Source organism: Hippoglossus hippoglossus, chromosome 2 (genome assembly GCF_009819705.1).
Source record: "Hippoglossus hippoglossus isolate fHipHip1 chromosome 2, fHipHip1.pri, whole genome shotgun sequence".
In the NCBI taxonomy this organism is placed as follows: Eukaryota; Metazoa; Chordata; class Actinopteri; order Pleuronectiformes; family Pleuronectidae; genus Hippoglossus; species Hippoglossus hippoglossus.
Window position 1 is genome coordinate 13191 of NC_047152.1, and position 72089 is coordinate 85279.

Below are 72089 nucleotides of genomic sequence, written 5' to 3' on the forward strand. Positions count from 1 at the left end.
GTCTTCATTCTTCCAAGGGAACCGCACTGCTGTTTCATCATACACATCATGTCCACCGCACGCAAAGAACTCGTATGGAACATCAAAAAGAACTTGTTCAAACTCTCGGGCAGCGACGCATACCAGCTGGCACGGGACATCGCAACTGACAATCAAAGTACACCGGATCTGAAGTCCACAGATGAAGAAGGTTGTGTTGATTATATCCTTGACTATATGAACTCTGATACTTTACTCAGTTGTGAGGATGGGGGAATGAGTCAGTTGTTAATGTTGAACGATTTGGTACGCAAGATAATTAATGATCGTAATACAGTTGTCATTGCAAATGGGGTAACTCAGGAACATGAGACACTCACAACTACATCAGATAACATCGTAGATCAAACTCCATGGTCACATTACGCTACCAGTGATATGTCAAACACCAGACACGATACTGCTACTCCAGCAGCCACAGTCCAGAACATACAGGACACTAACCGTAGCACAGACACCACCAGTCAAAGTGTGGACCAGCTCCAAGTAATGCACGAAGAGCTAGGCAAGAGGCTACAACACTACAAAGATATAGCAAATGCAGCACATCACAGTCTAGGTGAGCCCATGCCACACCAACTGCCACGTCATATCCCAGCTACGTTCGAGACTGAGAAGATGGTTTCTTTAAAGGACCTGTCCCATCTTCAGCGTAGGGAGTTTAAGATACATGGGGGCAGATTGGGGACCAAAGCTCTGACATCACATATAGCAGTATCTGTAAGCAGATAGACAAGGGAGTCAGGGAGGGTTTCACAGGGACAGAAGTGATCCGAGCTGTGCTGAGGATAGTTAAACCAGGTGCCTTCAAAGATACGCTCATCCATAAAGATGACATCACAATCGGTGAACTCAAGGGCTTCCTCAGGCCTCATCTTGGTGAGAAGGCCAGTACGGAACTGTTCCAGGAACTAATGTGTGCAAAACAAAGTGAACAATAACCGCCTCAACAGTTTCTGTATCGCATGATTGGACTCAAATCCTCTTTCAGTCAAAGCAGGCCAACACAGACATTCACTATGACCCGAAAACCATCCAGGAAGTTTTCCTCCACACCATTTACCAGGGCCTAGGGTCTAAACACACGGATATCAGACAACAGTTGAGACCACTCCTCTCAAACAATCAAGTGACGAAGTGATGAAGACATTGTCAGTCAAGTTATGAAGATTCTCAGCGACGAAAATGAGCACCAGCGCAGGCTAGGTTATGGTCTCCGACAGAAAGCAACACATTCACACAGTGTGCGAGTGGATGATATAGAGCAAACTGCGCACAAGAAAGAACACCAGACAATACAACAGCTCAGTGCTCAGGTTGAGTCTCTGACCAACATGGTTGCAGCTTTAATGGACCAGCAAACGACAGCTATGCACATAACCCACCCAATGTCTGTACCTGTCCAAATGCTTGGTCAATCGCAAGCACACAGCCCTCTTACATCCATTCCCAGACAAATTCCTCCCTCCACACCAGGCCTACCCTCTCTCACAAGGAAGGGTAAAATACCCATCTGTACCAACTGTCTACACCAGGGCTTAGAGAACTGTTTTGTATGTGGGGACCCAGGACATCGGGCTGATGGCTGCTTAAAAAGAGCCAGGCAGCAGGGAAACGGGAACCGACCTCTATTGAGGGACAACCAGAGGCCGTTCTAGAATTCCAGTCCCACCCAATAACCCCCACGCGTAAGCAGCGTTACTCAAAGTGCCAAAGATGTGACAAAAGAGCTGGTGACAATTTCCCCCAAGAAACACCAGAAACCCCTGACATGACCATACGCACAGCACCACTGATAGGCAGAAAAAGTTTGCTCAAATGTTTTATCAGTGGCTATGCAGCTACAGTGTTGTTTGATTCTGGCTCACAAGTAAGCATCATTGACAGGTCGTGGAGACAGACATTTATCCCCAACTACCCAGCACGACCACTAGAAGAGCTCCTTGACCAAGGGGAAAGCCTTAATGTATATGCTGCCAATGGACAGTCAATTCCATATGATGGATGGGTGGAGCTTACAGTCAACCTCACTGGAAACGACAATCCAAACCTTGCAATTCAGGTCCCCTTCCTGGTCAGCCAGCTCATTCTCCCCCAGCCTGTATTAGGAGCTAATGTTCTCCAGGAAATAATAAATGTACAAGAGTCTTCGACTGATGCACACGCCACTATTATAGGTCTCCTTCGAAGAGCCCTTGGAGTGGAAGAAGAACAAGCCGAAGCAATGGTTAATTTCATTCAGGCCCAAAAGACACCAGAACACAGTTTGGCAACAATCAGAGTAGGCAGGGAAGATGTGACTATCCCAGCTGGAAAAACATTACGTGTACGGTGCAGAGTACCACCTAGCTTCGACGCCTCTGACTCTGTTGTCCTATATGAATCCCCAGAAGAAAGTACTAGCTTAGAACAGCTGAGTGTGGGGGAAGGCCTCTTAGAGATCAGTAAGAACAGGTGGCCTCTTGTTCATGTGCCCATCTCCAATCACAGATGGAGATGGGCACATGAACAAGAGGCCACCTGTTCTTACAGAGCCCTCTGTTGGGCTCCATCGAACATGTAGCGAAAGTCATAGAGATGGGTGAGACAATGACACCACAAGTAGAGACACCACAGGTTACAACAGTAAGGGCTGATGTCCATAAAGTCACCGCATACGTACAAGACTTCTCACGTATAGCAAGACCACTATATGAGCTGCTCCAGGTAAAGCCCAATTCGCCACAACCCAAGCCTGTCAGGGGGAAAACAAAGGGCCCTCAACTGCTTTCACGTACCCCAGTGGAATGGAATAATCAACACCAGCAGATTCTTGAGCGCCTCATAAACATTCTAACAAACCCACCAGTGCTAGGGTACCCAGAATTCAACCAACCCTTTATACTTCACACCGATGCCTCTCAACAAGGCCTGGGAGCAATCCTCTACCAGAACCAGGACGGGAAGATGAGGGTGATTGGTTATGGGTCTTGCACGTTGACACCAGCAGAGCAGAGTTACCATCTCCAAGCCTGTCAGGGGGAGGCAAGGATCGACATCGCGTTACGGATGCAGGAAGTGAAGCGTTTATCCTTGCCGCAGTGCGCAAAACGCATGCAACGTGGAGACGTGCACTTGGTCATTGATCGCTCTCTCCACCGACCGCAACAGGCTTCGAAATGCGTGTGCTCCGTCAGTGCTACAACGTAGCCCTAGTTAGGGCCCGAGCACCTCAGGTGTGAGGCCCTATTGTATTTCGAAGGATTTGTATTTCCCTTTTGGGTCGTTTTCAGGGCCTAGACATGTATTGGCCATTTTCCACATTTTTACTTTGATCTACTTGTCCCAGGGCTTTCATCAGACCAACTTCATATGGAGATGTGTGTCATCACAACAAGATGGAGATGAAAACTACCTCAAAGATCGATTTTTCGTCACACGGTGTGACTGTGGCATGGCGTTAAAGTTTGTGCTTTAATTAGGGCCCGAGCACCTCCGGTGGGAGGCCCTATTGCATTTTGAAGGATTTGTATTTCCCTTTTGGGGCTTTTTCAGGGCCTAGACATGCTCAAATTGTTACCAAAGTTTGCAGGGAATTCAAAACCCCAAAAAGTTATTGTATTCTGTAGTAATTTGAAATGGGCGTGGAAAAATGGCTCAACAGCGCCATCTAAGGAAAAGCCCCTCAGTTAGCTTTCACCGATCTTCACAAAGATCGTAGCCCAGGTGTATCATGACCAGGCAAACAAAAAAGGTCAGAGGTGCATTTGGAAAAAAGCAACAGGAAGCCCGCCATTTTGACTTTAGTGGCCATATTGGCCATTTTCCACATTTTTACTTTGATGTACTTGTCCCAGGGCTTTCATCAGATCAACTTCATATGGAGAGGCATGTCATCACAACAAGTTGGAGATGAAAACTACCTCAAAGATCGATTTTTCGTCACACGGTGTGACCGTGGCGTGGCCTCAAAGTTTGATTACACGCCATCAAAACACGAGGTTCTGTATCTCGGACATACATGGTCCAATCGAGTCCAAGCTAGACATGTAAGACAAGAGTCCCGGCCTGATGACATCTACACAGAAATTATGACTTCAAATCACAGCACCCCCTGGTGGAAACAGGAAATGTCTTGGTTTTGCATGTCCTACACTTGGATGTATTCCTCCTGATCCACTGCCCGCAGCCATGTCAAACTGTATCAAATGGGTCTCAAGACATTGATAATGTAGGCATAAGATTACTGGGACTTTTCGTCAAACGCCATAATAGTGGCGTGGCATTAAAGTTCATCGACTCGCTGTGACACACGAAATTGCTATAACTTCTGTGTTCATGGGTCTATCTCCCTCAAACTACATTTGTGTAACAACAGCCCCCCCCCACCCCCCCCCCCCCCCCCCCCCCCCCCTGCAGACATTCAGATGGTTTTAAGGAATGGGCGTGGCAAAATAACTGACTAGCGCCCCCTAAAGGGCAGCCCCGGCACCACGATTGGCCGACATGTACAAAAATCTATAGGGACATGTGTCTCTTGGATAGATATGCTAGACCAAACAGGAAGCCCGCCATTTTGACTTTAGTGGCCATCTTCCACATTTTCCACATTTTTACTTTGACGAACTTGTCGTAGGGCTTTCATCAGATCAACTTCAACTTCTAGGAATGTCATCTCAACAAGATGGAGATATAATCTGCCTCGGTATATTTGATTTCATCACACAGTGTGACCGTAGCGTGGCATCAAAGTTTGATTACACGCCATCAAAACATGAGGTTCTGTATCTCTGACATATTTGTTCCAATCGAGTCCAAACTACACATGTAAGACAAAAGTCCCGGCCTGATGACATCTACACAGAAATCATGACTTAAAATCACAGCGCCACCTGCTGGCTACAGGAAGTGACATGTTTTATACTTTGATGAACTACTCCTGGCTGCTTTACAATAAACAGCTCAAAAGAGCTCAGTCAAGTCATTGGACCATGGTCAGAATTGTGACATTTCCTCAAACCGTGTAAACATTGAGGTGCGGCGAAGGATCATCCTTCGCCAAAGGAGACGATGTTGTCATAACTCCAGTGTGCATTGTCCTATCACCGCCAAACTGCTGTCTCATGATCAGAGACCAAGCCTGAACAGCTCTGTGTCAATATTTCCTCAGTGTCATAGCGCCACCTACTGATTCGCCATGAAACAGGAAGTACTTTGTAAATCCACTCTGCATTATCCAACCGGCTCCGAACTACTGACCTATGATCACAATCCTGACCTGAACAGCTCCATATATTACTATTAGTTCAGGGTCATAGCGCCACCTACTGATCAGTGTGAAATTAAGTTGTTGTAACATTGTCCAATTGACACAAAATTGCTCACGCTACATCAGAGCCCCTACTTGAACAGATATATTAGTCTGTACGTAATAATAGTGATTGTGCCACCTACTGGCAACAGGAAGTAAGATTTGTTTTACAAATATCATTCGATTTACATGAAATGTTCACAGTGTGATGTGCTATTTGATAGCGTGGACCGTAATGAGCAATTAGCAGGCAAGGATCGACATCGCGTGACAGACACAGGAAGTGAAGCGTTTATCCTTGCCGCAGTGCGCAAAACGCATGCAACGTGGAGACGTGCGCTTGTTCAATGATCGCTCTCTCCACTAACCGCAACATGTTTCAAAATGCCTGTGCTCGGGCCCGTTAGTGCTACAACGTAGCCCTAGTTAGGGCCCGAGCACCTCCGGTGGGAGGCCCTGTTGAAATTGAAAGGATTATTATTATTATTATTATTTCCCTTTGGGGGGCTTTTTCAGGGTCTAGACATGCTAAAAAATTCATGAAACTTTGCAGGAAATTCAAGGCCTACGGATATTTTACTATTCTGGAGTAATTTGAAATGGGCGTGGCAAAATGGCTCAACTGCGCCCCCTGGAACGCAGCCCCTAGGTTTCCCTTTGACCGATCTTCACAAAAATCGTAGCCCAGGTGTATCGTGACCAGACAAACAAAGCTTCTATGAATGATGAAACTGTTTGTTTAGTGGTGGATGTTCACTCTGTGGAATCTGGATTCCTTTACCTATTTTATTTATAACTCAAATTACACAACTCCGCTAAAAAAAATGTATTGACTGTTCTTTTTGTAAACCCAATATATCTATATCTAATTTCTTGCATATAGAATTCCTCCCTATTGACACACTGACACTAGTCATGTGTCAATTCAACCCAATGAGGAAACATACATAGGTTAAACAAAATCTTCCATGTCAGCCACCAAACAAACTGTTGTCCGTTAATCAGCCTACTTCTTAATCTTATTTAATATCATTTCAATTTTTAATTTAATTTAATATTTAAAAAATCCCTTTTTTTTTATCTGACTGTCCCTTGTTTATAGTTCCTATAAATCTACATTAAGTGTTAACAGTCAAAATCTGTAATACGTGCTCCACATTTGCAGACAGCATTCAGTTTGCGTAACAACACAGCATCCAGCAGAGCAAAGACAAAAGTGTGAAGTGAAATGGGTTCAACAATCTCCTATTTAGCTCAAATCTGCCAAAATCACACAAAGTCATAAACCCACTTGGTTACCACCGAGCTGTCAGCAAACTGCTACACAATCATGTGGCTCTCCCTATTATATCGGAGCCACCTGGCTTTTGAAAGGTGGGAGGTTTATTTTTGCTCAAGCAAAATCATTGCAACAGCATCACATATCACAGCCTTCTTAGCAGCTGCCACAGCTCTGAGACAGGTTTAAAATCCTGCCTCCTTTGTTTTCCTTACAGGAAAAATGAGTGTCTGAACAGGAGATTTTTACATGGTCCACAAGAAAATTTAGATATTCTTTTCTATTGGGTCTGCTCCTTTGATCTCACCCACACATCATATTTGTGGCCGGTCCACAAACATGACGGCACCTGTTTCAACTCAGGACTATCATTGACGCTTGTTTCAAGTATGGCGAAATTGGGCATTGGGCAAGAGAATGCCCTGGAAATCAGCGCACACAGTGCGATTGATTAGCGGTGAGCTGGGGACAGTGAAGGAATTCATCTGGTGAGGACACTGAGATGGAGGGAGAGAGTTTTCAACCAGTATGTCACTATAGTAAGAACACGGTTACACACACAGCATGTGAATTAATGTTAGACATAGAACAGATGATTAAGATTGCTATTGACCATTGTGAGCTTAATCAGAAGATCAGTAGAGAGAGGCCTATTGTATCTTATGCTAAATATTTTCACATAATGTATATAAACTAATGCCCGAACACACAAATCACAGTGAGTGGCAGAAACATCACATATATTTGTAGATTCAGGAACCGGAATCAGTTAATAAATATGAAGAGTGTGATATTACTCCTAAAATGAATGTTGGATATCTCATAATGATTGGAGCAACAGGTACAACAGTGATAGAGAGATGCACTGTACAATTGCTATTTTTCATGTGGTTGAAGGGGATTTTTAAGATTAATTTTTGTTGTCACCACACTGCCTGATAAATCTTATGGGTAAATATTTGATGTGTTCATTGAGTGGTATGTTAAATTTTAAACACCGCAGGGCATTAGAGGTAACTGGAGTCTAAATAACATCTGCATTTGTTAGATAGAGAAAGGGCAATTTGACACTAGCATATCAATGGGAGGTCCAGACTCTTTTCTACTCTCTGGAAGTAACACCCTCTTGCGAAAGGCAGAGACAGAGAGATTTACGACAAATGTGAACATAGATTTACTCAGAGAAGCGAACTATTAAGTAAGAGCAAACTGAGTTTAAGAAGGTTATAGAGGATGTTAATTAAAGAAAGGATAAAGTAAGTTGGTTGTATTGAGATAGTAAACAGTCTTAGTAGTTTTGATAGACTCATTGGCTAAAGAATTGTTAAAATATCAACTTTTGATTCTTATGTAACACTGATAAAACCAAAAACAAATTGAGTGGGAAGTTTTTGGAACTTTGGATTAAAAGGTGTAATACTACTGGAATAGAAAAGACATTTAATACTAATAAAATATTTTAAAAGAGGGTTAAAGGTTAATCGCAAACGATTTTCCATAGTGATAAATGACATTAGGAGTGTTGAACTCATTTCTGAATGTTGTAAATCTTTTGATAAAATTTATTAATATTTTTAGTTTTGTTGTAAACATTAATGATATTCCTGAGTTGAAACAGGTACCGACATGTTTGTGGACTGGGCACAAATATGTTTTGGGTCTGATCAAGGGAGCAGACCCAATAGAAAGAAATATCTGAATCCTCGTGTGGAATATGTAAAAATCGCCTGTTAACGCACTACTTTTTTCCTGTAAGGAAAAACAAAGGAAGCAGAGCTTCAAACAATGTTTTAGAGCTGCGACAACTGCTGAGAGAGCTGTGATATTTGATGTGTGATATGTGACGCTGTGATATATGACTTTACTGGTACCATATGCTGTTAACCACCCACCTTTTAACAACCAGGTGGCTCAGATGTGGGACAGTATTGCCTTAGATGATAGACATCACTATTTAGAGATGCAATGTTTTTTTAACTATGCGACTCTCTTCCCTACATCAGTAGGGATAGCCACATGATTGCGTAGCAGTTTTCTTAACTAAAAAAAAAAGTTTTTTCTGCTAGATTTAGATTAGATTTAAAAGATAAACAGCTGATTATGCAGAAGTGGAGTTGTTTGGTGATAAGTTTCAGCATCAAAGGATGCAGCAACTGAGATAACCACGACTTTGTGTGATACAATGGAGGCTAAACCACTCCCATCACATTATTATGCATTGACTAAAGAATGCAAATATGCTAGTGACAAGAGTGTCAAGATCAACACTAATAGCAGGTTTGCATGGGGGTGGCATGTGATTTTGGCAGAGTTGACTGAATAGGAGATTCATGAACCTATTTCACTTCACACTTTCATCTTTGTTCTGATAGATGCTGTGTTATCATGCAAACTGTATGCAGTCTGCAAATATGGAGTGCATATTAAAGATTTTTAATTATTAACACTTAATGTAGATTATAGGAGCTGTAGGCAAGGGTCAATCGCAATTAAATACATTTTACAGATTTTAAGAATACAGATTTAATTTAATAAGTTTAAGGAGTAAGCTGTTTGGTGGATAACAGTTTGTTTGGTGGCTGACTTTTGGTGTGGGTCACATGGATGATATTGTTTAACCTACGTATGTTTCTTCATTAGGTAGAATTGACACATGACTGGTGTCAATGTGTCAAAAGGGAGGCATTCCCTATGTAAGAAATTAGATATAGATATATTGGGTGTACAAAAAGAACACTCTAAACAATACTCAATACAACTTTTTTTTATCAGAGTCGCATCCAGATTCCACATATGACAATCCACCACCAAACAAACAGTTTGATCATTTATAGAGGGATTTGATATAGATTAAATTGAATTAAGTAAGTTAGTGTTGTGTTCTTTTATCCCGAGGTATGAGAAGAGTCGGTCTCTGTTTGGTTAAAAAAGTATTTATTCAGAAGCAATGAAAAGGTACAGCATAGCTATGTGCACATAGCTATGGGCACTCAATACACAGCCTCAGCTAAGTCAGTAGCACGGGGTAGTCAAGAGTCGCCCCGAACGGACGACAGGTGCAATATTTATAATAGTAGGTAGAACTTCATTGGTCAATAACGAGGGGGAGTCACCGGGGTTCAGCTCTGGCTCTCCCTTGCTGGTGCACAGGCGTGGTCCCAGCATCTTGGAACTGGAATCCACCAATGATGAGCCGCTCCCAGGTTCGTCCCTCCTTTGATAGTAGCTGGGCAAATCTTCACATTCTGACAGTGTTAAGTTTTGTGTATTAAAAACAAGCCTTTATCCGGCTGAAGCTTTGTGAGTCTTCAGTAGTTTTGCAGATACAGTGTTGTTCATTGGAGTGAGAAACATTGGGTTTCTGCTTTATTGGCTGTATGTTCTGTGTGTGTAAGCATGCGTATTTATCAGACAAGACAACACCTTTCCTATCTGGCCTTCAGAAGCTGGGGCAGCTGCTTGATTTCTTTCTAAGGCATAGGTCACAGTGTCTTAATGAGCACAGTGCATTCATGTATGTGTGATGTTGAATAAAGCTAAAGGAATACTAAAAAAGGTGCCAGTCGGTAACATTGATGCTTCTAGAACACCAGGAGGACGGCATTGAACCCACCTCTCTGTGAGATGAGTTACCTTTTTTAGTCAGACACTTTACTGGAGTAAATATAGGGGGCAGCGTGTTGTTTGGCGCCGGGGGAAAGAGATGACTGAGAGTAGAACATTTGGCGGGACTGGCTTCCATGTGTAAGCCATACATGCAATCAAAACCGGGTCGATCCGAGTCTATCAGTAGGGGGGCCGGGGTGGTGGTTAAGGAGGGCTGGGGCTGACTGCAGACTATAAAATTAGTGAGGTTTTGGGAACGGGCAGTAAAGTGGACCCATTTTAGCCATATGTTTTCATCAGTGTATCCAGTCTCTATTTCTACCACATCTTCAACGGTACTGGCGTCGTAATATTGTACCGCAGGGGAGCTGGGTGGGGATGGTAGTGGTGAGGTGGATTCAGGGGGAGAGTTTGTGGAGCTAGTAGTAGAGTTATCAGACGGGGAAGGGGAAGGCTGAGTTCTAGGAGAGGAGGAACGGACGTCTACCCTAACGATGCCCATGGGGTCAGCTCCTGTCATGTCCACTCCTAAAACAAAATAATAAGGACTTGTCAGTGCGGCCCTTTTAGTCAATTTGTTATAGTGGAGATGTTTAAGAGTCATTAAGAGACTATTGTCGGGGGAGCAGGCAGACGTGATCCTCCGGGTGAGGGTGATGTTTCTTTGGAGCTGTCCTAAGGGGGTTTGTGCATTGTATCTGTGGGTGTAACCTCTGGGGCCTGTGTTCCACAAAACGTGTTATCAAAGGTTTATCATTTTGCATTCATCTCTAAACCATTGTTGTTTTTTATATGTGATATCAGGAACCATATTAACATGTGATGTACAATGCAGAAAAGTATTTTTTCATTTCTAAGCATGTGATTGCTTCTAATATCAATGTGTGTGTGTGTCAGTGACATTTGGTGTGTCACTTTCATGTATGTGTGGTGTGGGTGCGATACCATGTATCTCAGGTGTCGAATGAATCAGTTTCTACCGCTCTCTCCTGGCCCCCCCCCCCCCTCAAATCTGCCTGAGCAGCTGCACCTCGTTCCTCTGGACACTCCCTCGCCCAATGTCCCCTCTTTCCACACCTGTAGCAGGTGTCTGCTGTTCTGTTCGTGGAGGAATACAGGGCGGAGGTGAACGGCTGGGGCTGAAGCCACTTCAGGTCTCTGAAGAGGGGCACAGTCGAGATCGTGGTCCACTCTGACACACTGAGGCACTGTAGGATACAAAGAAAACTTTTTCTGTGCAGATTTATCTGTTCGTTCACATTCATTGGCCATTTTATCACATTCATTCCCTTGGGTAGCACACTGCATTTGTAATGACAAAGAAACAGTTGCAGGCGTATGCTTTTTATGTAGATGCCATGAAGAGATGTGTGTGTGTGTGAAGAGTTGAACTGTGTGTGTGTGTGTGTGTGTGTGTGTGTGTGTGTGTGTGTGAACTATGTGTTGTGAGAACTACGTGTGTGGACTGAGTGAATATTAAAATCCCAGGAGATAAGACACAGACACATGCTGAAGGCCTGCTCAAGGTCTTGTTGGGGGAGACGAGCACAGTCTCAGATTTGTGGCTCTGATGTCATTTTGGCAGTTTACACAAGCAGAAATAGTATGCATAAGCAGAGATAATATTTATTGTGGTATAATGGTAAAATGTTTCCATTACATTCCTCCCTTTTGATCATAAAATGATCACAACATCAGATACAGAATTTACTTGCAAAATGTCAGCACATATTATATCTAAGGGTGAAAATCTCAAGTAAAATTCTTAAGTAGTCTTTATCTTCCAATTCTAAAAATAAAGAAAATTAAATAAATAAAGAATTTCTGTGTGGAAATTGCTTCTTCACTCCAAATTCGATCTCTATTCAGTTAAGGATATATAATTTCACAATACCAATTTTGCTTGGATCTGTGTAACAGTGCAAGGAACCCTCTAATTTTGTGCACTATAAAAAATATTATGGTTGGCGGTTTCGATAGCAAATTTTGTTGGATTATATATTGTCATAACTCTAAAAACATTTTAGGAAAAATTATCTGCGTGTTTCTCTTTGCTCATATGGAACTCAGAGGTGCTAGGTCTTAGTCAAGTCTTTGTTCTTCTGCGTCTATCAAGTCTTTGTTCTTTGTCAGTCTTTTTTATCTCTGTCAGTCTTATTCGTAACATGTTATGGCCTCGGCGTCTTTTAATTTGTGCCCGATTCAAGCAACGGTGTGTCTGGCTAGTTAAGCTCCTCACTCGTCAGTGCAGGCAGCCCCTTCCTCCAGGTTCACAACCTAATCCCAGATTAGGTTGCACGGATGCAATCTATTGCATGAATCGTCTGTCTTTTCTATTTTCGTGTTCATTTTTCCCAATTCTGCTACTATTAGAGACAGCAGGTCTTTTTTATCATGGTCAGATCTTAATTTCTCTAGTCTCTTTTTTATTTTTTTTCGTTGTTTTTCCGCTGTTTGGTTGACTATGGCAGTCACCACTGCGGTCCATTTTGCATCAAAAGTAGCCATTTTAACAGTTCTTACGCTATGACACGTGAATATCTTCCAGACAAGGGGTCGCAATGCCCGTCTGAGGGAACCAGTTTTGGAAGCTTCTACAGGAAATCCTGCGCCAAAACTGTCGGGGTTTCCCCGGTTCTTACTCAAACTTCTCCTTGTTCTGGATAAAAATATTCACCATACTATACCACCCTCATTTTCCCACACAACTGTGACTGCGACACTCTGTGCGTCTGCAAATGGTTGCTTAGTCCACAGGAAACCACCCCACACTGTTCAACATTTACCACAATTTTTCAGGACTTTAACCTCTTATTTTGGCAGGACTTTAACCTGTTTATCATTCACTCAGAGGACTTTAACCTCTTTTGGCAGGACTTTAACCTGTTTATCATTCACTCAGAGGACTTTAACCTCTTTTGGCAGGACTTTAACCTGTTTATCATTCACTCAGAGGACTTTAACCTCTTTATCATTCACTCAGAGGACTTTAACCTCTTTTGGCAGGACTTTAACCTGTTTATCATTCACTCAGAGGACTTTAACCTCTTTAGGACTTTAACCTGTTTATCATTCACTCAGAGGACTTTAACCTGTTTATCATTCACTCACAGGACTTTAACCTCTTTTGGCAGGACTTTAACCTGTTTATCATTCACTCAGAGGACTTTAACCTGTTTATCATTCACTCAGAGGACTTTAACCTGTTTATCATTCACTCAGAGGACTTTAACCTGTTTATCATTCACTCAGAGGACTTTAACCTGTTTATCATTCACTCAGAGGACTTTAACCTCTTTCTTTTTTTTTTTGTCTGATATTACACTTTTAGAATTAAATTTGTTTTATGAGATCAATGCCGGAGTCGGATCTTCAATTAATTGTTCTTATCCAATATGCAGTTGTTTTATTATAAAAGGTCGCTGCTTAGCTTTTAGTTGACCGCCGTCTGCATTGGAGAAACCACTCCTTTGTCGATCTCTTTTTCCTTCCCCTCTCTCGGGTTTTATCAATTGACTTCCTCTATCACGTCGGAGTCACCAAATTGTTGGCGGAGCAACGTTGATCACCTTATTCTGTTCTCAATTCTCCAGTCCGCCGTGTTCGTTTGATTAGAGGGAAGTCACACACATACAATGTAGTTATCAGACAAAAATGTTTTATTATAAATCATGATACTTACAGAGTCTCTGGGCTCAGTTCCTCCGTTCACCAACCCCGAGGATGGATCATGAGGAAATCAGCCCCGGACAACATCGTCCGCTGATTTTTATACACATACAATCTGGGTGGAACCTATATCTCCTGTCCCACAGCCTTGGGCTGTGAGTTATGTTTTCGTCAGTATTGCCCTGCTCAGTCACATGTTCCTCAGTACTTTTCTACTTATGAGGCATGAATATCTAACAATATACAGTATAAATCGAAGCCCAAGTACATTTTGTGGCAGCACACAACATTTCACATTTCATTATGGGACCAAGGCTGTTACGACCCCGCCCAGGAGAAAACCCAGTCACATGATACATGAGTCCGCCCTTTCCCAGCTCCCAAGAAGAACCAGCAACAAACAATTTACAGCCCCTTTATGTTTATTAACTCTTTTGCTTCAGGGCGGGCTAACAGCAAAACAATAAATGAAAACAACCCTAAGGCAAACAACCTAAACTTCCCTACTCAAATTAAAGAAACAAAAGACATGGTACTAACCTAACTCCTCAACCAAAAACAGGAGAAAACATGGCTTAAACAAAAATGCTACCCACCCCTACCAAAACCGGGCTGGTACACAAAGAACAGTTTTTAAAACGCTTCACAAGGTGATTCCGGCTGGAGGTCTGGCTGGCAGTGGCAAAAGGAGAGACCGCAAGAGCTGGGAGAAGCCTTCCTCTTATCCTTCAAGCTTGGAGGCTGGAACCAATCAGCTCCCTGGAAACACACCTACACACTCGTGGAGCCAGACACACCTGAAACACATCACACCCAAGCATCACAGCAGAGAGGGAGAGAGAGAGAGAAAGGGAGAGAGAGAGAGATCCACACCACAGGCACAGTAGATAACAACACGTTCACCAAAGAACTTGACAACTGACGATGATCCCATGACAATCTCCACCTTGTCCTTCTCTCTGGATCCAGGGAACTACTGCAATCACACAACTTTCTTCAACTTTAGAAAAATTTGAATTTACTGCACTTCACCTTGCTATCTATATAAATATTTTTGTGGCATGTAATGCATGCGCACAATATCAAATACACCGTGTACAATGTATATTTATTGATGGTTTAACAGGATAATCTATTGAAAAAGGACGAGGAAACATACACAGATATACAGTATAAATCGAAGCCCGAGTACATTTTGTGGCAGCACAGAACATTTCACATTCCGTTATGGGACCAAGGCCATACAACACCTCAAGTCTTTTTGGGGCTTTTTCTTTTTAACGTAGGCTCGCATGCCATCTTGTCGTCTCTACAATGAGCAGTAGGCAGCTCTCGTACAAGTAAGTTTGCAAAATATCCTTTTTAAAAAAAAACTAATTGTAGTCGCATGCATGATAAACAAGTATTCACAGTTTGGATCAGTTGCCTCCTCTTTGACCTTTCACCTGCACTATGTACTTTGGTCCTAAATAAAAACGGCTCTGACGCAGATCAACTGCAGAACCTTGCTAGAAATCTCAAAGCGAACCAGTAAACCAGGGACATTGTGTGACTTGCACCAGAAAACAGCCATTTTCCAGCTCCAGTGTTCCATCAATCTGTCTTTTTAGATTTTACATACACAAATTCACCTCCAAACTACTCAGAGCAGCAGCTTGAAATCTCTTTGGACAAACTGGTTCCAAGACTTGAATTCGTGACATCACCAAACATTTCATTGTATGGAGACATCTTCTGAGTGTTCGGGTTTTCTTTTATGAATTCACTTCTTGAATGCAAACTTTGTTGCTAGCCTGCAACAATCTAGGTTCTTTCAAATCACCGGTAAACAAGGTTCAGAAATTCATATGAAAAATGAGGAGTCACTTCACGTCTTGTGTGAACACATTTTCAGAAAGATGCTAAAAGCCCCTCAAAGGTCGGCGGAGAACCAAAAAAATAAAGAGCCAACTGCTAAATCTGTGCCACTGTTTTTCAATCAGTGTCGATGGGTTTGGTTTTCTTTCAAAACAGTAGAAGGGATTGTGAATTTGTGATTTGGAAACAGTACAGATTTACATGTGGTTCAACTATGGGCCACTTGAACGTGGAATCAACTGGAGCCCTATATTAATCAGGGTTGAGGTCAATCCTGTTTCCACAAAGTAAATTGCATGTGCAATGCAGCAACAATCCAAGTACAATACATTCAGTACTTAGTCATATATCAGACTTTCCAAATTTTCTTTTCAAAGTTAAATTGATCCCAACTCTGACAGTCAGTGACTCTTGTACATACCAAAAAACAGTTTTTTCTCTTCCTGTATTCTTGTACATGCACAAATTACAGATTTACATTATCGTCTGTGAACTGGTAACAGCAGAGATACTTCTATCCACAAAACTATTATACACTGACGGTTGTCCATAATCGAGCAAGCAGCGCAGAAAATAAACAGTCTGGCCAACCTCGTCCTGTCCACTCCCCATCGCTGTCAAACATAAATGCACATTCACACACATTCGTGTATATATAGCACTGGCCTTCCCCCTCTATTCCTACATCACTCTCAAAGCAAGAATGGGCGTGTTACATTCTGATGGAGAAATGACAACCATGGCTCATTATCCTCTCCCTTGTTGGGCCATGGTTCTTTGTGAAACCACACTTCGGCCTACATGTTCAGTCAAGAGCCTGAAGCCGCATGTTCCTCCAAGACTCAGTCTCCCAGGGGGCACAGAGGGTGAAACCCCCCCCCCCCCCCCCAGGGAGACAGGTTTCAACTCCCATTGGTCACTCTGGACCCCATGACCTGTGAGGTCACCGGGCCAATATAAAGCCAGGTTGATCCAACTCTTCTGTCTTTTTCTACACTCCCTCCAAGGAGAGAAGGCTGCGAGCCTCGTCCTGCCTCTTCCTACAATCCTTCTACAGGAGGGAAGGCTGTGGAGCCTCTTCTCCAGCTCACATCTTCTCTTCCCATCCAACTCTTCGAGAGGAGCACAAAGGTGCAGCTTCCAGCTCATCTCACCAAGGAAACCTCCTCGCCCTCCAAGCTCTACCAACGTCCTAGCAGCGACTCGATGTCCTGCTTGCAAACTTCAGCCAGCAACTGAGCTACACCGCTCAACCGAAACCAGCAAGACGACACAAAACTGTGAACTGCACAGCAACTTCCGTTTTCCCCTTTCCACGGACTGGTAACACAACTGGGCTTAATAATTATACTAGGCTAAGCAAGACTGTTTATTCGATTCTGTGTGAGGTTTATAAGTTTGATTTGTGGTGTTGTGATATTTTGGGTACAAGTTATTGAGAAAGTAATGTTAGTCTGTTATGCTCTTCACAGTCTTTCGTTGCATCCAATCTAGTAACTTTCTCTAATTTGGCACACACACAGACACACGCATAACTCTTCACCTCATTATCTCTACAGGTCGTAAACATTCCAATAGGTGGGGGAAGGGTGTTATCTCTTTGGCCAGCCACCATTTGGAAAGCACGCTGACTCACACAGACACACACACATACCTATCTTTGTTTAGCAATTAGGCCGTTAGTAATTTGTGTTTTTATACTTTATTATATTCATAATAAATGTTTTTCTTTCACAAATGTTTTTTCATTAATGTTGCATAAGTGAATTTCGCCAACCTCTACACTGTCAAGAACCCCATATCTTTCAACTTAGCTAACTATCTATATGGTAATTTTGGTTATAGTTATTAATTTAATTGTTAATCAGAGTTCCAAGATTTGTAGTTAGAACCTTAATCAATGAGACTTAATCAATAAATTGGCTATCTGTTCCCGTCCTTTGAAGGGTGGTGCCCCGAGGTAACTTTAATCAATTAAAGTTATTATTTAATATTAATAATAAAATATTAATATTTAATATTTTTATCTTGATAACCAAATTTATTGAATGCTGAAAGGCACACCATTTTATGGTATCACGTTTGATGCATTATGGCACAACACCCTGAAGAATGGAACTGATACATTCAATGCTAGCGTGTGTGCTTGTAAGTCAGCGTTCAGAATCGGTGAAATCCCTTTGCATGACTTGCTGCTGAACGGCAGAGCGTACAATACATATGCAGAATTGAACGTACGCACAGTTTCCAGAATGGAACTTCAACGTGGATGTTTGAGGAGAAACTCTTTTTGTGCTTCCTCTTTCTCTAAATCTACGTATCAAATTACGAAAACAAATACAAATAGGATATTTCAGTGACTCTTCTTTTGTCGAGGAAAAGATGTCAAATAGCACACAGAAGGCGGCGACGTCCTCCCCTTTAAATGAACGGGTTTGTGTAAAGGTTCCCCAGATCAATGATAAAGTCAATAGCAAGTATGGCTGATCATTGCATGCATTAAGAATGCATAGGGTACCGGTCAAACGTACGTACATTAGTTGGGCTAATGACATTTTTAGAAATTGTTCACGCTTATCTGACCTCCTGTGTTGTATAAAGTTTTTTGGTGATTACAAAAATCTTGGCATCGACTGTTTTCATCGTTCGTTTGGTTTCTTTTTTTGCAAACACTGTCATTTATTCAATTGCTGGCTTTGTATCTGTCTATTTACACGTTACTGAGAGGGAGAGTGTTGGGAAATGGCCCAAACAGTACAAACAAGGCATCTAGTAAATCTAAAACACTAGTATTCTAGTAGTATGATTCTCCTCCGCCCCCCACCGACACAAACACACACAATTGTGATGGAAATCTGGAAATACAAGAGGCTGGAACACCAAATTTGTCTTTGTGTATTTTAATAGGTGCTTTCTGCAGAAAGGATCGTCACAGGGATCTCAGAGTGAAGATGCAGGACAGTCAAATGCAAGGATCTTATATAGGAGGCTATCTCTCTAAACCAGTTCAGACTGGTTCTGTAGGTGCAGGTTGAGAGAGGAATCTAAACACAGGGAACTGATTTACATATGTTTCCTTTGGAGATAAGCAGACATACATTCAGTTCTTTGGAGAGTAAATAAGTGATAAAAAGGGTCTGACAGTTTTCAGGTCATACACAGTTCAGACCATAAACAGTTCAGGTCATAAAGTATTTGGACAGGTTGCATATGTATGTAGATACAGGTCATAAAAATCTTTAGACAGGGCTGCAAAAACTTACTTTTTTTTTACATTACATTTAGCTGATGCTTTTATCCAAAGCGACTCACAATAAGTGCATTCAACCATGAGGGTACAAACCCAGAACAACAAGAATCAAGAAAGTACAATTTCTTCAAAAAAGCAAAACTACAAAGTGCTATAAGTAAGTGCCATTTAAGTGCTACTAAATTGTTAGTTTTAAATTTTTTTATTCAAGGTATAGTCGGAAGAGGTGTGTTTTTAGTTTGCGGCGGAAGATGTGTAAACTTTCTGATGTCCGGATGTCCATGGGGAGCTCATTCCACCATTTAGGAGCCAGTACAGCAAACAGTCGTGATTTTGATGAGTGTTTAGCTCGCAGTGAGGGAGCAACAAGCCGATTGGCAGAAGCAGAGCGGAGTGAACTGGCTGGGGTTTAACGTTTGACCATGTCCTGGATGTAGACTGGACCCGATCCGTTCGCAGCACGGTACGCAAGTACCAATGTTTTCAAATGGATGCGGGCAGCCACCGGTAACCAGTGAAGGGAGCGGAGGAGCGGAGTAGTGCGAGTGAATTTAGGTAGGTTAAAGACCAGTCGAGCTGCTGCATTCTGAATGAGCTGCAGAGGTCGGATGGCACTAGCAGGTAGACCTGCCAGGAGGGAGTTACAATAGTCTAGGCGTGAGATGACCAGGGCCTGGACCACATCCACTGAGAGATGTCAGTCAGGCAGGCAGAGATTCGTGCTGCTACCTGTGTTTCAGATTGGGGAAAAGAGAGGATTAGTTGGGTGCATAGCTATGGTAGGAAAAGCCATGTGAGTGAATGACAGAGCCGAGAGAGTTGGTGTACAGAGGGAAGAGGAGGGGACCCAGGACGGAACCTTGAGGGACCCCAGTAGTGAGAGGACAAGGTTCAGACACAGATCCTCTCCAAGTTACCCGGTAAGTGCGGCCATTGAGGTAGGATGAGAGCAGGGAGAGAGCAGAGCCAGGGATAATAAGGATCTGGTGGTTCACTGTGTCAATTGCAGCAGAGAGGTCTAGAAGGATAAGGACAGAGGAGAGAGAGGCTGCTCTAGCAAGGAGGGCAGTCTCAGTTGAGTGGTCTGCCTTGAAACCAGACTGGTGAGGGTCGAGAAAGGTATTGTGGTGAAGATAGGAGGAGAGTTGATTAAAGATAGCGCGCTCGAGAGTTTTGGAAAGAAAGGGAAGAAGAGAGACGGGTCTGTAGTTATTTACTTCAGACGGGCCGAGGGTGGGTTTCTTCAGGAGAGGGTTTACTCTTGCCTCCTTCATAGAGTTAGGGAAACAGCCAGTTGACAGGGAAGTGTTGATAAGATGGGTGAGAAAAGGAAGAAGGTCAGGAGCGATAGACTGAGAATGTGAGATGGGAAGGGGGCAGGTGGTCGGGTGGGCGGAGGTTACCAAGGTAAGAACTTGAGTGGGAGACGGGGGTGAAAGAGGAAAGCGAAGGGGATGAAGATGATATAGTGGCATCCGATCTTGATGGTGGATCATGATCTTGCTGGCTGCTGACCATAGACTATGATTGCAGCAGGACTGCTCGATACATAGTATTTCTCCTCAGACACTTGACCATTAATGACATTAATCCACCAATTCACTGACCTTCAGTTATGCTTCAAAATGTTTAACCATTATCAGTGCTGCTAAAACCTTTATCTTGATGTTCTCCTTTACACTTGACATCCATTGCACTTCTGTCCATCCTGGGAGACAGATCCCTCACATGTGGCTCTCTGAGGTTTCTACGTTCTTTTTACCCTGTTAAAAGGGTTTTTTAGTAGTTTTTCCTTACTCTTGTTGAGGGTTAAGGGCAGAGGATGTCACACCATGTTAAAGCCCTATGAGACAAATTGTGGGCTATACAAATACAATTTGATTGATTGATTGATTGATGAAGTTGATGGAAATGTAGTTATAGAAGGAGGATTCGAAAATGAGGAGCATATATCTATCTTTTTTGTAAAGTAGTTGACAAAGTGGCTTGGTAGAAGGGAGGAAGGAGGAGGGGGACTGGGGGGGGGGGGGGGGGGGGGGTCAAGGAGGTTGGAAAAGATGGAGGGGAAGGACTGAGTGAGAGACTACAACTACAAAATACTTTTCAACCACACCTAGTTCATTTTTCTACTACACACCTCAGATCTACTGACTCTGTTGCAGATACTTTAAGATGGACACAAAATCAAGCAGGTTGGAAGTGCTGACTTCACACACACACTACTTAATCCATTAACTAGAGTTTGCACCGAGGAAGAGGTCAAGGTTCAATAGTGGCTACCACCAATATCAATTACACCATCCAACTACTGGACTCATCTCCCACATTGTGGCAAGCGCTTTACACATTAGCTGCTACACAAACAACATCAACAATCACTGATGGAGGAACATTTGACATTACATTCAACACTTCATTTGAAGCTCATCGCATGTGCCACTTTTACTCACTGAGGGCCTGATGTACTACATCCCAAATAAAGACTGCAAAATTGCACGTACATTACAACAGACTGCACATTGGTTGTGGAACATTTAGCAAGTGTAAATGATAACACGTGCACAACAACAGAGTGAGCACAAAGCGTTGGTGGAAGAGCCAAGCAAACATGTTGTTGAGCTACAGCAACTAAATACACTCAAACAAACACAATATGGGATCATATCTGTGACAAAGTAATACTGTGGCTCAAACAGAGAAACCTACAGATGAAAGAAAGACAAGGAGGAAGAAGACAACACCAAAAGAACAGAACTCATAATTAAACTGCTGCACGTTTGTTTGCACAAGTTTTTACACACACAGCCTTTAGTAGATCAGGCCACAATCCAGTGTGGGGGCTTAGAAGAGACACACACACACACAAGGAGGAAACTTCATCATAAATACAACACAAGTTAGGAGAATGTGCAATTCAAACTGGACAAACTTTGGTACAACCTCCATCCTCATCACATGAGCTGTCACTTTCCTGCTGGAATCACTCTCACAGGTGTGAGGGGGCAGGGTTTAGACAACAAAGAGAGCCAAATCGTTTGGGCCAGGACGACGCTTTAGAAGTGAGGAGGAGGAGGAACAGGGACAACAACATACATTTGGTTCTTTTTAATGCCGACACCTTACCGACAACAAATTACAGAGGACAGTGTGAGTGAAGCACCGCAACCGCTGAGCACGAGGTTTGATTTTAGTTGTCAAATCTTTGTTTTCACCTGTTCCTCAGCCATCCTGGTGACTTGCATGCTTTTTTTCCACTTTGGGGTTTTGCTATGCCATGCATTTCTGGAGTTAGATTTTTACCTTACTCAAGGGACGACCTACACCAATTTTCTCTTTGTGGACATTTAAGTTGACGTTCAGGATTTTCTCGGACCTTAAGTCTGGGGGAGGTTCTTAATCTATCTGCGTCGCCATACCTGGACTTTCCGTTTAATACTTAGCCGGGTTTCAAATCACATGACCAGGTCCAGATAAAGACTGTCACAATGGCTCCTGAATTATTACAAGAACTACACTGAAACCTTTCATCTCCTTTGAGACCGCATACCAACAGAGGAGTTTTGTGGGTCGTTTTAGACAACTAACCTTTGACTCTTTTCCCAGTTGTGGATTGATGCCAATTTCAGCAGCGACGCTGCCTCTGACCTGGAAGCGGGGAAGAAGCATCGTCACATTTAGTGCGACAATCAAAGAAGATGATAATCGACAAGATTCAGTATTTGTAAATTGACAAACATGTCTTTTATGATTACACATAAATACTATCTGATAAGTAGTCAAATAAAGTGAATTTCAGGTGCTGTGAAAAACCAGATCATTACAGTCTGTGCTTCATTTACCGTGTCAACTGTTTCTCTGTGATATTATTACATCTCAAATTCACAACGTAAAGACTTTGGATGTAGTGAATGTTTGGATTTGGTACAATTTCATGCAAATAACACTGAAATGATTTCGACTTTGGGTGTTAGCTTTCTCCTCTAGGATTTGGTTACATTCTTAACAGTTTAGTAAACAAACTTATTGGGATCAAGATTTATTTGGGGCATATCCTATTTTAGACAACATGCTAACATGAGACTTTTTCTTATCATATTTTCTACAACATACTAACAATTCAGTTAATGTATTAATAGAATTAACTCATTTCTATTAAACCTTTAACACAAATGTGTTGTTTGGAAATTCATAAATATAGACGTGACAGGAGCTGGGAGAGCAGAGGATCAGTCAGAACAGGTGAGAACTGATTGATTGACTGAAGGAACAGACTTGGGACATGAGCAAAGCTCACAGAGACACGCGAGAAGTTGGACTTTGGAATTTATGTTTACATTTGGATTTTAATAAAGTAGACTTCTCATGGCATGCTCTACTGCCACAGTGTGTGTATATATAGAGAGAAAGAGAAGTTACCATGTTACTCCTGGTATTACAATGACGTGTGATTTCTTTCTGTAACCACATCAACAACAAACCATAAAGTGTCTGTTACCTGCTGAGAGCTTTACATCACATGCAGTTAGTCCATGCAACCACCAGAGGATGCTCTCTCTCTGCAACTGTGGTGCACCGCCTTCAGACAACTTCACTGCCTTTCTGCAGGTGCAGCAGCTGAATTTACTGTCTTGGCCTCCAAATGATGCCAGCGTTCGGACCTGGGATGTTTAGGCTTCGTTTCTGGATAGCGGGAGAAAGTGGACACTGATGAATAAACCTTCAGACTTTGTGGTACTATTAAAAAAAATAAACTGTCAATGAGCTGGTACACTCTAAATCCTTTTTTGGTTGCCACTTATTTTTAAACCTCGACAACAATGACAGTCTCCACCAGAGGAGATACAACTCCAAAAAAGTGCTACATTTAAGTCTATAACTTATGAGTGTCATGTTACATCAATAAGTTAAGAGGGTGAAGGATCACACAGATGACATGTGTTCCAAGGGTCATGACTTTTTCATACAAGACCACAACTTGGGGACTCGTAGAAATGCTGCTGTCTTTAATAATAAGCACACAAACACAGGCTGAACTATACTGTCAAATATATATACTTCAAGTCATGTATTTACTACTTCATTGTGCGTGTTTGTTTGCGTCATCACAATTCTTCAATCCGTGTTCATCCCCCGCCGTCAAGTTAGCCAGACTCACGCTACAATCACACACAGAAGACATCACATTTTCAAAATAAACTCATACTGGCCACTAAAACTACTCTAGCTTTATATATCCACAATAAGGACAGTGAAAGGCAGATTATTATGTTTCACATAGATCAGAACAGCTCAAAACACATAAAGCTAAAAAGAACCTTTCACAATAATACTCCATCAGTAATTAGCCAAATATAAAACTTCATTTGACAGCAGTGATACAAAGATTAAAGTTTCATGATTATATACGCTTCTTTTACTGCTGCTATGAATTTGTTAATAATTAATAAATAACGTAAATAACATAAAAGTCCGATTTACCTTTGGCCTCAGTGTACCCTCAGGTTCGGCTTGTAACGCTATTGCAATTGAAAGCCTGGAACACCTGATGACACAAAGGTACAAATGAAGATATGTCACTAACATCCACCGGAGTCTGCATGAACGGGACCAAAGGTGTTATTGATGTGTAAAGCCCTATGAGACAAATTGTGATTTGTGAATATTAGCTATACAAAGAAAATTTGATTGATTGACTAAACATATATTTGTGGGGTTACACAAAATATGCCAATATATAAAGAAAATCAAGCATTATTTAGTGGACAGACTACCTTGTCTTCATTCTCCGAGTCTTCAGCTGACACTTCAGACACCCGCGCTGCCTGTCCCCGCCCCCTGCCAATTGCTCCACCTGCGGGTAACAAGGCAGCCAGGGTTGTCATCGGTTCAATCCTCTCTCTTCCCCACCTGCAGACAAGTGACACAATTGAACACTAATTAACACACTTGAACCCAACTGCTTGATTGGCCGCATGACCAATGATGTCACCAGGCCAATTAATAGCTTTGTTTCATTTCGACTGACTTCTTCCAGGAGGAAAGATGTAGCTCATCTGGTCACCCAGCCAGGAACACCTCTCCCTACCCAAGCTCTTCAAACCTTCAAGCCTGCCTAAGGACTTCAACACGAGAGCTGAATCACCACAACCAGCAAAACCACTTCTATGAGATTCAAACAGCACAGCAAAAAGGATCCCTTTTCATTCACTGGTAACACAACTGGCCGTAATAGTTCAACATAGCTAAGAAAAGGACTGTTAAATTCATGTGATATTTAGCTAACCACGTCTTTGAAAGCTAATGTTAGTTATGTTACGCTCTGCATAGACTTTCTTTGCCCTCAACCACATGGTTGACTGGCAGCCACCATTTTTTAAGCGCGCACACACACACACACACACTTGGTAAGTACCCTTAGTTTGTTTGTGTGTTTATACTTTGACTATTTTCATAATAAATACTTTTCTCAAACACAAATGTTGTCTTCATTAATGTTGCACAAGTGTCAATTTTGCCTACTTCTACATTGTCACCAACTCCATATCCTTCAACTTATCTGACCTGGTTCATTTCATTTATTTAATTACTAATCAGAGTTCCAAATTTGAAGTTAGTACTTTAATGAAACTTAATCAATACAATGGCTATCCTGTCCCTTCTTTTGAAGGGTGGTGGCCCAAAGGAGCTTCAAGTTATTTAATATTAATACATTTCTTACATCCACATTTATTTAATGCACAAAAGCACAACATTTTATTTCATCCCACTTAAGGTATAATAATCACAACAGTATGTCGTCTGAAAACTGATTCAAATAATATCGGCATAGGTTAGTTTGTTGTTCAAAATATGATAAAACCAAAAATCATACTGGTAACCTTTCTTAACACTAAATTACATTCAGATTGGTTTGGAATACTGCAGTCACCATTCTCATCCAAATCAATAATCACTCAATTAACAGACATTCATTACACCTGGCCTATATTGACAACAGCTGATCATCAACATGACATACGTTGCTTGAGGGTTCAAAAGATACTCAACTCCACCACCTACTGGTGGAAACTCTGCTGTTCTCTAACATGAACATCCAGTGACTGTATTACGCCATCAGTTCTCTCAGCCAATCACACACTTGCAGATAAAAGCATTTACAACCTGCAGCCTGAAAACATCAACTAGAAACATCAGTGGAGCTGACGAGACGGAGAAAACAAGGATTGTCGTGAGCAACAAACACCGCCTCATGTGGGACCCAGGGTAACTGCTGAAAGTACACCAACACAAAACATTAATGATGTAAAAGGACTCACCTTCTGCATCCTTTTCATCAACATCATGCTCAGACAGTGGTGGTGGCAGGGTTCAAGGCACAAAGTTCAACAATACTTCACTTGTTGAGATGGATTTTCCAACAGGAACGCTCATACATCATTAAAAACAGTAAAGTATTTATTCAATGTTGACAGCCACACAGAAAAAGTAGCTAATCATCATATTTAAGTGGCTGTCAACAGCAACTAATTAGTAATGGCCTTTCTTAATGATGAATCTACTTTCACTAAATGCATTGTTGACTCATCTTCAACTACATCCATCCACCAGGGTTTGTGGGAATCTGTCCGTCGTCCCATTTGAAATGACAAAGATCAACTAAAGAGCTGTTTTGGCTAATTCAACAGGACCCTGACCTGCAGCTCAGCTACTGGACGCTCAAAAAGCAACACATCACTCAATAAAGTCGCACTGACAGCTGCATTAGAAGATAGTCTGTGTGTGTGTGTATATATATATGACAGGCCATATGATAAATCATTCATACTTGGTCCTACACACAGCATCAGAATCTCACACACACCAGTATACTCAGTATGTCATCTAAACTGTTTTATTTTTATTTTCGGGATCTTCACCTCAACTTGATCTTGTCTTTCTTTTAACTCTATATTATCTTCATGTACTAACTACAGCTGCAAGACAAGTGCGGTAGAAATGTTGCGTTTACCTCAAAGTCGTACTAAAGACCAGCGTCCAGCTCTGTGTCTCGCACTGTAAGAAAATTAAAAATATATACAATAAATATCAATTTAAATAACAAGTACTGCAGTAGTTACTTCCCTCCCCCCCCAAGAACATTTACAAGCTTGATATTACTTTCATTCACATATCTGCCAATTCTCACATATCTCAACTGTTCATATCTTCAGCTCACACAAGGTTCATTGTTGACTTTGGTGTGGTTTGGACACGTGCTCCAGTTAACTTCAATATGACAACAATCAGAATCACTCATGTTTAGCAAGTTCTCTTCAAAGTAACAGCACATTCATTTTAATGTCGTGCTGAGCAGAATTACACAGCTTAGGTCTGAATTAGTCAACATTGTAATGTGACAAAATAACATCACTTCAGTAAATCTGTCTAAATTGTCTATAATCACTAATAAAGACAAATTCGGTTTCATTTCATGATAAACTTTGACAAAACACCAGATTGGATGAACACACATTTTTCTATCTTCACTCTTCATCACAGACTTGTTTATAAAAAGCTCTGGAAATGAGTCCTTGTCATTAGTGAGTCCTCCTCATTCACGTGCAAACACTTCCAAGCAAACAGGTTTAAAACAGCCACAGTACTAGTATTACACATTATTTATGTGTATTAACTTTGATGTATACATTATTGTTGCTGTCATCTTCAGGATATTTTCTCTGCAGCATTGAGGACAATGGCGTCATCGTCGTCGTCCTTCACCTCCAGTGACGCCGACGCTCTCCTCTGCACCACACAACACATTTATTTTGATATGGTGAATGAAAAGCACTTACATAGTGTTTTTCATGGGAAAATACAAGTCAAACACATCGTTACATATGCATCAAGTGATGTCAAAGATATAGATGAATAAATTGATCGATTCATTCTTAACACTGATGTTCACTTTCACGCATTGAATTGATTCACGTGACAGACAAATCAAACACACGTGACTAACCCGTCGCAGCGTTTCACTTCGTCTAAATCAAAGGTTTAATTTACAATTCAATTCAATTTTATTTGGACAACTCCAAATTAAGATACACATTTTGACATTTCCTTTAGCTGGCACTTTCCTAAGCAACTTACAATAACTTCTCTCAAGGTGTTTTACAATGGAAGTCGACAGTTAGGAGGACATCACCGGCTACTATTTTATATCGTAACTCCACTTTTAATCACTTTTAACACATGAGCAACATTTTGGGGACTGCAGACAGAAGAAACCGCGAGAACCAGACTCAATGTGGGCGACATCTGTATCAATCGCTGCTCCTCAGAGGTAAAGGAACAGATGGATCAGCCTGGCTACAGAACTGAACAGGAACCTGGACTCCTTCTTCTTCTTAGTTTCTTCTATCAATGATAATTAACTGGAGAGCCTGGCATTTCAAGTGCTTTCTTATCATTTATCACACTGTCTGTTGAGAATGACACCACGGAGCTAAACTCCTCTGTTTACTTTCTGCTGTCAATTGTTCACAATGAGGCAGCTGTTCTATTGACAAAGTTATCAACTAGTGTGGGAGTGAAGTTTGGATCAAAAAGGCAAACGCTGAAAGTTTGATGTCACTTATTGTGAACTTTGATTTGTTTTCCACTCAAGACATTAACAAATTGGAGTCGCATGCATGATAAACAAGTATCTAGAGTTTGTATAATATTAGTTGCCTCCTCTTTGACCTTTCACCTGCACTATGTAGTTTGGTCATAAATACAAACAACTCAAAGACGGATCAACTGCAGAAACTTGCTTGAAATCTCAACACGTGAGTCAAAAGGAACCAGTAAACCAGGGAGCTTGTGTGACTTGCACCCAAAAACAGCCATTTTCGAGCTCCACTGTTCCATCAATCAGTCTTTTTAGATTTTATATACACACGTTCACCTCCAAACTACTCAGAGCAGCAGCAGCAGCAGCAGCTTGACACCTCTTTGGACAAACTGGTTCCAAGACTTGAATTCGTGAGATCACCAAACATTTCATTGCACGGAAAACAAAAGTGGAGACGTCTTCTGAGTGTTCAGGCAGAACGCAGAGAGAACACACTGGAGAGGCGTGTTTGGAATTTGAATATATCCCATGCTATTATGAATTCACTTTTTAAATGCTAACTTTGTTGCTAGCCAGCAACAAACTAAGTTCTTTCAAATCACCAGTAAACAAGGTTCAGAAGTTCAGATGAAAAAATGAGTCACTTCACGTCTTGGGTGAACACATTTTCAGAAAGATGCTAAAAGCCCCTCAAAAGTCGGCGGACAACACAAAAAAAAACAAAGAGCCAACTGCTAAATCTGTGACAATGGGTTTTGTTTTCTTACAAAACAGGAGAAGGGATTGTGGATTTGTAAACAGGGTACAGATTTACATGTGGTTCAACTATGGGCTTCCTAGTTTTGGTTTATTATATAAAGGTGTTTTCTTTTTTGTTGAACCCAGGTGGATTTAACACTTTGCCCCATCTACACGGTAGAAAACAGGACAAGAAACCATGCAGCGACACACTCTGGGTCACTTGAACGTGGAATCAACTGGAGCCCTATATTAATCAGGGTTGAGGTCAATCCTGTTTCCAGAAAGTAAATTGCATGTGAAATGCAGCAACAATCCAAGTACAATACATTCAGTTCTTAGTCATATATCAGACTTTACACATAAGACTTTGCAAAGTTTCTCTTCAAACTTAAATTGATCCAAACTCTGACGGTCAGTGACTCTTGTACATACCAAGAACCAGTTTTTTCTCTACATGTATTCTTGTACATGCACAAATTACAGTGTGTCGTGGATGATTTACATCATCGTCCGTGAACTGGTTGCTTGCTCTGCAACCTCAGGTGGAATGGCAGAGGTAATCGTAACAGGAGAGATACTTCTATCCACAAAACTATTATACGCTGACGGTTGTCCATAATCGAGCAAGCAGCACAGAAAATAAACAGTCTGGCCACGCCCTTCCTCTCCCAAGCTTGTCCTGTCCATTCCACATCACTCTCAAACATACATGCACATACTCGTGTATATATATAGCACCGGCCTTCCCCCTCTATTCCTACATCACTCTCAAAGCAAGAATGGGCGTATTACATTCTGATGGAGAAATGACGACCATGGCTCATTATCCTCTCCCTGAAGAAAGGAACTGATACATTCAATGCTAGTGTGTCTGCTTGTAAGTCTCACAAAACTCTTAATATTTGATCCTTTTCATTTTGGGTAGTACACATAGTTTATATATATACACACCTATGTACTTATGTCCAAAAACAATGGGTTTTCATTCCTCCACTCCATCGTCACAGCAGAGTTAGTATTGAGCAAAAGAAAACAAGAAATCAAATGAATACCTGAAGACACAGAGTACAAAAATACTATCATATTTCATGGGTTGAGTAACCGTGTCGCCCTAAAGGCCCTTGGCAGTTGTTTGAAAGTAAGTTCGAGACATTTGGAGTGCAATTCTGTCACTTGAAACAGTGCTTCGAGAAGTTAGAAGTGAAAAATGGCGGTTTTACTCGTATTTGTGCTTCTTCTCTTTCTTTAAAGGGGACATAGCATGCCCATTTTACCACAAGTTGATATGGTTCCTTGGGGTCTTAATGAAATGTCTGTAACATACTTTGGTCAAAATACCACAAGGATCATTTAAAACAGCACCCTTTTTACCCTGTATAAAACAGCCCTCCACAGAGTGACCTGTTTTGAGTGCCTGTTCCTTTAAATGCTAATGAGCCAGCTCCCCCTCCCCCCTCTCCCCCCATGATTTTAAACGATATAAATTACATATTTTATATGATATAAATGGTGGGCCAAGACCATGTAGGGAGACTTCCAGTGCCTTGTTACGACACAAAACCCAGGAAGCTCAATCGAGTCGCTCAAGCATGACGTTTCTGACTTAGAGGAACCATAACAAAACGCTCAAGTGTTTTTTTCCCAGAGTTTTTGGGTTGGTAGACATGCCAGATACCCACATTAACGTGTAGAAGCACTAACAAAGTGGAATTTGCATGCTATATCCCCTTTAAATCTACTTATCAAATTACGAAAAACAAATAAAAATAGGATATTTCAGTGACACTCTTCTTTTGTCAAGGAAAAGATGTCAAATAGCACACAGAAGGCGGCCACATCCTCCCCTTTAAATGACATGTGTGATTTCTTTCTGTAACCACATCAACAACTACATGAATCAACCGTCAAAACAACAACAAACCATAAAGTGTGTCTGTTACCTGCTGAGAGTTTGACATCACATGCAGTTAGTCCATGCAGCCACCAGAAGACGCTCTCTCTGCAACTGTGGTGCACCGCCTCCAGACAACTTCACTGCCTTTCTGTGGGTGCAGCAGCTGAAATTATGGTCTCGGGCTCCAAATGACGACCTCGGCACAAAATGCCAGCGTTCGGACCTGGGATGTTTAGGCTTCATTTCTGGATAGCGGGAGAAAGTGAAGACTGATGAATAAACCTTCATGAAGACTTTGTGGTACTATTTTAAACAAAACTGTCAATGACCTGCTAAACTGAAAATGGATTTTACCTCTACAACAATAACAGTCTCCTTCAAAGGGGATATAACTCAAAAAAACTGCTACATTTAACTCTATAACTTATTAGTGTTGTTTTTTTTTCTTGGTTTGTTAATTAGATTAATAAGTTAAGGGTGTGAAGGATCACACAGAGGACATGTGTTCAAGGGTCATGACTTTTTCCATTCAAGGCCACATTAAGACCACGAGTTGGGAGCTCATGGGCCTCATATAAATGCTGCTGTCTTTAATAATAAGCAGACAAAGACAGACTGAACTATACTGTCAAATATACTTCAGGTCATTTGCGCCTTTTTAGAAACGAAACTTATCAGTCAACATCTCTGGTAAAATCAGTCATGTGTGATAATTTTCAGCATGGAAAGTTGCTGCTGGTGGATTTTACTTTGCCTCCACCGACTGGTTTCACTTATTTACCACTTCATTGTGCGTGTTTATTTGCGTCATCACAATTCTTCAATTCTTGGAAATCCGTGTTCATCCCCGCCGTCAAGTTAGCCAGACTCCCACTACAATCAGACAGAAGATATCACGTTTTCAAAATAAACTTATACTGGGCGCTAAACTACTTTAGCTTTATATATCCACAATAAGGACAGTGAAAGGCAGATTATTATGTTTCACATAGATAGGAAGACCTCAAAATACATACAACAAAAAAGAAGCTTTTACAATAATACTATCAGTAAGTAGCCAAATACAAAACTATTCATTTGACAGCAGTGATACAAAGATTCAAGTTTCATGATTATATACGCTTATTTTACTGCTGCTATGAATTTTTTCGAAATTACTATATAACATAAATAACACTAGACTTAGCATATATGGATAGAATATATATGAGTATTAGCAGCAGTAACACAGCCGACTCATTCATGTACATTTTTGACGACAATACTTCAATATATTAGAACAATGAATAAACTTAGACATAATAATAATAATAATAATAATACAATATCTGTCTCAATAAAAAGGCTTCTCTTACTTGAAGGGATAGTTAACCGAAAATTGGAATTTCACTCATAATTTATGAACTTGGTTCTAATAATAAGAAAAATACTAGGAACATTATTCATGTAATTGTATTGCATTCTACATAAACTACTGCTATTAACAATAATTGTGCTGCTGCTACTAGTAAGAATAATAATAACGACAAGAATTAGACTCTGTATATCAGAAGTTATTACTAATAAAGTATATATTTATAACACTGTAGTGTGTCATTTATTGTGAAGTGTGCAATAGGAAGTGTCACGGTGTACCTGCAGCTTGCTTCCCCGGGACTCCCAGTTATTTTCCTGAGCAGCACTTCTGCGGGTCGCAGCCATTTCTCTCTTCTGTTGTCCAGCGACAGTTTGACAGGAGCGTCCCCGGGTCGCGACGCTCGAGGCTCGGACACACTCAGCAGCCGGACTCCCCTCTGCCTCCCTCGGCCGGATCTCCCAGCTGAACCGAACCGGGGATGGACCCAGCGAGCCGATACCAAGTGGTGAGTGTGGATCACCAGCTCGGCCTGTGGCACACAGGAAGAAAGGCCTTGATCAAACATGAAGCCACGACTACACAGTACTGACATTCACATAACACGTCACGTCACAGACAACGGTAACAAAAACAACACACAATATTTACTCCTGTTGTGTATTTCTACTCTCGTTACTTTGTTTGGAATGCCAACCTACGAGTGGACACTTCCGCATCGGCTAGGCTAACATTAGCTAACATTAGCCCCGCAGGCCTGTGGCACTTACAGCCTGAACTGTATCTCACACACTTAGTCGTCAGACACGTGGCTGTGTTTACATGAACCTTATTAAACCTGTGACCACACACACACACACACACACACACGGCTGTTGACACGACAGTTTGCTGTGGATTCATGTTAGCATGACAAGAGGCTAACTGGCTAACTGTGGCTCAATAGGGGATTCTGCTACCAACATTAGCATACAACACTAATGCTAATAACTATTATTGTTATTACTTGTATGTTATTGTATTTTATGTGGACCCTGAGTCACAATAACAAACAACAAACTAACTACGTTAATAACGATAATATCTTAATTGCTATTACATTTTTTTTTGTTGTATTTACATGGATCCAGACTTTCTATAAGAAACTACTTTCAGAATATATTTACCTGATTTTTATTTTAAGTGATTGAATGTATTTTATCAGAACCCTGAGTCTCAATATTAAACAACCAACTAATATCTTAACAGCTAACTAACTAACCTCAATAGTCCAACTAGTACTTTAATCACTAACTTTTCCAAAGTACATCTTGTTGTTTTTCCTGTTACAGATTCAATGACAGCGCATTTAGTGTTCCCGGTGCCAGTCTAAACACTCTAACGATCATTAAAACATGGCCTCTCCCCCACTAAGTGGTAAATATTTGAGTTTGCTGTGCGGCCTGAACACGTGAAGGCGATTTCTCTAATGGATTAGCGGGCGTGTGCTGTAACAACAGCAGCTCAGAAGTTTGGGGAACAGTGGTGACCACGTCGGGATAAAGTGCATTTTGTTCTCGGATGCCTGTGGTTCTGGGTATGCCAGTGTGATTCCCACAGGATTCACATTGTGCCAGAGTGTGAGCCGGTGTTGTGCTCTGACTTTTCATCATCTAGCAAAGCTGACATTTCCACATTTTAAAGTGTTTTAAAATGATAGAAATCCCATTAATACAATACTAGATGATCCATGGCAGGGTATTAGGGCCAAGTTGAACAAAACATTCACAAATCAAGTCATAATATTACAAGAAGAATGTCCAAATGAGAATAAACTTGTGATTTAACACAATTAAAGTCATAATATTTTGGAAACCTAGACTAAAGTATAAGATTGTTCTGCTTTTATACTAATAATAGGATTATTTTAGATACTGCTCAGCTCAGGATATTCCTCTTCTCACATGTTGTGGTGTTCACCTCCTGAAAGCCACATACTTTCCACTGGATTTTGCTTTTGTTTCTTCTTAAAGGTTCACTGATTTATTTCAAGTATGTTGCGCTGCTGCTCTGAGCCGGCCCAAGTATATTTGTACGGGGTTGCTTATGGCTATGTTGTTAAAGATATTATGTAATCCCCTGTGCGCGGGGGTGCGTTCTGCCTTGTCCTTGATTCGGAGCCAGTTGTCAGGCGCTCGTTCGCTTTCTGCCTTGTACTTCAAACCCTGCGCTGGTGGAGCTTTTACGGGCTGCTTTGAATTCTCTAGATATTTTAAAAACAGTTTATCTGCACAGCGATGAACAAACTTCCCTCTAGGTTCCACTTTATGTCTTATGAAACGTCCAGTACTTTATTGAACTCTTCTTATTGGTCACATGTCATTACAAAGGGAGTTGCCCCTGTTTGTACTGGTGTCGTCCCACAGCAAGAACATTTCCATTACTTCATGGAAAATCTCCCTCTTCAACACATAATTATGATGCTGTTAATTACAACTCTGAAGCACCTTGAAAAATATAGGCTCCATTCAAATCCACAAACCCAAACTAAAAGTGCCTTCGGCATTTAGACACCACCGCACCCACTTCTTCAGATAAGGTCGTGGCGATTAAAGCTTCAAAAGCAGAAGGTCTTTAATGTTTGTCACGTCAACACGAGCCACGACCAACTTTTCCACATTTCTTTTACAACCACGTCCAACTTGCTCAACCACATAGACGTAGAGACACTTTCTCTTTAGTGTTTCTTGGTTTCTCTTTATTTAGACATTAAACTCGTGATTGCATTACTCTGTGCTTATCTGTTAGGATTGTAACAGTAAACACACCATAAATGTGTTGCTGATTTGTGACCTAGGTTGGCCTTGCATAGAGCGTGACACCCACGTCTTTTTTTCCCCCAAGGTCAATCTCAGCCTTTCTACACTGACACTCAAATTTGACCTAGAATTTTGTGTAAACAGATCATTTGGCTCCAAAGCTCAAACAATTTAAATCAGTTTTTAGAACTTCAAAAATACACTTTTACACATGTGGATTCATGAAATGAATGCACTATATGTGGAAAATAGTAGTTAGATGTCAAATAACTTTCAGAGATGTTTTTTACAACACAACCTTTGTTTTACTAAAATATCTCCATCCAGACGATAACAGAACATGACTGCTAATGCTCAACCAAGCGTGCCGGGCCAGGAGGCAGTGGCGGGAAAGTAAGGTGTTTTGTAAAAAATCTGCTAATCGCAATAAAGTTAAGCCAAATATCCGCATAGTGTGACTGAATGACTTCATTTTACACATCAGGCTAGATGGGATGTGTGCAAATGAAAAGCAATCATCACATTACTTCCTCAAGGGCACCTTGAGAGAAGTCGGGAGGGGGTGAGCTGGATAGCTCCACAAACTCTGCCCACCAAGATTTCCCTCCACTATGTTCTAGACCCCTCTGTAATTTCAGAAGGTGTTTGGCTCTTTGGTGCTGACAAATATTAAAGCACTGAAGTCTGTAAATGATTCTCTCAGCTACAGCGACAGCCTCCTTAACGGATCACTTTTCCAGAGACCGTCCTCTGGTGCCAAACCAGCGTAGTTTCCCATCTCTGTGTGCAGTGTCAGGCGTTCTATAAAGGGACACCAACAGCACTTCTAGTTGTAATCTTGTGAGTGCCTCTCAACTAAAGCTACCCAGTGTTTTGCCAGTTGCCAACGCTTATAATGGAAAGCGGCAGCAGCAGTCGGAAATGTTGGATTTCCCTTAGTTTGCGAACAAATAGTCTGTTATCAATGACATCGAATTGCACTGGATTACATACACTACATGTTTTGTTCATACTTAGCTGGGCAATGGGAACGCAAACTACTAGATAGAAGTAATCACTGACTGTTCAGACATTAAATGGCTATTGCAGAAAAACTGCTTGACAGTGAATACTTTGAAAAACAGGGTGTGGTTTAATAAAATCTCAAGTCGTGTAACAAATAAAATGAGCGTGACTTTTTATTTGATTTTCATCATCCAGCAGAGTGAGGTCAATTAACAGAGGGAAACATCTACAGATATCTGTGATGTCACTATAAAAAGGCAGAAAGGGCTCCAGGTAAAATTGCCAAAAACTGAAAAAGGAGACTGTTGCTTTCAATTAAAGGAACGGTACAGAAAAATGAACGCTAAAGTCCATAATGTGGACAATATGTAAAATACTGGGGGAAATCATTTGTGCCTGTAAGACGTAATCGGTGAAATCCGGTGAATAATCTTTGTGCAAAAAAAGTCAATAAACAAAAACAGATTGTGATCAAGCCCCTTGTGTTGCATAACTTCCTGATGTTGCTGTTGCTACAAACAAGAGTCGTGATGTTCAGCTGCAAAATCCCCCAAATGCAGCTCATGAATACCAACTGTACGACTGCTCCTGTCCTCTCTTGTCATTTCAGTCAAGTAGTAATCTTAGTCACATACTGTCCTGAAAGGATACAATTGTAGCCGGTTTTGTACATTTCTAGCGTGTACATCATGTCCTCAAGCAGCCACGCTTTTCATCTGACTTATCATCTGATCAGTTTCTGCCCGTTTTCTCTTCCTCCTTATAGTTGCACAACGAGGACGACTCTTCGGAGGCCTCTACCAGCGAGCAGCAGCCATGCACTTCTGCTGCGGCGCTGGCTGGTACGTCCGGCCAGGACCACGGCGCGGCCCAGGCCAGCTCGTCTACAGCGGAGGAGTCGGGATCGAGGGCTGAGGGAGAAGCGGAGGCTCCCCCGCCGCCGTACGCGTCCATCGAACTGGGAGCAACAGCTGCCGTGCCTGGTATGACATTAATTGTTCCTTTAAACGCAGATTTTCTTAAATGTAATTTCTCCGCAGTGGGTTTGCATGCTTCTCACAGCAGCAGGGTTACATCAAACTTTGTGGCACTTACGGGAACGACTTCCCCCACGAGTCCCTGTTGATTTCCATGGCTGCACATTACTGCTCTGGCAACTACACAAAATGCGGTTCACTTTGTAAACAAGCCCTCCTTCCCACGCTATCTGTCCCACAGAGACTAGTTACCGAAGTGACTTCCCAGTACCTCCGCCCTACAGCGTCGCCACCTCGCTGCCCACATATGACGAAGCGGAGAAGGCCAAAGCAGCGGCCATGGCTACCTCCACTGTGGAGGTGATGCCACGGGTGAGGAGACACACTCTCTCTTCAGATTTCAATCCTAAATCTCCTAGATTTTTCTCGTGGCCTCTTGTGTCAACATCCTTCATCTGAAGCCTTTATTTTCAGCCAACGTAATATTAGCAAGCTATACATGTTTTAGTTGGGTGGGGTTTACCTCACAGCATGAGACAAAGAAAAGGTATGGACGTCACTGTTAAGACACCGAGGAACAAAACTGTGACCGAAGTAGCTCCCAGGGTGAGGGAGGTCAAACGTGTTTTGTGACTCATCTTTTTGTGTTTGTGTGTGGATGTCATTGTGCATATTTTTGAAACCCACCTCATGTTTATCTGCTGTGGTTTGTCTGTGTCAGGACGATGAATTCCCTCCCAGAGATGATTTCAGTGACGCTGATCAGCTGCGAGTCGGAAACGATGGAATCTTCATGCTGGCCTTTTTCAGTAAGTCAGAGTCGCGATTATATTTTGAAAGTATCTGTCAAAACACAAGCACGTTGGAATCAGTATTATTTTTTACAATTTTCACAGCCATTTTCAAGATTAAATATCGCAAGAAAGTCTCATTTGAATTATGACAAATATCCACAACTAAATAAATGTTCCTGAATGAATCATGGCTATTTTCCTTCTTTTTTTTTGGCATTTATTATAAAGCAGTTTAACCCGTTGTCCTTATGTTTGTCCTCTAGTGGCCTTCCTGTTCAACTGGATCGGGTTCTGCTTGTCCTTCTGTTTGACCAACACCATTGCAGGACGCTACGGAGCCATCTGTGGCTTCGGCCTCTCTCTCATCAAGTGGATTCTCATCGTTAGGGTTTGTATTTTTTTATATTTGTGCCACACCGAATTTTCACAGAATACATTTAGACATTTCAAAGACCAATATCAGCAATCAATTAAATTTACTCCACACAACAGGTCTATTGCTAAAATGAGTCTTAGCATTTTAGAGATTAACTTTTTTTCCACAAACATATAAAGGAAAAACATGGAGGCTGTCTTCTAATACAGGTCATCGCAGGCATATATGGATGAATCTATATATGCTTATATTATATTCATAAAAACACAAGTTTACTTATTTTCTTCAGATTTTACTCCAAGTAAAAATGCACAAAGTGAGAAATGTCTTTTCCTGTGTCCAGTTCTCCGACTACTTCACCGGCTACTTCAATGGTCAGTACTGGCTCTGGTGGATCTTCCTGCTGCTCGGTGAGTTTACTGATAAATGGTACAGAACTTTGATTTTGAAATATTTCCCTATCAGTCCATATACAAGCAAAGGCTACACCTGTAAATAAAATGATAACCATCCAGATGAGCGATTAGCTCTGTATCCAAAGTAATCTCCGTCCACATCTAAATAAAGCACACGACCTTTAACATAGACTGACCATTCACGAGCCGCTGTAAACAGGAAGCAGATTGTCTACTCTGCAGTTGGTTGCTTAGCTGCAGACAAAACAAATATCCAGAAACAGCAATGGTGAAAACAAAGACAGAGGACGAGCTGTTTGAATGTTCGGTAGCCTAAAGTGGAAGTTTCTGTTTTCTTCAAGCGAGTAAATCATCCCTCTCCCTTCACAGGTCTCCTGCTGTTCTTCAGAGGTTTCGTCAACTATCTAAAAGTGCGCAACATGTCCGAGAACATGGCCACCTCTCATCGAACGCGTCTCTTCTTCCTCTACTAAAGGTACAGTACAAGTCTGAAAGGAAAATAAATCACTGCATTGTAGCTTGCTCTAATGATTGGATTTCATGTCCCGCAGATTTCCACGCCATCACCATTCCTTTTCAATGTGAAGTTCCTTCCCTCCCCCTCGAATGACCTGACTGAGGAGCTGTGCAGTGAAGAGAGGACACCGGGAAGGAATGAGGGGAAAGAAAGTAGGGAGAAAGTGTTACCAGTCTCGTCAGAAGAATAAAACGACTCACTGCGCAGCCGCTACTTGTGAACCGGGCCGAAACCGATACATCTTCGACGTCCCTTCCCGGGCTTTGTTTTTGTTTTTCTTTGATTCAAAGCCCTGATCGCAAGAGCACACAGAGTGCTATTGACAAAAACCTGACCTCAGCCGACACCGGCTGTAAACAGAGATGTTCCAAAATCAGATTTTTACCTAACGACACAAAATTAAAGCACAATGAAATCATTTCAATATTTATCTTAAATGAAAGGAAATTTGGTTGGAAGAGTCATTTGATGGCGTTTCTTGCTCTGACTGCAGTGTTACCAGCTTAGAACTGAATGACAAATGCTCAGTGTAGGAGGTGGAAACCTCTCTGAAGTTTCTCCTTTGTTCGTCTCCAACCTTTGTTTCTAACATCAAGTAGAGAATTCACCTTCTGCACGCTAACTGCATCTTTCAGTACTAGTGTAACCATTCCACATTGTTAAATTTTCAGGGTGTTTTTAAAAAGTCTTACTTTAAAGGCCTTTGCACATCAACGGCACAAAACACGGAATCATTCAGAGGCAAATTTGGATGCACCTGACCATTCGCTATTCGGCTAATAAATTAGAAGGATTAAAAAAGAACGAGGAAATACCTGCGCGGGTTTCGCCACCTGCTTTGGCAGCTTCAGGAGGGATTTTAGGTCCCAGTTCTGCAGAAGCCTGACCAAGATCATGCTTTTCTCCTCAGTATTTAACGTGAGCTCTTCTCCCCGCCAGGAGTTGCGTCACCGGTTGCTTGATCCGAGCATCAATTCGGCTACATCGCATCCTTTTAAAGACAAAATAACAGTGAGAAAAGGCTAAAGACAAAGATATTAAATAACTCGACAAATAAACTTGATATCAGACTGAGAAGGACGTTTTTTCTTCTTCAACGACTCCTGCTTCAAAAATATTAATAACGTGTGAATTAAAGAATGAAAAAATGCTTCTTGTGTGCAAAGGCCTTAACTTTGATGTACTGTAGCATTTAACACGTGAACTTGTGCAGTGCGGTCAAATTCAATCTTACTTTCACCGATGGTGGACATCCCGAAAACATCTAGCCTCTCTACCCCCGAAAAGCATAAGCACAAGAGCTAAATGGAAGATTTTCAGATTCAGGGCAATGGAATGTGTATGAGGAAAACCAGACACGTTCACGGATCCATTCACATATCACAAAACAAACGTACAGTCAGTTCAGACTCAGACGTGGCTCCAAATACGACACGGGGCAGAGAGCAGCATGGATTTTGTCCAAACTCTTTCGTCATGTCCGATTTGTTTTTCGACAAACAACTAGTTTAAATTCTGCCGTGACCTTTTGGATTCAGGACGGACCTGCTGAAACAGAAAACAGTTGTGAGCCATTGAACAAATGTTTGAAAGAAAAAAAAAAAGCAGGTAAATGCAAAAGAAATACTGATAACAAATCCGAAATGTGCATGAGCACAAATCATTTTCCCTCCTTTTTTGGCCTTTCAATGAAAACTGTCGTGCTGACCTATGCAGGAGCAATTGTTCTTTCATCGTGACATTTTCAGAACCTCCGTGCTGTTTGAATCAAAGAAAAACGAAATGTTTCCCAAAATGCCTGCAAAACCAAAACTCAATCGTGTGTTTATGTCTCGCAAAAACATTATCCGTAAGCTCCCGAGAACTGCGGCCAATCAGTGAAAGCTCCTTGGATAAATCTGTGTTTTTAACTCGGATCAGTGGAAAGTGGCCCAAAAGCAGGGGAGGGCTGCCTCGTATGCACCTCCACCTTTTACACACAGTACAGTACAGTGCAGTAACTGTTGACGTGCCAGGCTAAAGTCAAAACTCCAAGAGTCTTATGCAATTTAGTTATTTGCGATGGCCGACTTTACTTGTGGATGTAAACTCCTGTGATAAGAGGGAAGATGTAGTTGAATCGTGAAGTCATCACAGATCGAGAACCAGTTACGTCATCGGGTTCGGTGCAGAGGAAACTAAAAGGCTGACGGAACAAGTAACAAAATTGAATTTTATCACCGGTAAAATTGAGAGGAAAATGCAGCGCTCGATAAACCAGTTGGAAACGTGACTGGTTGCGCATGTGGTGCATTATTTTGGACAACACCAGCACACGGATCTCTCTCTGGGATAACGTTTCTTCCTTTTTTCTTTTCGCAAAGCGAGAAGCTCTTTGGTGATGCAACGTAGCTCCCGTCGTGGACGAGCCACCTTTTTAATCGTGGGACGCTGTCCGGCGCGGATGGAGCACGAGTAGTGTAACGTCATGAACCTGCTTGTTTTTTTTTTTCTTACTTGATTATTTTCATCATCCAGAAAATGAGATGTGTATACCAGCTTATGCCAATTCATAATATTTGCACTTTGGAGAACTTCTGTACAGAATGATTTGAGAATCTGCTTAACTTGACGTGGGGGGTAGAAAAAGAATTTTAAAAAGTTATCTTAGCCATGCAAGTTTTCAACTGGAATTCTTAATCATCCCAAATGGATTATTTGCCTTTTGCACTTTTCATTTGTCAAACAAACTAAATAGATTATATTGTTATTGTGTGTCTTGTTTCATTGCTTTTAGCCCAAACTGTGACAGCTTAAGTATTGCCAAACTATTTCTTTTCTCTTTTTCTCTTTTTCCTTTTGGACTCTGGTCGTATCTGACAGCAATATCAAGCTCTTTCGATGAATTCAAGCTCTGCTGCATGATTTCTCCACCTCAGTGAGTGGGGTTGAATATTAGGATCAATCTAGTACGACATACATTGTGTTTGTTTGTAAATAAATGGAGAAAAAAATGCGATGGCGGCCAAAAAAATTATCCTTGTAACATCTTCTCTCGCAGTTGTTATGCATTTTATGTAAATTGTAACTGGAATTTAATTGACGGATGATGTCTTGCCAAAATGCCAATAAAGTTCAAAAGCCTGCCTGTTAAGTTTGATGTCGTTTTCCGTTATTTCTTTTACTGTGCACGGAGCCTGATTTATTTACCAGATTACTTGAGCTATCGTTTGCATGCGTTTAGAATTTAGGATTCATAAAACAGCACCACAACAATCTTTTTAATTGGCCATATTATGACGAGCTTTAAAATGTGTGAGGTCAGTTATCCCGTCAATCATCACATGGATTAACTGTGGCATCAATATGAGCAACACCTTTCACATTGAGTCATTTGATCCATTTTTTAAATAAAATCAGAGTCGAGCAGCTTTGATTAAGTTCATTCTTTACACAGGATTTTGTTTGACCTGGTTTTATCACCTTTTCAGTAAAGTTTCATACTCTCACATTATTCTTATCCTGCATCTTTGAAAAGATGTCAATGTATTTTATTTCTCGCGCATCGATCGGCTGAGCACTTGCATCAAGCATTTGCTGCAGTTTGTATTAAATCAATCCACTAGATGGAGCCAAGCACTACTAGGAAATCTGGCATTTTTTCTTGACATGGGTTAAGAAATCTTACTGGTGTCAAAACTCTTGAGGAAGCCTCTGTCCTTCTTTACTTCCTGTTAACTCCACTACTCCCTGTTTTTGATTATATTTATAAGAAACTAATGAGTCATCCTCGGCATAAAGATACTAGTTTTAGTTTTTTTAACCCCAATCATTCATCTATCGTCATCTATCGTCCTTTGGGTTCAATTTAAGTTCCATGACTTTTAACATCAAGGGATATATTCATGATGTAGGTAGCGTTAAAGTAGTTTTCGTATGGGACCAGTGTGAGGCTATAAATGTTTATCATCTATGAAATCTAAAAGTAAAAGTATTCCAAAACGAAACACACGTCTTTTGTGCTTTTATTAAATGGCTCCTTACCCGTTGACGATCTGATATCTTAGCTTTATGGTGTCCAGAAGTCACACAGCTGATTAGTGAACCGTTTTACTCTTTGCAGTTTTATCGAAGTTTAAATGGCGCCGTGACCTAACCGCGGATCCGAGTTTGCCAGTCCCACTCGGAGGGGCCTGATAGAAATAAGCCGGGGGCTCTTTAGTGCCGCTCTGGGAGAGCGTATAGCTCTCTGCTGGATCAATGTGTCCTCACACCCCAGTGCCCCAGGCCATTAACCAGACCCTCTCTCCGGAGGCCCACACTGCAGCCTGTGTGTTAACGTCAAAAAAGCTTGGTTTTATACGAGGAGACACTGCTGGTCAGGTGGCGGAGAAAGCAGCAGGTCACTGAGTGGCTCGCTCGCCCACGAGACGCCACCAAACGAGGCAAACTGCACGCGAAATAACATTTCATCAGATGATCTCATAAAAAGGAAACAAAACATTAACTTGTTATTTTTAACCTTGTTTCTCGAGAGTGTCACAGCTCTTCAAATAGGTCCAAATGTCAATTCTTCCTATGTGTGAATTTATGTGTTGAAATCCCTCTTTGTTTTGAACATTATATTATAAATCAAATACCAAACCCAAACAAAAAAGAAGGAAAATCACAGAAACAAGATGAATTCAATTGAATCTAGACTCACAGAAGGTCAAACATGAGTAAATGTTGGATTAATGAAGTTCAAGTATCTAAGCCAAGGCTGAACAAACTTGCACAGTGTAACAAATAATATTCTTCTCTTTACTACATGGACTTGTTCTTCTACATTGGTAGCACACCCAGTGAATTGATGTTTATTACCTGGGAAATCTGCGGGGGAAAATATCTCCCAATGTTAAAAAAGGTGATTGAAGAAATCCTTCATCTGCCTCTTTGTCTGAATTGACGCCAAAATTAAATGGGCTCTTTCTTGGCCCGTGTTCCATCCTTCCACTAAGTTAAGTGGAAATCTGTCCAGTACTTTTTTGTGTGAGACGGCTGACAAACTAAAAAACGAGCCGAGGTGAAAACATAACGTCCTTGATGGAGAGAATTAACAATCAATTAGCTTTTCCCACGCCAAGACAGCAGCCTTTGGACGTGGTGATTGACACTGCCTGTTTTAACCACAAGGTGCCACTGTCGCCCACACGTTCCCCTCGCATCTATGTAAACTGGTGAAAACCACAGCTCTGAGGTTTGAGCTTCAGTGGAGCAGTTACAGGTTGAGCGACATGTCATGAACATTTAAAAAAAAATTCAGTTTCTCCTTCTGAGATGCTGGAATAATAACACGTGGCTATTGCTCGTGTTCTTAAATTACAAAAATCAGCCAACTTGACCGATCCAAATATCATATGATTCAGCTCATTGCTTCAGCTTGTTTCAACTGTAACATAACACATGACAGATTGATCTGTATTTTCTCTATCGGCAAAAATCCCCCTTCCTTCATGACCTCACTGAGGCCGTTCTGCGCGAGAAGCCTCACCACGTTTGCCCGATTGCTGTGAAATCCTTCAAGCTACGAGCTGCCTCTTACCTCCTGGCAGACAGACAGGGCTCAGGTGCTGCAGCTCTTCCCTTCCTGTGTAAATAATACTCGGGTTTTGATGGGGTTGTCACATAAAACACAGGATGTTGTTCTCCTTTCTGTCCCTCCCTCTTGTCTTGTTTGCGTGGCTCTGACGACAGCTGTGCGCGCTGCAGCTGCCGGGAATGGCTGTTCCACCGCAGCACAGAAGGCCATGAGGCCATTTTCTTTTTGTTGGTGCAAAGCATTTTATTCTTTCAAGATCTGGTATCGTTTCTCTTTCTGTGATGCTGAAATAATAACACACGGTTATTGCTTGTGTTCCTAAATAACAAAAATCAGCCCAGCCAACTTCACCGATCCAAATATCATGTCCACACTTTAATGTACACACACCGGGACTACAACAGCCGAGGCTTAAATTAGCAGGGAAGACAAAATCCCAAAACCTGACCGGAGCATCTTTCAGACATGGACCGGATATTTTCCAGAGATTTTCAGGAGGGGCAGTCGGTTGCTCTACACTTTTTCTGGAACTGTTCCTGCCAGCCCAACAGGAACTGGATCTTTGGCAGGCTGGCAAAGAAGAAGAACAGCAAAAACCTGACTAAGATGCCTCAAAGTCAGTCGATTTCACAGAAACAATTTCTCCGCATTGTTGTCGGTTCAAATTGTGTCAAATATGTGATTCATCCGAGAGCAGATGTGTCATTTTATTTAAAAGCATCTTTTCTGTGAAGGTCGTTTGAATAATCTCCCTCCGGCGCAGATTCAGCATCGTGGGAGCGCACTGTGAATAACAATCAGTGGCCACTGGGGGAAGTAAAAGGCTGAACAGAAAACAAAATCTCAACGTTAAAAGGAGAAAAAGAAAGAGTAGCTTATGGCCAACAGAGGAGCCCATTCACATAATGGGTTTATGTTACCTATTCGCCGATCCGCCTGCCCCCAATCTGGCCTCCTCTCTTTTAGAAGGCCCTAATGACTAACCCATTTACATAACTCCCTTCCGGTTTGCAAATGTTTCCCCTTTGCGAGGCCCTCTCCTCCCTCTGAACTCGTTCTCCTCATCCTTTGTTGCCCGCGAAAGCCTCTCGCCCTGGTTTTGACCAGGTGGGGCCTCGTCGCGTCCTGGTCCCGGGCCCAGAGGAAAGTCTGTCACACGCAGAGAGGGAGAAAGGCGGCCGGAGAGCTGCGCTGACAATCTCTGTCAGCGGCATATCTGAGGGCCTCGGCTGCCTGGCTACTGTCAAGCATGTGTGTGTGTGCGCCTGCAAAACCAGGTGAAGTGTGTTGCCGTGCTGTAAAGTGTGTGGGTGCCTCTACTGACAGCTTGACTTAGACAAACAAGCCAATATACTGAACAGTACTTTTAAACACATTTCATATACATGTGCACCAATTTACTAATTAGCTACACCGTTTAGCTGTCTTGTTGAGAGTTAAAATCACAATGCAGCTAGCTTTACCAGCATGTTCCGATTAGCATAAGGACTGGAAGTGATGGGAAGCAGCAACCCTATTGTCCAAACTTCAAAGTTCAAAAACACACCTAATGGCTAATTTATACTCAACGTTTGACACGGAAACAGATGGAGCCTTAATTCCATCCGTACTCTACATTCATTATTTTTGCACATCTTCTGGAAACTTACAGACATGGCCTGAATTGACCAAATGTAGCAGTACCAACACCATGGGGGGGCAGTGTAGCCAATAGTTTCAACAATGGCCGAGCTTTACGGCTTGGTAAGAAAAGGCAGACGTAACTTCTCTCATTATCACTAACTTCAATAACTTCATCCACTGCCCTCTCTAGGATGCATTGCTTAACAACCGCAGCAACATAAAGGATGCATGGACGTATGTGGGCAGTGACTGGTACATCATTTGAGACGGTGCAGATGCAGGATCTAAATCATTTACAAATAGTTTGGTTTGAGAAATTGTAATTAAAACACTGATGATCTGAATTATTCGCCATGATGAAAAGGTGTCAAATAACGTTTTTGGAAGGAGAAAGCAGATTAATAGTATTCTTATTTTAATAGAGCTAAAAATAAGCTGGCAGTTAAAGAGCTAGTGTGGATTGTCACACCTCTTTGTGGCTCCACTGATTCTCACATATTAACTATTGTACTAATTTGATCTACAACAAAAAAAACTGCTTACCCATCATGCCTTGCAAAGAAACATTTTTACATTACACACCCGCAAAGCAATGCATATAGCTGTTGTCACCATATGACCTAAGTAAAGTAAGGGAGACGTGGGTGAAGGCTCCAGAAAAAGGTTATATAGTAAGTGCACCTTGAGTTTTTTTGTCAATATACTGCACACAGGCACAAGAATGAACTTTTACACCTTTTAAGTAACTACATAAATATATTGGACTAAAATCAGATGTATGAAACTTCAGCCCACGCACAGCAGCGAGGTGTTTTTAACCCCGTGGCACTAGAGGTGAGGAAATGTGAAATCTCTTTGGCACAAGTGGGCATGAAACACAGTGTTGAGGACGGACAGAATAACTGTGTGTGTTCTGCTTTTGGCGTTCGCATGCACACACACGCCTGCGTCGCTCGGGACTCGCTACAAACAGCGCGGCCTTGGGGCGTCTTTCATACGTACAGGAAGGATGGGTTTGGAGAGGCTTCCTGGACACATACCTGTCTGTTGTCGAGTGTCAAGCAGGCAACTGTGACAAGACGGCACATACACACAACACACCTCCCTCAAATAAACACACGCACACATTTTTTAGGGCATTTCCCACAAATGTGAAACCTGGAGAGGTTGCACCCCCCCTCCAAAGTAGACTAAAGGTTAGGTCTCTAAAAGAACAAGGAATTTGGCAATGGGATGAGAAGAAAGTCTATAATAAGATCATCATGAAGGTGTGGGGCGATTCTTTGTCGGTGGGTTTCCTGCCTTGGCACAAATTCCCTTCTTTTGAGGTAATGTTAAAACTTCACTTACACGATCCTGTGCAGCAAAACAAGGCTGTACCAAAGACTGAAAAAATGACTAAAAAGGACCTGAATAATATCTTTACAAAGTAAAAATGTAAACGTGCCTCGTGTTAACTAGGTTCTTAATTCAAGTTCTTAATTTCTAATTACTAATTTGTGTTACTAAAGGTTTCCATCCTCCAATGTCAAAAAACATCATTCACTCAGTAGCAGCATCACCCTGCACCCAACCAGTTTTACACCATTATTCAAAGACAGCTTTAAGACCAGACTGAGAAACAAATATCTAACTTGTCTTCTTTCAATATAAGCTTTGTTTAGAACAGCACTTAAGCACACATGTGAACACACTGGTGCAGTGTCAGCAAATATTGATATTCTACTGTGGGTGTCACCTGGTTCGCCAGCTGAGGAATAATACACCAGCGACTCATTCATCAGCGGAAGTCACATGAGACAAACAGGACACGGCCTCCGAGAGGATGAAGATATTTATACATCGGGGCGTTGGGTGGCAGTCAACAGTGGGTATTTAGAAAAAGGGAAATGCAAAGTATTAATCTAACATAAATGAGTCTTTTTCCAAAAAGGACCAAGGGTGTGTTTAAGACATAAAACCAGCTAAGACGAGTATTTCTCTTTATCAGTTAGGGCTAGAATGACTGAAAAGACAAAGAAGAGACAACAAATACGGCACGTGAAACTTGTGCCACAGAAAAATCCATCAAAAATGACCAAGTATCACAAATTCAGCCAATTTATCTGTATTTGTTGTAAATTCATAGAATTGCACTTTCCTCCCTTCACCAACCTGCACTATTGACCTCGTGACCTTCAGCCTCACATAATATGTCATCTCATTTCTGATTCTCCACATCCAGTCAGTTCCCCTCATTCAAAGTTGTGCCTCTGTTTAGTCTCTTTATGAAAATATAAGTTGGCAACTGCGCTCAGGCATGTAATTGACTACAGAGTACATTATCAGCTAACTGTAGCAGAGAGAGGTTTGAGGTGTTCAATTATATTGACAATGACTCAGTTAATTACACAAACAGAGAAGCGGCCCGGCTGAGTAAATGTCTTCCGTGTTAAAAACTAAAAAGAATGTTGATGTGGACTCGAAACACGTTGATGCTTCAAATCATAATGACAAGATGTGAAGTCAATGAGGAAGAAAGGTGATTGAAAGATATACAAAGCTTGACTCTCCCTTCTATTTGATGGATTGCTTCATCTTCCCCAGAGGAGGAATCCTACTGATTTTGGTCTGGCACCTCAATGAGGTTGACATGATTAGTTAAATGTCTTTAAAACTACTGCATGCAGGGCCATGTATAGATATTCATGGTCCCCAGAGGATGAATCTTACTGACGTTGATGTTCCCCTTCCTTTTTTTTAGCACAACAATATGGATGACATTATTACTCATCAGTGATATGGCGATAAAACTACTGCATAGAAATAGGTCACGAAATTTGGTACCGGCTTCCATCATCCCCAGAGGATGGATCTCAATAACTTTAGGATGACTTTGGTGATCCCCTGGCTTTTCCACTAATATTGCCATTACGCTGACATTTTAGTTTTTTTGTGAAATGTTTCAACAGCTACTTGACAGATTGCCATGAAATTTGATAGAGACACTCATGCTCCCCACAGGATCTATCAATACCATTTCATCAATCAATTACTCACTCCAATACTTTGCTTTATGAGCAAATACTAGAAAACCTAACTCCCTTTAGTGTCAGTAGACGAAATGGTGTGAGGTGGCCGATGGGTAGAAAACAATGGTTGTTGTGTTCACCAGCAGCAAGGGAGCAGAGTGAGAGGCAGAGCGGGTGAAGAGTTTAACCTATGTGCTTCAAAACCTTAAGAATTGCTATCAGAATGCCCATAGAATTATTGGTGCAATGGCAATACCCAGTCTCCCATCAAGTGTATGCAGAGCAGCTCACTTTCTATCTGATGACATTTCAAGTTTCGACTCTGAGCTCTCTGGTTTCCAGAGGGACCGGCATTCCCTTTAACTCCTTCATGTGTGGAGAGCCTTGACACGTGGAGTTGAGGAACTCCTGCAGAGCGACTTCTTCATATTTTCACAGTAAACAGCAACCCTCCGAAAACTCTCGCTCCCTCGCCTTCATCTCTGAACAGTGGCCTCCTTTCAGGGCCATTACTTAAGGGCCCTATTAATAATTTGACAGGTTTTCTCAAAGATTAATTATGGCCAGCTTCGAGGCTGCAATTATGCGCGGTGGAGAGTCTCCGTAAACCCTCTCCGGCTCCATTTCCAGGCCCAATTTTCCATTTATGAAGATGTCAATGGGGAGGGGAAGTTGTCATTCTCTGATGTACGGATTCCCATTAGTTGAAAGGAATAAAACCAACACTGACTGGCAAATGCTCTACGATTCCCCTGCGGAAATAGACTGGAGTCAATAATCTTTTCAGGCTGAGGGAGAATTTCTTTAATTTATCTTGATGATATGGCTAAGATGAGTGTTTCCTCTTGACATGGTGCCATGCTGATAAACTACAGGAAGTGTAAAGCCCTATCAGGAGCAATGAGGCCACACTAAATGCTAACCCTAGTATGGCAACAATGAAAAAGTGGCAAGGCTTACATGTAAACTGTTTACCCTGTTCAACATCTGAATTTAGTGTGTGGGATATGGGATTGTGATTTACAGTATGGTCATGAATTTTGGATTATGATTCATCATCTGGGGACTTTGAAAATCTGTGTAAACTATCATGGCATTCGATCTGATTGTCATCAAGCTGTTTCGCTTCAAACCCCAGAAGCCAACCCAAACGTTTGCACCGAAGGAAAACCTCAGACAATCTCTAAAAGTCAAGTCCAAGTGGGGTTCAATCCTCTGTGGATCCCAAATGTCACTACAAAATAACAAGTGTTGGATTGACAGACAAACATCACTGAATTAACACCCTCCACTTCTGGAAAACAGACATTGACAGGAAACTAAGGCAAGTGCTACAAGCCATCAAAAGACTCAAAATATTAAGTCGATTCAAGTTCAATTCCAACATGAAAGGCAGACAGGTCAAGTGCTCGAAGAGTTTCATGCACTTCTGCCTCTACATGTATGCACGTGGTGGGTGTTGAACTTGTGACTACAGGGTGAGGTGGCAAGTAGCAGCCAGACACCATATAATACCGTTTGTACCGAGCTGGCCGGCCTGCGCTCGAGTGTGAGAGTGAGAGAGAGAGTAAGAGAGAGAGAGATAGAGAGAGACAGAGAGAGTAAGAGAGAGAGAGAGAGATAGAGAGAGATAGAGAGAGGCTACAATACAGAGAGAGTCCCCATACTATAGTCTTCCAGAGATAAGAGCCACATGCCTGTCCCATTCTCCCCTTTGCCAAGTTCAAACAGAGTTTCACTCCAACCGATATTCACAAGTCTCATCGATGGACATCATATGGGGGGTAAATATGAATCGTCACATTTGGATAATGCCATTTTTTACCTGCTTGCCTTAAAACTGAAAAAGTATCTTCTGCGTCCTTCGTCATATCTTGTTTTCATGATGGAGTTATTGCCCCCTTTACGTGCCGTGCTTTCACAATATTGTCCGTGTGTACGCCCAGAGGGGGGACGGAGAGGTGAACTTGTGGCACAAAGGCCAGATTGTTCCTCCTCGCCTTCTGTCCGTGATAACAATGGGCCATTCATTTGCCCCGCGATGGGCCCTAATTAATTCCAACTTTACATTCTGACCTACAATCTCTCCCCTGCTCATCCCGTTTTTCCCCCCCCCCAGATCCATCGCTGGATCCATGCAGCCGGATGACTTCACCCTCTGCCTCGATATCCTTCACACTCCCTACAGGCCAGTACCAAACAACTTTACGAAACTCTCCTCTGCATATTCATACAACGAATCAATCAATCTTCAATATATGAGCCAACATTTCAACACAGGGCCTCTAACATCATCTGCAGCATTAAAGTGTTGCACTCCTTTGTGTGTAATAGGTGTTTTATTTCAGGCCTATTGAGGTTGAGGTTTTGGGGACTGAAAGCAAAAGCATATAGCAGTATTTCCCCACCCTGTATTTATAGATGACTGTGCAATCAAAATCTTCGTCAATGGATTTTTCTTTTGTGTCATCTTTGAACGTTGGCGTAAAAAAAAGCCTTTTCTCTTCGGTTCCGACATCGAAAGCTGACATTTACTATTTAGGTTCCAGATAACAAGGAAGCAACCTGCTGCAAAATCCTCCAAAATAACAACAACATGGAAGATTAATAAAAGTATCGTTGACAGCAGTGTGAATTTCACAATAACAGTAACAGGTACACAGTCTCAATCCAAACAAACACTACAGGACTTTATAATGGGCACAGAGACTTGATTTATTCGGACGATATTGGTTAATAAAATTCTAAACCGAAACTGCTGTTATATCATACTTCATCTATCAGAGCTTGTTTAAGTTTCCTGGTTTAACGTCTACTTCTACCTCCATTTCTGGAAGTGTTAGCCCACATGACACAGAAGCCGTTTTCAGACATTTCCCGCAGGTTGCCCTTCACATATGCAGAACACAGCCGGAGCTTTTCCGGGTCAGACGCGTTCACAGCAACAGGAACCATTCAGGGTAGGGGTGGCGCCCTGGGTAGAGCAGCAGAAATCCGATCTACGCACAGGATGTGATAGAAACGTCATCAACACACCCACTAGCTCGCTGTGAACTTTCTGGTCATTTTACAAGGGGACAATCAGGAAAGGATCTGGAAAATGTCCGCAGAAACTGATGTGCGTCCCCACATGCAGCCCCTTTGGAAATCTTCAGGAAAATTGTCCTGGTGCCAAATTCAGGTTTCTTAAAATTGGGATAAACCGCTTACTGAAACTGAAAGGATTTAATGTTTACATGTGCAAACACACAGCAGGGTTACTATAAGAACCCAATTTAGAAACAGGCTGCTACGGTGTCTTTAAACTCACTCATTCATTCAACTCTAGAGATCAGTAATCATCCAATTAGAAGCATTGATTTTATTTTAATGGTGGAAGAACAATTATAGCTTTTTTTGCAGTTTTTTTAAGTAAAGATCCGATTACAAAATAAACATATTAGAGCAACATCTTTAGAATTGAAAGGCTGCAAAAGATTAAGCTGCAACACTTTGTTATGTTTTTAACCCTAACCACGCTCGGTACGAGTTGTACCCGGCAGATTTCTGGAAAGCCCTCGCTCATCTGTTCCACAGATATTCTTTATTTTTGTCTCCGTGGGTAGAAGTTCCATCTCGACACCTCACACTCACACACACACACACACACACACACACACACTTCAAAAAAAGCCCCTTTGCCGCAGTCTCAACCCCTGCTCTCCCCTCCGTCAAACAGAGCTTGGCGCTGTTTCCTCTTTCCTGCCCTACATCCGAAATGCAAGGACAGAAGTGAGCTGAATTAAGAGGACGAGAGCGGAGGGGGAAAGGGGGAGGCTGGTAGGGGGGGGGGGGGGGGGGGGGGGGGGGGGGGGGGGGGGGGAGAGAGAGAGAGGATGGAGGAGGGGGTTGACGTAGAGACAGAAAAGAGAGAGGCACAGGGGGGTGAACGGAGAGGCGAGAGAGGGATGCATAGCATGAAATGTGTGGAAGGAGAAGGGGGAGGGAAGGGAGGGAGGGTGGGTGGGGGGGCACAAAATGAAGAACAGAGGCCGCTTTGTCGATAGCAACAGCAAACTTTACGCCGATCATTTGCCGCGCTCACTCCGCCGCCTCAAAGATCAGCAGTTTGTTTGTGCAGGGAGTGTGTGAGCTTGTGTGTCTTCGCCAGCGTGTGTGTGTGTGTGTGTGTGTGTTTCTGTTTGAGTCTGAACATGAAGGAGCCGTAGTCCACCTCCTTCCAAGAAACACATACACGTCCACACACACTCCCAGGATATTGGGTAACGCGAAGCTTGGCTTGGCGCAGGTAGACCAGATCCTTGATAAGTAACTTCCTCTTTTCGCTGCGAGGAGATTACAAAGAGGCCAACGAAAATACGATTATAGACAGTATTTATCCGACTGTAAAGAATAGGACGAGAAACGATTCTTTGGCTACGGGCCATTACACACAGATAAAAATGTGAAGGCTTTGCCAACATAATGGTTGTAGCTGGGATCCTATCAACTGCATTTGCTGCTGTGCTTAATTACACAATCCTCAGTTCAAGTCAGTGTGTCACTTATTAAATATTTGCTGGGTTTTCTATCCATAATAAAATCTCTAAAATTACCACAGTCTTTTTTCATAAATTAAAGCTGTCTTTGTAATAAACACTTTGAAGTGTAGTGACTTGCCAAAACACACTGTGTGAATCCCTCAGGCCTAATAACGATTTTCATCCCTAAATAAAACTCAAAATCTACTTTTTTTATTATTTTCTGCCAGTTGCTAATGTGATGCTACTTTTAGTGTGAAATCATTGAAACCATTGATAGTATCTCACGTTTTGTGGGTGACACGGATATCCGTAATTGAGAGTTATCTTCATTAAAAACACATCTGCCATGTCATCTAAGATAATGCACCGCAACAATTTACAATCACACAAAGCTTTAGAACATCCACTTTGAAAGCAACTCTACAAATCTGGCGGTGTTGGTGGTATATGAGCTCATCCAATACATCCAACTATAGCCGCTTTCAGACATGCACTGGTAAAAATGTCCGAGTGAGAATACGTCAAAATTCCCGCCAAGCGAGTCGGCGTATTGATGGGGTTTCTAACAGAAAACAGAGACGATAAAACAGGTAAAAAAGAGGAGCCATACACATAGAAGACGCAGTCGAAGACGGCAACTTGGAAACATGGCGAGATTCAAGAACCTTTGGCGAAAAGTGCCGATGCTGGCGTCAACACGTGCATAGATTTCCGCGGGGGAATTTATACGTCATGTCCTGCCTCCTGCATGCTCTACCCAGACGCCCCCCCCCCCTCGCCTGAATGTTTCCTGTTGTTGTGAACATGTCTGACCCCAAACAATCTCCTGCTTTTCCAGAGTTCACGTCTGAAAACGGCTCGTGTCAGAGGTTTGACATGAACAACTGATATGGAACATGACGCTCAACTCAACATCAACACAATTCTATATTTAACCAGTTTGTGGAGCTATTTAAAGCAAACGCAAAAAGACTTAAGCTTATGAGCACATAGTGTTAAATAACAGTGTTAAATAAGGGAAACTCAACGAGGCATGATGATTTCATTGGCTGCCCCCCTGCACCAAAAAGAAAATCTTGGAATCTGAGTCTGCAATCGACTACTAATGCCATGTTGATTTTAGTCTATAGATTGTGGTGTTTTTTGTGATATTATCCCACTGAACAGATTTTTTTTATGGCTTTACGTGGTAAAAATTAAATATGTGCCACTGCTGAGGCCTGGCTGCAACCATGTCGACAGCCTGGGTAGTAAAGTGTGTATATGGGAGAGAGAGAGAGACAGTGAGTTTTGGTTTCTAAGGGTCTCTTTCTTCAGGGTCATTGAGCACAGGTGACCACAGGAAGTTGTGTGTGTGTTTAGCTTGGGTTCGTCTCACCACAGGAACTTCCTCTTTGGGCGAACTCGTACACAAACACACACACACACGCATGCACACTCACAAACCTCCAAAAGGACAAGCGCTCCCATGTGTGTTCTTCATCCACTGTTGGAAAATCAATGGTAATAGCGATGTGTTCAAGAGCCCTCAGAGACTTCAGCATTGATTTTGACTTTTGCTTGTATGACATGATGTCGATTTAACGTGAGCAGTTAAGACAACAGAGGAAGTGTGTTGCTCTTATTGTCAGCTTTGATGAGAGATCTGTGTGCAAAGAAGAAAACCCTCCGTCCCGTGTTTTGATTATTAGGCTGTAAAATAAGCTAAAAAAGCAAAGTGCGGTGCCCCAACCTTACATGGTCAGCCCTTCATTCCTTCCATCATGGCAGACGTGCCTCGTTATTTTGATAGGCGACTAAACTTGCAGGAAAAGTGCCACACTTGTACACCAAATGAGCTCAAGCGAGCCTCTGTTTTCTATATTAATCAAGCAGGCATTCCAGGCTGAAGGAATTCTGTTGCTCTTGGCTCGGGGCCACTTTCGCAGCGCTGCTTCTTAAGACGCCTCGCAGTGCAATGACATGTTAAGTGTGCGGCTTGTTTTCTCTTGCTTTGGGGTCCCGGCAATGAGGCAATCTCTGTCTGGTGGCCTGCGGCGAGTCGGAGATGGAACGTGCGCCGGGTTTTGCAATCGGTGCGTCGCTTTTTTATATTGTCCTGATGTGTTGGACTTTAATTTGGACTTTAAAAGAACATTATTTAATATTTCTTTACATTTCCAGGGAACCAAAAACGTTACAAATAAATTGTTTATGTACCGTTAGCCTTTTAAGATGTCTGTCTGTTCTTAAAACTCAACACTCGTTTACATCAACTTCAAAAAATAGGTTCCACTCTGGAAGTAAAATGATGTTTAGCCCAATTTACTATTTTTAGCAATGATTCCCAGTACAATGTTATTTTAACACTGATTCATTGGCAGCTCCCACACAGTCACAGCACTGTGCTTGTTCGACATTCCACAAAGAAGTGGGGTCCAGCTCGCGGTAGCCATCTGTCTTTCTTGGGTCTAGCAGTAATGGCAAGTGACCTGGCTTGGAGAAATCACAGCAGCGAGTAGTCGTGTAACCTCAGAACTACATAATTACCCAAATACAACATGGAGTAAAGACACAGTATAATAGCAACAGGATTGTGTATGGACTTCAAGAGGAACATACGTGGGAGCGCTCAAATTGCGGATCGAACTAATGCAACACCTTAATAATCGTTTATGCTTCGTCCATATCAAACGATATTATCTTCAGTGCCCACATACCTCCATGCCTCCTTTACGTTGGCATGGTTGGTAAGCAATGCATCCACTAGAGGGCAGCGCAAAGTCGAGTTTCTGACAACAAACAACGGTGGAGGAGTTTTTTATAAAGTATCTCTTAAGAAAGAAAAGTCCACATTGTAAACAGCAGTGGTCTGTGAGGCCATTGAATGCGTTGCAAAACCTGGAAGACGAATTTGGCCATCTCACTTGAACTATTGGCTACACTGCCCCCACACGACTTCCTGTGGTACTGCTCCGTTTTGCCTGTTCAGTCCGTATCCACAAGCTTTCTGAAGACGTGCACAAACACAAGACAAAATGGTCGCAGATTACAGACACAAAGTTCCGCCCATATCCAAATACATGAGCATTTATGACCCGATCAAAACATGACTACTGATATCGTCTGTAGCAAAAACGTCTTCAGAGGAACGCAAATGTCGGAGAGTTTAGCACATTGGCATCTGAAGGCTGCGTGTCCCTGCTGCCTCGAAAAATATGTTCCGTATATAATGACTGTAAAGCAGAACGTTTCTCTAAACAGAGGAGCCTTTATCTACTGAAATATTGCACCTGTGCTTTTTGGAGAGTGGATATGTTTGGCAGAAGGCCTCCCTCTCTCTCTCTCCCTTTCTCTTTTGTAGCTCTCTCTCCCTCCTGTCTTGTCACTGGTTGTTTGGAATCTGCGGGAATCTCAGGTATGCGGACAATCTCTGCAGCCATTGATAAATTTCTGTCTTCAGGCTGGGGAAGCGCGCACGCGCACACACACACACACACACACACACACACACACACCTTGGCTTAGCTCGGCTGTCACCGTCCGCTTGTCAGCGCACTGCACCTGTGAATGGTAACGAGACCCTGTGGCTCGCAGCGCTCTCATAGCTGTCTGACAGACTCTCAAGAGATCAATTTCCTCCAGCAGAGAGAGCACCGGGAATGGAGGCCCGTCTCAGATTTGAATGCACAACAAACTACACCTTATGTTCACGTTCATATGGAAAAAAACACAGTCAGTCGTAAAGTAATTTTCCGCACAATCGGATAAACAACGACGACAGTAAGCAATCAGTAGTTGGTCCAAAACAGTGCAGAGGGTGTTTGAGGTTTCCTTTGCAACGCGTACATTCACACATTTAAGGTTTAACACTTCTAAACAATGAGTCAAAAAGCCGCTCTTAAAGGAAGTGGTTTGAGTTCACCTACAGTCTGATTCTAACAGTGATCTAACACTAAAGTATGGCTTTAATTTTTGTAATATGGTTGGAGGTCGCTACTATATTTAAAAAGTGTTAACTATGTTTGAGATGGAGCACAAATTAAAGGTATGTCTGCACAAAAAGTGGTACAGAGGTTTTCAGTTGGATAAAAGTCTTTGTTTTCAACTCCCGTTGTACAAAAAATGCGCTTTGGAGCCATAGTCTACACATCAAAGCAAAAAAACACCCTAGATCTCAGTCTCGACAGTCTCCAGCTGTCAATCATGATGTTTCACCCCATTTTATGGCTTCTAACAACTAATTAAAAACAAATGAGCACTCACAAATACATCACATTTACTTAAAATGAGAGAAACCATCTTTGAGAAACATATTTGACATGTACTCTTGTGTTTAGTCCACGTTCCATCTACTAACATGGAGGAGGCGGGATTTATGACCTACACTGGACTATAAATGACTGGAAGCTTCCAATGTATTTCAGCGTTTCACATGTGACGGCACATTTCAATTCAGTCCCACGTGGCCTGTTTGCCAGATCACAAGCCATAGCAATACCACATGTCAACCAAAGGTGGCCGAGTCAATATTCACCGTTTACCACATGGGCCACTGCAGGTTCACATCAAGATTACATCTCACAGAGAGTACTACATGTTTGCAAAAAAAAAATTCAAGTGGTCCACGGTCAGCTCCTATCTATTTCTTCCACACCACAAGAAGGCCACGAGCGCCGCATCATTGCCTGAAGTGGCCCACATCCGTTCGCTATCTGGGGCGCAGTGCCTCTTAGTCACGGCCTTTTAACCTCATACCCAAGGCATCGTAAAGTTTGAGCTGTCGAGAGGCGAATTCTGTAATTAATGGAGCTGAATGGCACACGGGTTGATCATATCGTTCTCCTCGGCGGCTTTGTTCCACATGATCTCCCTCTCACCCCAATATCCAGCTTACAACAGAAAGGCCGACATAGAGACGTATAGTAATATCGCAGAGGAATTCCTCTCTCCGAGCCCGCATACACACAAACACACCTATACCCATAGGAAGGAAGGACAATAGCTCAACAGGTTTTTACATCTTCCTCTTTTACACGGCTTAGATTTAACGTGCGTGTGTTTGCTATGTCGTATTTATTTCACAACACCAGTTATGTCTGTATAGATTTGACTTGCAAATTGTCCTCTCCGTCCTTCCTTGTGATGTAATTTGAATAATTCCATGTCGGCCTCGATGAGGGTTTACACGATGACACCGCTCCTGAACAATGAGACGTTGGCAAATTCTGACCAGTAACAAAATAAGTTAAAAACAATTAAAAACAAATGCAAATGTATTTTCCTAGAGCCCATTTTATGCTGCTTCGATATTTTTAATTCCTCATTGTAGCATGCGAGAAAAACAATGCTCCCTGCTAGGTTTGTTTCTCGTGAACGAGTCCTGAAGAGCTCAAAACCGATCTGTGCTGCAAATACAGTATGTTTTAAATTTCTTCTTCCGAATCTTGTCTTCATCCTGCGACTCTCTCTCTCTGTAACTTTTGATAATCCCACTGTGCATGTACAGCACAAGACTGACTGAGGCTACATCCATACTGAATAAGGGACCTCCATCCACATGAGCGTTTTAGCTCCGCATCAGTAATAATCCCTGTCTATACTAACTCACCTGAAAAAGTATATCACGAGTATGTGCGTGTCGGTGTAGACAGGGACGCTACTGCAGTCGGTTGCTTAGTTACAGAAAATTCTGGGTGAGAGATAATATAAGGGATTCATGTTCTTGGAAATCAGTAAAGCTGCTTTCAGACGTGCACTTAACTCCAGAGAACCTTCGGACATTCTCCAAAGGGGCATGCACACAAATGTCCAAGTGAGAGCCTCCTGACTTTCTCCCCGGTAAAAAGTCTGCAGAATGTCCAAAGGAGGTGACGTGAGAACACAGCAGGAGAATCTCCTGCAGGAAAAAGAGGTGGCGTACACGTGGAAGAAAGCGACCAAGATGTCAGGAGAGCTTTTATGAGCCTGAAAAACACAGAGCATGTTTACTGATTACATCTCAGTATTTTTTGACACTGAAAAGTAAATCATTTTTAAACTTTTTCGAGTGTATAATCGCTCCACTGACGTAAGCGACCTACTTTGCTCTGTTGTCTGCCAACACTGAAGGTATAAGAAACCCAAAGTGTCTGCTCCTCTCCTCACACAACATAAACTCTTTCTATACTGTATAATTCAAAGTCTGCTGCTGATTACACACACGCACCCTCCCAAAACACACACAGGCCCACGCACACATAATTGCCGCCATCGCACACACTAAATGCGATGTGGTATAGTGAGCTGTCAGACCGCACTAATTCCTCTTTTTATGTGTGTCTGTCCCACTGTGTAGCAGGGGGATCAGGGTTGCCTTTCAGGATAACAACTGAAGCTCTAAGCTCTTAGTGTGTGTGCGTATCTGGGTGAACAACAATTGGCCCCTAAGCTGCAAAGAGCCTTGCAGCCACGGTGTCGCCAACAAATATCCACTGGCTGTCAGAAACGGACCGACTTCGTGTGTGTGTGTATTTGTGTGTGCGCGCGTGCAGATGAGCCAACTTCCTGTGGTGGATTGAAGTTAAGTGCTGCTATTAGACCTAGGCCTCCAGTCGGGCTTCATTGTCTGGGCGACCGTTCTGACAGAAATGCGGACCCGGGTGCAAGAAGACGCATGCATATGTAAACATTACCACAAATGCACAAATGCATGTTCGATTTTTAGGAAGTTTCAACTTGTTTTCGCCCTTTATCCTGCACACACACACACACACACACACACACACACACACACACACACACACACACACACACACACACACACACACACACACACACACACACACACACACACACACCTTCCATCTCTGCAGCAACCGCTAACTTTTATGACAGATACACTCCGCTGTCTTTCCCCTCTATTCCTTCTCCCTCTATTTGCCCTCTCCTCACTGCTGTAATCTTCCTCTTCAAGACATAACAGTAGTTCAGCTGTCACTGAGGTAGAACTGGGTTGCGTACGATTTTCGAGCTGCAGACGCACCCCGTAATTCACCTCGCAGAGCTGTGTTCTCTGGAGGTGAACGCATTTTCTAGCCTGGTCTATAAAGAAGTGGATAGGCAACTTCAAAAGAGGGAAAAAGTTGTAATTTAAAGACAGATTCTGGACGTTTTCTGTGATGAGGGCTCGGGGTTAAAAAGGCAATAGGGCAGAAAGTTTGCTTGTTTCATTTTCTTCTGGTTGTTTGGTCGACGGAAGTGTGACAGTAGCTGAGGACGACCTCGATGGAAAGTTAAACCACATTCAGGTGGGTGGGTGCCTCAGGTTTGAGCTTGAGATGCGCGGCGCCTCACGCAGCCGCCCACATCGGAAAATCAGAGAGAAAAGTTCAGCTTCTAAGAAAACGCTTTCACTGGTAAGAGAAGGGCGTGGTGAATGTTTTTTTTGTTTGCTTAAACACCTTTTGTGTGTGGGGCTACGTTTAACTCACTTTCCTACAACAAGCTTGGACCAGCATGACTTGGGCCAGTCTGCACACTTGATTGGAAAATCGATCGTAAATCGACCTACTAAAAGGTTTGCTTTAGAAAGCAGCTGCTCTGGAGCATAAAACCATCTTCATGGTTTGGTAACACAAGTGTGAGTTGATGCTGTCGTCACGGTCGCATGTCCTGATGCGAACAGGAAGACGATTTACCACCAAAAAAAATAAATAAAAGTGCAAACATCAATCTCTGATATGCAAACACAAGAGTCTTTGTCAAGGCATGAGAAAAAAATCAATATGTTTATGACATGTATATGTATATATTGAAATGATGGAAAATTTGCCTACATGACTAAATCTGGCACATTTACACGTTGTACCGAGTCGTGTTGATTAATGTGCATTGTCCCTTTTAAATTAACAAAAAAAGGTGAATTTCTTTCTTTAAATTAATTATTTGGATCTGCTTTTATTGATATTCTACTTGTGAATTCATCATTAAACAATTCAAGTTATAAAACATTTTATTTTAATATTTTTAATATTTTGGTGATATCACATCTATGCAATGTGCAGAGATTTAAGATGCAGCACATCGTAGACTTTTCAAATAATGGTACCGTTGGCTTATAAATGAGTAAGCCTTGTTTAAACAATCATCTACTATCTCAAATTATACAGAAAACATAAATGACACTGTAAAAATACATTACTTGCAGTAGTATCACTTTAGGGAAAGTTACTTAACTGTGTTTTGTATCTTATTTCTTTACTTTATTGTATGGCTGCTACACCAAACTATTTAAATTTCATTATATGCATCTACCTCTACACAATTTATCTGTTATTGTATTTTCTGGATTTATATTGCATGTTTGCCTGATTTAGTTTTTCTCTTGCAGCTGAAGCGTGAGACGGCCTTGAAAACAGACTTTATTCCTCCATAATCTTTATGTATGTAACAGTTTTCACAGGGCGGTGCATCGCTCCCCCCCCCTCTCGCCGTCTCACAGAGCTGTTTGATTGCTTAAGCCTGGCCGTCAGACAGACAGACAATGCGTCCATGAAGAATAGCCCCGCTTCCTTCCTGTCTTCCTGTGCCGCATTCTGCCTTGGTGAGCAGGGTGAATAGGCCGCTCTGCCCCACAGCCGCCATGAACCGCGGGGGCCATGGCGGCTAAAACCAACAAAGAGAGCCGTTCTGGGGCCTTTTTTTTTTTTTTGCAATTCACATCCCCTCCTCCTCCGCCTCCTGCGTCTCTCTGCTGCCAAATCACTGGGACTGCAGGGCCGACAAACAATCTCCCTGCACTCTTGGGTTTCTTGGTTTTATCCTTAAATGCACCAACTTTCTTTAATGCAAAAAAAAAAAGAAAAGAAAAGGTTTGTTTCTCTTTTTTAAATATTTCCTGCTCGGATTCTAACTCAAAGCATGACATGACACAGATGAACTGATATGACCCGAGGAAATCCAAGTGAGGGCTCATATTAGATTTTTTTTTTTGCATTGAAACCACAGCTGAGATTCGAACATACGGCCGGCACAACTGAAAAAATGCCTTCAAACATCATATTCCGATTCGACGAGTTTTCATCAACAGATCCGTGCGATTGCCCCCCCCGACAAGAAAACCCATCTCCCTATGGGAATACCAAGTAGGAGCAGGTAGCTTGAGAGGAGCATTGGGGAGCCAAAATAGCCCCCCCCCCCCCTCCTCCCTGACTATTGAAAACAGGATGAATGCATGCCGGGCTGAATACAGGGGTAAACTGTTAGGTCTTTGTCATTCAAAGTTATGCTTTTAACCCTTTGCGGTCCCTCTTCCTAACACCCCCCCCCCCCCCACCACATTCACAGCTGAGACAATGCGGAGGGAGAGGAGGCCTGCGACTGGAAAGATAAAGACCAAACGCAAGATCAACTCTCTCCTTTCTGTCCCTTAATGGGATTCGGCCCGTTATGTTGCCATCTCGTCCGCTCACCGCTGTATAAAAAAAAATAGGTGAAAGTTGATAATTATATAAAAGCAACAACCCCCCCACCTCCTCCGCCAGTCGAGGGCTGTGGGGTGAATAACAAACAAGTGGGCGCAGGTTGGGCCTTGCCGCGTCAATCACGCTCTCTGAATGCGTCCTGTGCCGCAAACACGTCCGTATGCTGTCAACAAGTGTCAGGGCTTATGTTTCAGGCTTATGTTTCGCCTGCAGGGACATTCAAAACCAGAGGAATTCCTGAACAAACCTTTGATTAGAAGTAAAAAAAAAAAAAAGTACGGAGGCAAAAACGGCCCGAGTGTCTGGTAGGCTCCTGAGGAACGTTGAGGAAACTAACCTGGAGCCAGGAGTGTAATAGAAGGCTCACGTGAATACATATTTGTAAAAAATACACGAGGGGGATTTGATTTACAAGATGAAAAAGAAGTGGAAGAACCATGTTTGAGGGTAAATCATTTCCTGGATTGTAAATATGCACTTTCAAACAAACAAGTATCTCTTAAAGAGGGACCATGGTGAACATTGATACATCCTTGTCTCCTTGTTTTATCTCTATAAACGATTAACTCTGGTGCAGAGACAAAATGATTGCACAGGATTGGCTGTGTCATGCGGATGTTTTAAAACTGTTCATGCAGATGTATAAAAGACGCACTAAACACAGGGCGATGAGACAACGCATATATCTGAGTCAGATGCTCAGCAGGTGAGTGGGCTTGTTGATGACGGTTCAAGACAAGCGACAAAAGATATTTAAGATTCGACACTTAAACGTCATATCCTGCCTCCTACCATCCCTCACCCGGACAGTTTCCTGTTGTTGCTGCTTTCTGTATAAGTGAGACAAACTCAAGAAAAGGTCTGGATGCCATTTTCAAAACATTTTCTGGAGTTCATGTGTGAAAACAGCCTTAAACAGGGGTCATGGTGAACATTGATCAGTCCTGCCGGGTTGACCGCATCGCACAGATGTTTAAATCTCACCGAAAACACAAAAAGCATTAAAAAGAGACAATGCAGAGGAAAAACAAAACAATCCATCAGACTTCAAGGTTGTTTAATTTCAAACGTTAATATATTTCGTCTTCTAATTCATAGTGAACTATTCATCCAGCTTTGACACAGGTCCCCTCCAATCGGCAGCAACTACACAACAGCCCCCCAAGACAGGTGACACATTTAACAATGCTCAAAATAAATATTTTTCATTATAAAATAATAAACCTTCAAATAAATATATATTTTTTTAAACTTTACACTAAGCAAATGTTGGAATTAGAAAATATTTTTTTCATAAAAGGTCACTGTACAATTTACAAGTAGAAGGGATAAGATTTTTCCTTTGTAAATTATATAACAATTGATTGATATACATTCCAGTGAATGTAAAAAAACAATGAATGAAGTTTACTGATTCATATAAATGTGAATTTATCAAGGTGCCTCTGGTATGGCAGAAAACTTTTCACAGTTGAAGTATTATTATATGTACAAAAATAAAACATCTGTCAAACCCTTTGAATTACTACTTTACATAAAGTTAGTAACAGGAGCCTGTTCTTAGCATATAAATTGTATTAAATGTTAAAAAAAAGGCTATTCATTTGGACTCTACCAAATGAAGCAACTATTTTTCAGGACAAAACAGTAGTTGAATATGTCTTCATACCTTTAAACATGCGGAGCGCTTAATTTGGTTCAACTTTCAAGTGAAGCTCATAATGCTGGGGCGAGTGAACGCACCTGCAGAACAGACCTGGCAGGCGAAAACAACAAACACGACAGCATCACTCGATTCTGAAGCAAACCGGTTTCCACGACAGACCTACGGGGACAAAACTAACAGTTCAGTCAACATGGAGTCCTTCCATCCTTCAGCATTTCGACACACGTAAGCACCTCGTCTACGTCTCCTCGCAGCGGCCGGGGTTCGTGTTCTTGCACCGGCAGCCGGGTCGAGCGACGCGGTCATAGCAGCTCTGGCACGCAGCAACACAACCTCTGGCTGGGAGGTAGCAAAGCAGACAGGGGAAGAGCACGGCGAGCAACGACACGGTGGTCCAGCGCACGCAGCAGTGGGACTGGGAGCACGAGAAGGGCTTATCGGCGCACGTGTCCTCGTCGTCGCTGGAGCAGTGGTAGAAGAGCCCCTTGACGCAGCATATGCATGTCCCGTACTCCACCGCGCTCCGCGCAGAGCACATGCACCGTCGGCCGCACATCAAGCAGGAGGGAAGCACCCGTGGGCGAGTGCACTCCGAGCACTGGCAGCGACCGCAGTTCTCACACTTGATGGAGTGTTTGCCGGGACTTTTGCAGCCGACGCTGCCCGGCACGGCCGTCACCGCGCCAGACTCCTCGTTCAGGGGTTTCAACTCCTCTGAATTCAGCTCTTCGCGTTTGGGCTGGGTTCTGATGATGTGGTCCACGAATGCTGGGCCGCTGATGAGCCTCTGGCCTGAAGAAGTGCTCCCAACGCTGGTCCTGATGTTACTCTGGGAGTCCTCGGCACTGGAGGAGCGCAACACGCCGTCCTCCCCGTAAGAGATGGAGGTGTGCGTGTTCCCATGCTGTGTCAATAAAGGCAGGTTGCGGAGATTATTAGTCTCCTGCAGCCCGCTTGTCCTGTAAACAGGCGACGACCCATGGTCGATCTTCTGTTGTCTTTGCTGAGAGGCTGGAGACATCTGGGCAACCGTGGGCCCTTCGGTGTACTCATTACAACTCCCAGTTATCCTAATCTGATCCAGAGGCAGCACTGCTGGAGTAAGGGATGCCTGGCTGCTGTTCAGCCCGGGATCTGGAAGCCCATCGCGCGCTTGCGGAGGCCACGGTTGCGGTCTCCCTTCGTCATGCGGCGTGCCCGCCGACCTCGTTGATGTCGGTGACTGTCCGTGGTGTCCACCTCCCCCGTCGCTGCCGTTTTGACTTCTGGAATCCATCTCGGGACTGAAGGGCCACTCTGGCTGGCAAGGGACACATCTGAAGTCCTGGTAAAAGACACAGACACGTTTATATCTGTCCGTTACAAGCCATGCAAATGATGCCATGCAAATCATAACTGATATCTGTACGAGCACCACTATGGAAATAAGGATGATCACACATCACATTGTTGGGGACAGAGATGGGTGTGTTTGATTACAGTGTTGATGGCAGTAGAGACGGGCGGCTGGGCCTTTAGAATCACCTTTTGAAGAGTTCCTTTCATTGAACCCCAACAGTAGGTTTGTGTTCACTCTGAACCAAATTTGTTTAGTCAAAGCTGTTGCATGTTGCAGGTTTAAAAACAAACAATGAATTTATTTCTTAGTGCAAACTTCCCGTTTCCTGTCAGGTATTGTATGACATGACGTCTAACCTGAAACCTAATCTGACCTAAACCAAATGGACCAAAGAGCTCAAAACAGGCCTTTGTTTTCCTAAAATGCCCTAAAATACTTATTTTTGGTTTATTGGCAACCATATATGCAATAGTTCACTCAAATAAACATCCGGTTTTGAACTACATTCAATTGTAACGTTTTAGGCCGCTAGTAAGTGGAATAAGTCTGCTTTGGTAAACTGTGGTGGACATTTTTCATTATCATTTACTGTTATTTAGCTGGATTAGAGCAAAATTTATCTGTAGGTATCTCGATAATCACATCTTTTTAGCTCCTGCTTCTCAATTGCGAGAATTTCATCTTTTCTTCATCATACATCGTTATAAAGTGAATATTATAGTTTTTCTTTTACTACTGGTAAGATAACAGCAGAAATCTGAGAGAAGCAGGGTCAGAAAGTTGAACAGCACGGTTAAATATTATGAAGCTAAATTTATTTTAGAATCTATATGGGAACTTCAAACAAACATTCTCACCCCCTCGTCTGCAGGAACTCTAAGATCAGTTATCATCTCACTCATTCATCATTTGGAAAGCGTGAGGATTAGCATTTTGCACTGTCACTCTGCATTAATCCAACATATTCAAATTGCACAGCCTTGTTTTCATCAACACGTCGCACCAAAGTAAAGAAACTGTCAGCAGTGGCCTTAATTCTTCTTCCTTTGCGCTAATTAGCTTTCAAATGCCTTCTTTGGGGGGGTGGGGGGGTGAAGTCTCCCCCCGCTCTTCCCCTTTCAGTGACAATACAGGAAGGGCTTTTGTTTGTTGCCTGACAAATGGCCTGCGGCAACCTTCCCCATTCTAACACATTTACATTGTGACACTCTTGAAAAGAAGATGAGTGACAAGATAAAAAAAAGAAGTCTGGAGCCTGAAAAGGGGGGCCTGTGTAAAGTGTGAGTGATGCCCTCGAGGAGGGTGGGACCGAAGTACGGCTCCCGGTGAGCATGCACCAGGCTTCTTTAGGATTTATAAGCTTTTTCTGCTCCAGATGAAGGGCTAGCGAGGTAACACCTATTAGAGAGGAGGGGGGGGGGGGAGAAGTGCTACAGCCCCTCATCTCCTTACAGGGCCTGTGTGCAGGCCGTGTTGGCCTCAGTGGGTGGGCCGGTGGAGGTAAACTGGAGCGAACTAATGACATGTTGGAGATCGTAGGAAAACCAAGGTGTTGCACACAAAAGATGAGAGATGACGCGACTATGGCCGAAATGTGGAGTCAAATGCAATGAGTTGTTTTGTTTGTGGTATAAGTTTTGTGACTGTAAAAAGAGGCCGCATAATTAGAATGCACATAGGACTGGCCGATAAAACGTATGTTTTATATATATTACTAGTTGCAAAATCAAAAACTATCGGGGAAACAATATATTTTCATCAAAAGCAATATTAAAAAAGTTTGGCTGTATTGTTAATTGTGCAAGCGCAGTGAGGAGGTAATTAAAAGGGTTTGTTCTTCTCTAGTCAGAGTTTAAAAACCACAACATTCACCCTGAGGCAAAAATCTGCCTTAAATCCTCGAAGGAATTGTGTTATGACAGTTATCGTGATATTTATTGATATAGACTGATACGACATTAATCTATATTGATAACATTTTGGGCCACATCGCCCAGCCCTAAACAGAAAACTGATTTATACCAAAATAATCCCTTTTTTTCTGATATACGTTAGTGTTTTTAGACTACAAATTCGTTTTTAAACATCGTAGGAATCATAAATGGACATTGAGTTCGATAATTATTGGTATCGTCTTCACATTTTAGGCCATATCTTGTATCGTATAGTTGTATAGATACAAGTTGTATTGTTCCTAATACTTCGGATGATGCACATATAAGAGTCGTGAAGGCTCAGTAGATGTACATGGTGCACATAGAAGGAAAAGGACTACAGGGAATGTGAACGCACATGAGAGCAAACACAGGTGCCACCTAGGACCCGTCTACTTCCTAAGACAGCCAGCCAGTGTTATAAACAGTTAAATCAGTTGTTAGACTGAGCCCGGTGGGAGGCACAAGGCTTTTACATTACACCTGTCTTCACTGGAGGAAACTTTAAACTTAATAATGGCAACAAATAAGAAGGTTTACAGTTGTCTCAGAGTACATCCGATCTTTTTTTAGTAAAACCACAACATATTTACGCAGCGTAAAAGTGCGGGCAAAGGCCATAGGAGCTGATCTTTAACGCAACTTCAAGGGAAAAAACGCATCGTAATGAGATAGTGAGTTCTCACAAAAGTTAGTGGGGAACACTCACCGTGCTTCCGACGCTTTAGCCCCCGTGCAGGTGAAATAAATCCAAAAGTGAGAGGCGGTGTATTCCTCACATCGACAGCTCAACGGGTAAACTCCATGGAGAAAGTGTCCAGGCAGCCGGGCGCGTGTTTTTCTTTTCGTTAAAAGCGACGCAAACACGCGTAAAATCCCTGCGCAAAGGAGGCACGAGGCGTTCAAAACAGTTCGAGAAGTTGGAGCGCACGCGTAAAACTTTTTCCCTGCAGGAGGAAGAGCGATAAAAGTTCAGCTCCGGTGGTTTTAATTCGCTGGGGTTTTTTTTATCCGTGAGACTCTGAAGAGTTGAAAGTACCTTTACTCGTGTGTGAGTTGGGGTTTTTTTTCCGGCTCTTTCCGGAGAGGAGGTCGGGATTTGGGCTGTAAATGGCGTCAAGCTGCAGTGAAGGAGGGGGAACACTGCGCTTGTTGTTGCAGCGGATATCTCGCATCCGGTGCGCCGCCATTGGCTGCTGGGGAGCGGCCATTCACACCCAGCCGGGTCAATGACATCGCTGCTGGGCCAGCACCGGGCCAACACCGGGCCAGCACCGGGCCAACACCGACTTACTCATCTTATTTCTTAAATGAGGTTTTTACATATCACACATCACAAGTCATAATCCAGCAGGTGATCACCAGATGATCGATGGGGGAAAAAAAACCCCACAAATAATATCAATACACTTGATAAGACTTTTGAAATATTGTCTACATCGAAATGAATGGAAGACGAGACAGAAGAATAACAAAAAAGGCCATTCATAGAAATATCATTGTAAATGTATGATAATATACAAAGGTATTTGTACTTTACTGTCTTCAAATTGATTTATACTTCTTCACCACTGTATTTAAATAGGAAATATACTTTAAACTCCATTACATTTATCAGTCAAATGCAGTTTACATTTTTAACATTTTCTAATAGATCAATAATACATAAAGTGGTGCGTATTATCTCCACATTGATCAAATACAACCCTAAAATGCCTCTTACATGTTAACATATTTATGTTTTGCAGATATATGACAGGGACTCAACATTGACACACTACATTTACTGTGTGTATATAATAACGATAATAACTAACTGTAACTTTGATTGATAATTCTTTAACTTATCATCTGTCACACTTATGTACTTTTAGGAATTTTTACTTTTTACATTTTTTATTTTCACTTTGCAGTGTTGTTGCTTTAAGTTTAAGTGAAGAATCTGGCAATAAGTTGATCACTTAAAGAAAAAAATAGTTTTATGTAGGTTTTGAGCATTTTATATAGGAAATAATTTGTCTGCTTGTACTCGTTTCATTTAGTTTAATTGAATTTGTGATCTGGGAAAGTGCACTTTCAAAAAAGTGACAAAGATGGGACAGGAGATGAAACAAAATAAGGTCAAAATAACATGACCTGAGTGGTTTTAGTTAAAGTATAACAAGAAGTGCGGGGTCAAAGGTCACAGGAGTAGATTCACATGCATATTATACTGTGTGAATCATACTGAGCATCGGCGGACATTTAATTCACTTTGAATTGAAGCTCATTGCCATTAGAGCTTCAAACAATCTATGAGAAGTGATACCACTAATTAAAAAGCCCATATCCTCTAGGCTGGAGTCAATAACTTTAGAGCAGCGCCCCCGTGTGGACTTTCTTCAACACTGCAGGTTACAATTAATAGATAATTAAAATCAAGTCTAAATAAACAGATTATCACTGAGATCGGTTGAAATGTCACTTACACCCCGGCTGGGAAGTTTCTTAATCATACTTATAATTACTATGATTACCCGAGGCCCTGTTTGTGCGTGAGAGCGTTTCACTCCCACGCACAATTTTGGGACACAAGGTGTAAACAAAGACAAAGGACGCCGCGAGGGGACGTGACACAGCAGCATATGGGACGAGCAGCAGAAGACGTCAGGTCGCTCACCCACACGCATCATCTTAAAAAGGTCAGGATCCAAAACACACGGCGATGAAACAGGAACCCCTTCCAGAGCATCACTGAAGATGTGTGCTGAAGCGTCTCCCGCACGCCGTTCCCTCCACTTCAGTAACAAAGTGTCTGATCAATTCCAGACTGAATAATACTGGGAGACGTCACTTTAATGAACTGAGAGAACCACTTGGCAAATCAACTTGGATCCGGGTCCAAGTTCTTCACAACATTACTACATCCTCTGTGCTTAAACCTCGTGGAACGAACGACGTAAAAGGTACCAAAAAAACCCCGTAACTGGAACAAACGAAAGAAACCTCTTGAAGAGGAACAGAGGAGAGATCTCACACAGCAAACTTTACGTTCACACCCACATTACATCTTGCCTCTCTCTTCCAGGATGGAAGGAAATTCAATTTACAGCGTGGACAACTCTCAATCGCCTGGGACAGATGGGACCCGGGCTTACATGACCTCCTTTTCACCATGACGACGCGGAAACAGGACAGGACTCCGCAAACGAACAAGAGGCAAAACCTCCACGTTCACACGTCTAGAAGGAATCAAACACACGCGAGGGGGAGAGAAAGACAAGGAGGAGACACCCGAACATCTGGAATGAAGGAGCGACAGCTGGGAGAGGGAGGGAGAGATTCAAATGAGGGATGTTATGTCATCAGGGCTGGGGTTTATTAGTGGGGTCATGATCAGGATAACATTCGGGAGGCTATAATAAAACGCTCCAAAAAGACAGTTAGCAACTAGCAGGTGAGAAGAGTGGAGCGTTTATCCCTGGATGACATTTCTGTCCTTAGATTGACAAATTTTCTATTCGAGCTAGTGCAAAGGGAAGAACCCATGA

At 42.3% G+C, this 72089-nt stretch overlaps 2 protein-coding genes and 2 long non-coding RNA genes across 4 annotated transcripts; 2 read left to right on the forward strand and 2 right to left on the reverse strand.

Moving 5' to 3' along the window:
* The first annotated feature begins 11357 nt into the window (after positions 1–11357).
* On the forward strand, positions 11358–42585 carry LOC117776317. The gene is made up of 3 exons (XR_004616424.1): positions 11358–11368; positions 19706–19709; positions 40869–42585. It is a non-coding gene; the product is annotated as an uncharacterized LOC117776317 (long non-coding RNA).
* Positions 23654–38059, reverse strand: LOC117776323. The gene is made up of 4 exons (XR_004616425.1): positions 38045–38059; positions 32852–33109; positions 32005–32090; positions 23654–23670 (listed from the first exon to the last, which is right to left on the reverse strand). It is a non-coding gene; the product is annotated as an uncharacterized LOC117776323 (long non-coding RNA).
* Positions 32831–39849, forward strand: ndfip2 (Nedd4 family interacting protein 2). Its single transcript, XM_034610142.1, has 8 exons — positions 32831–33085; positions 37147–37363; positions 37599–37729; positions 38079–38166; positions 38415–38539; positions 38871–38937; positions 39313–39418; positions 39495–39849. Exons 1-7 carry the CDS (start codon positions 33059–33061, stop codon positions 39414–39416), a joined length of 759 nt encoding a protein of 252 aa, XP_034466033.1. The 5' UTR covers positions 32831–33058; the 3' UTR covers positions 39417–39418; positions 39495–39849.
* Positions 42586–64660: 22075 nt separating the features above from the next.
* Positions 64661–69692, reverse strand: spry2 (sprouty RTK signaling antagonist 2). The gene is made up of 2 exons (XM_034612536.1): positions 69269–69692; positions 64661–66610 (listed from the first exon to the last, which is right to left on the reverse strand). The coding sequence occupies exon 2, from the start codon at positions 66560–66562 to the stop codon at positions 65525–65527; it is 1038 nt and encodes a 345-aa protein (XP_034468427.1). The 5' UTR covers positions 66563–66610; positions 69269–69692; the 3' UTR covers positions 64661–65524.
* Positions 69693–72089: the final 2397 nt, after the last annotated feature.

Excerpts from the sequence above, each read along its gene's own strand:
- ndfip2 (XM_034610142.1), top strand. The coding sequence starts at position 33,059 with ATGGACCCAGCGAGCCGATACCAAGTG. Across the intron at positions 33,086-37,146 it reads CAGCGAGCCGATACCAAGTG|TTGCACAACGAGGACGACTC; the intron begins GTGAGTGTGGAT and ends TCCTCCTTATAG. Across the intron at positions 38,938-39,312 it reads GTGGATCTTCCTGCTGCTCG|GTCTCCTGCTGTTCTTCAGA; the intron begins GTGAGTTTACTG and ends CTCCCTTCACAG.
- spry2 (XM_034612536.1), bottom strand. The coding sequence starts at position 66,562 with ATGGATTCCAGAAGTCAAAACGGCAGCGACGGGGGAGGTGGACACCAC.